The 72,089-nt window shown below is 43.8% G+C and overlaps 1 protein-coding gene across 1 annotated transcript; it reads right to left on the minus strand.

The window, feature by feature from the left end:
* Positions 1 to 6,027: 6,027 nt before the first annotated feature.
* LOC134455903 (junctional adhesion molecule A-like) lies at positions 6,028 to 23,666 on the minus strand. The gene is made up of 11 exons (XM_063207263.1): positions 23,412 to 23,666; positions 12,893 to 12,952; positions 12,568 to 12,687; positions 12,041 to 12,181; positions 11,180 to 11,301; positions 10,127 to 10,207; positions 9,598 to 9,700; positions 9,057 to 9,164; positions 8,737 to 8,761; positions 8,121 to 8,178; positions 6,028 to 7,445 (listed from the first exon to the last, which is right to left on the minus strand). The coding sequence occupies exons 1-11, from the start codon at positions 23,488 to 23,490 to the stop codon at positions 7,410 to 7,412; spliced, it is 933 nt and encodes a 310-aa protein (XP_063063333.1). The 5' UTR covers positions 23,491 to 23,666; the 3' UTR covers positions 6,028 to 7,409.
* Positions 23,667 to 72,089: the final 48,423 nt, after the last annotated feature.

The following is a 72,089-nucleotide window of genomic DNA, read 5'->3' on the forward strand; positions in this document are numbered from 1 at the left end:
ATGCGCCGAATTTTGAGCTTACGACGGGGGGCCGTGTCGAAATTTTAGGTCACGTGACAGCGCGCGCCATCGTCGTGAGTGAAGTATGAAGGAGACTAGCGCCACTCACGACAAGTATGAATCCCCCTTTAGGGGGCCGGTTACATATGCAGGTGCATGACGAATGCCGTTTTGCCATGACATGAAAACAAAAGATATGTTATTTATACCATATATCATGCAGGGAAATACAGTAAGTATTATATTATATAAAAGTTATTTAGAATAACAGGCGACTATAAGTCACTTATAAAGTATTAGTTATAATTAGTTAATAATTAACTCATAATGAACAAGACATTTAAAGATGTTTGCAAATGATTAAGGAATAATATTTAAAAACTATTATAAATGATTTATAAAGCTGCTTACATTAGTAAATTATCTCTTAATGTCTACAAACTATTTACAAAGCATCTACAAACTATTTACAAAGCTTTTTGCGCCATTTGTAAATGTCTTGTTCATTATGAGTTCATTATTAACTAAGTGTTACTAATACTTCATAGGTGATTTATAGTCACCTGTTATTCTATTCTATTCTATTTTAAAGTGTTACCAAAAGTTATAATAAATTAAATTGTTCTATATTAGAATCAAATTTAAAGTTATGATGTAATGTCATAAGGGCTGAGGTCCAGGTCATGACACTGTTCAGACATTAGGGGGCGGTGTAGTAGTAGATTTACAGCTGCATAAGGTCATCAGGTACATTTCAACTGCAGAGCAAAGTGATGGCCTTATTCGAGATACGGCAACGGCACCAAAAGATAATGCAAAAAATGAAAAAAGAAAAAAAATATATAACAAATAGCGAACCTAACTACATCATAACAGCAATAAGTAGCCATATGGAATTTTGGTCTGAATAGGCAAATTAATTACAGTATTATTGCAAGTAGTGCATGTGCGCTGTTTTGTGCACATTCTGTAGATTACTCTGTATGCTAAACTTGAGCTAAATTCACTCACACCGGGGCAATACAGATGAATAACCCAGGCATGTACCCCTGTAAAATAGGTTTAGCGACGCCCTTGTTGCTTATCCCTGTTGATGCTTTTCTGCCACGCGCCCATGAACTGGTTGGCCAACAGTTTACTCACGTGTGTATAGACCCCTTTACTATTTGTAAACAGATATGACATTTTTTGGCTGCGTGCACATCCTTGGAGCAGAAACGACCATGCGCCATTCATTTACAGAAAATAGCCAGATGTTTTTACGAAATAAGAAAATGGATGGTCACGCAAACTTCAGATATGCAGTGGGCACCACAGACACAGGCATTCCTGATGATGTCCTCATTCCAGTCACTGTGTTTAATGTCATGTAACAACAAACATTTCCTATGCTTCTGGAACAGCTTCTTCCCTCTCAAAATAGCATATGTCCTTTTCGGAATCTCTATTTTTTTTATTAAAGTACACGTTTCAGGACGGCAGGGCTTCTCTCTTTAAGGTCTGCACTGTCTGTTTGTGTGTGTGTGTTCACAACCAGTTTTACATACAGCCTCCCCACTCCCTATTTTACCCATGCCTGCAGTTCACTTAGGGGCCGCTGTCGAGAGAGTAGTGCAGCCCATTAATTCTGAATGGAGTCTGCACTCTGCACCCCTCCGTTGGCGCCCCTAGAGTGCAGTACCACCCGGAAGAGTGGAGTCTGTCATAATACCCTGAGTCAACGATGCGCACGCATTCAGTGTGACGTGAATTCTGAATGGGTCAATAGTAGAGATGCACCAGATCCTGATTTTTCGGATCCTGCCGGATACCGGATCCACTGCTTAAGATCCTGCCGGATCCGGAACCGGATACCGGATCCTACAAAAGGGTTGAAACATATAGTCTACTCGCACACGTGGGCCCTTTTTATTACGTTGACTCAAACTATATTGTAGACTCATTGGCTTATTGCCACACTGCCTGCAACGGCCGCTTCCAAAGGGCTTTCACTCCATGTAGTGATTGGGGTTGTGAAAGACTGAATGAAAAACCTAGGCTAGAGATGCACCAAACCCAGATTTTTAGGTAACATGCCGGATACCGGATCCACTGCTTAAGATCCTGCTGGACCCGGATCCTGTGAAAAACCCGATTATCCTGCCGGATCCGGAACCGGAACCGAATCCGGTGCATCTCTGCTCAATAGGCGTGTTGTCTCACACCCCATACACAAGTTTGCAATGCTCCCCACTTAAGCTCCTCCTCTCCCACCTATCCCCCACACCTCACACTTGGTGTGTTAGTAGATCAAACTAGTGCAAGCTCGCCTCATGCATATTTGTGGCCGACTTTAGATGCGCTGTGTTTAATACCACCCACATCGTGGCAAGTTCTCGCTCATGTGCTTTGTCAACATCGATCTAGTGCATTAAAGTAGTATGCATCTAATGACAGAGGTGCACAGGTCTGTACTGCTCTAAGACAAAGTGCAGTAGTCCTGTAACTACTTTAGTCAAAACTGAGTTTAGACTGACAAAGGTCTTCATTACATCTCCTTTATCTTGTGACAAATCCTCATGGTCCAAATGTGTCCCGTTTTTCAAAATATTGCTTGGTCAAATTTTCAGTAACTACAATATCCAACCTAATACCAAATCTTCAGTTACTGCACTTTGCCCTTGTTTGGGTAGTATTCTTGCACATGTATTTTACCTACCTTTCAGCATTTTCTGAGCAATTAGCTTACAATAGCTTTTAATATCTTCACCACTGCACTGTGGATTTTGTGTGATATGACTTAGTGATGTTTTTGGCCCTTTTACTGTATATTCTGTCACCAACTACTAGTTGTTTTCCTTGATCATCCTCTTCAATGTCCGTTGCTCCATACACCACTAGTTTCTCTGATCAACAGCATGTTCCAAAAAATTGTTGTTCTCGCTGTGCTCAGGGTTGGTAGGACAGATCTGTTTGACGCGCTTTCTTATCTCATCTACAATTCACTGAGGACCAGGACCGGCTCTAGTGAACTTGGTGCGCTAGGCGAGCACCCCCTTCCCTTTTTGTGCATTTAGACATTGTGATCTGCAAACATAGCCCCATGCATCTGATCGAAAACAGCTAACCTGTGCCAAGTCCATGCATTATCATTATCAATGTGTTAAGTGTAAAGAGTTTTGACATTCGTTTGACACTAACTCTGTGGGACATTTTGGGCATTTCTGGTGCCCCCAAGACATTTGGCGCCCTAGGCAACTGCCTGGTGTGCCTATGCCTAGCGCCAGCCCTGCTGAGGACCAAAATCAAAATTTGGAATGAAGTCACGGGCCAAACTCCCCAATATTTATTTTTTAAAATTTCAAGTTTCAAGTAAAAAAACTAGTCAAGTAAAAATCATCTGATTACTACACATAGTACTTTCAAACTAGAATTTAAAACTAGAAATTAGACTACTTATACTTTTTTTTTACTTGTTTCAAGCAAATATTTTTTACTTAAATTAATATTGACTAGATTTTTTTTTACTTGAAAATTGAAAAATAAGCTTGCTACGATATATATTTTTTGCAGTTTACTCACATTTAAATTGGTTTTCTTTATAGTTTATAGTGATACTGTCCCATTTTTGGAAATATGCTTATGTTACACCTCTCCTTCAGTTAAATGATTGAGTTTGACCATTCTCCTGTACTTCATGTCATTCTCTGAGTATGGCTGTGCAAATTTTACCTCCAAGCTAGCAATTAACATGGAATTCTATGATACCATCTGGCGGCTACGTGATCTCATAGGACTCAATGTTAATGTTGCATATGAGTGTGAGCTGTTTCACTGGCCTGGGCCCACTCATATTCCTGTGACACACCAAATTTCGTGATCATTTCTCATTACGCTACAGTGAGTCCAATATGTATTTGATCCCTTGCTGATTTTGTTGGTTTGCCTACTAAAAAAGACATGATCAGTCAATAAATATTATGATAATATGTATTCTAATATGGAGAGACAAAATTTCAAAAAGAAAATCCAGAAATTCACTGAAGAAAATATATATTAATTTATTTCCATTTCATCGAGCAAAATAAATATTTGATCCCCTGCCAACTAATTACAGTTCCGGGCCCACAGACCAGATAGGCACTTCCGATCAACTTAATTAAAGACACCTGTACATACTAACATGCATAAAAGACACATTGAATCAGCAGAATCAGTCCATAGTATGAGTGAATCAGTCACACTCCAACCTCACCAGCATGGGAAAGACCAAAGAGTGGTCAAATGATATCTGGGACACGATTTTAGACCTGAACAAAGATTGAATGGGCCGCAAAGCCACAAGAAAGAGACTGGGTATTAATGACCCAGCTGTTGATGCATTTCTTCCAAAATGTGAGGAATACAAAATGACTATCCATCAGCCTGTCAGGGGTTCTATACAAGATTTGACCTTTTGTAGGGATTTGATAGTCATGAGAACAGAAAGAAATCACCCCAGAGCTGTACGGGATGAACTAGGCAATGATATCAAAGCTACTGGGACCAAAATCACTGATAAAAACTACTGGTAGCACTTAATGCCACAGAGGTTTAAAATCCTGTAGTGCACACATGGTAACTCTACTTCAGAAGGAACCTGTGCATTCCCACTTGAGGTTTGCCAACGGACATCAGACTGGTTTAGGGTATGATAAGGAGGTGCTGTAGTCAGATGAAACCAAAATCAAGCTGTTTGGCATTATCACAATTCAATGTGTTTTGAGAAAGAGTACTGCTGTCTATGATCCCAAGAACACCCTGCTCACCATCATGCATGAAAGTGGTATTATTATGGTTTGAGGGTGTTTGTCTGGCCAAGGCACAGGACAACTTCACATCGTCAACGAATGGATGGAGGGAGACATGTAATGTGCAATCCTGAGTGCAAACGTCCTTCCCTCCACCACTACACTGAAGGGTGGGTCATTTTTGTATCTCCCAACATGACAATAATACAAAACATACAGTCAAAGCAATGAAGGAGTGGCTCAATAAGAAGCATATTAAAGTCGTGAAGTGGCCTAGACAGTCTCCAAATATTAACCCTATAGTAATTCTATAGAGAGAACTGAACCTCCCATTTACCAAGCTACAGCCACAAACTATTAATGTTTTAGAGATAATGTGCAAAGAAAAATGGGCAAAAATATTTTCTACTATATGCACAAACATTGTCATCAACTAAAAGAAGCATCTGACCTCAGTGCTAGACAACTAGGACTTTGCCACAAAGCACTTTATCTTCTTTAGCTAAAGGGGTCGAATACTTATTGGCCTAAATTAAATACAAATAAATTAAAATATATTATTTTAAGTTATTCTCTGGAATTTCTTTTGGATATTCTGTCTCTCCATGTTTGAATACATATTATCATAAATTTATAGACTGATCATGTCTTTATTAGTGGGCAAACCGGCAAAATCAGCAAGGGATCAAATACATATTGGACTCACTGTATATATTGATGTGTGTGGGCCAACATTCAAGATGATCTCATGGGCCAAATCAAATGACTCCGCAGGCCAAAGTTTGACATACCTGGTTTATACTATTTGACAAGGAATACATTCTTTATTGTTTACACCCAGGCCAAAAAGTAGAGCATGCAGAGGTATTTGATATTTGAAAAAAAACAACAACTTTAAATTCAACTACTGGTCAACAAGAAACAACAGTCACCTTTTCCAATACATCTGCACTCCTGAAAAAGGTTCTGTGTGTTAAATGCTAAATAACTGTTAACAATTGACGCTGACATCATGGATATGACATATCTGTGTTCTAACAGTGTCATAACGCAGTGTCATAACGCAGTAACAGTCATTTACGTGTCATAAACATTATGTCAATGTCATAAACATTGTATGATTGTTGCCATTAATAATATAAATGACATTCAGTTATGGTAAAGACAGTCCAAACAATGTCAACTTTTCACAACCATTCTCTGGCGATCACTTTCTACACTGAGGGAAAAGTCAGCACAGACACTAAAGGCACAGGTGAATCGACATTATTTTATTCATAAAATGCTCTTACAGTTCTGCAAATAACTTACAAAGCAACGCCACCACTGCCTCGTCCTCTATACCTATGTGTGTGTGTGTGTGTGTGTGTGTGTGTGTGTGTGTGTGTATACAATCTCATCTATATAAAAGCAACAGCGTAAAAACAGCTATGTCAACAACTTTTATGAAGCACAGTCCTATCATCATCATCTATACAAAGACAGTATTAGAAAAAGAATGTGTGTATGTGTGTGTGTGCTATAAAACAACATGAATCTAAAAAAAACCATTTAAAAAACAGTTATCTACAATAAAACACATAACAACCCTGAAGACCACAAGGCACTAGAATGTGTGTGTGTGTGTGTGTGTGTGTGTGTGTGTGTGTGTGTGTGTGTGTGTGTGTGTGTGTGTGTGTGTGTGTGTGTGTGTGTGTGTGTGTGTGTGTGTGTGTGTGTGTGTGTGTGTGTTTGTGTGCGCACGCACGTCAGTGTGTGAGAGAGAGACAGAGACATCTATAAAACAGTGCAAACATTTCATCATGTTATTAAGAGCAAGAGAGAGAGAGAGAGAGAGAGAGAGAGAGAGAGAGAGAGAGAGAGAGAGAGAGAGGGAGAGAAAAAGAAAGAAAAAAGGAAAGAAAGAAATGTAAAACTCCAAACAAAAACATGACTGAAACTAAACAATTCCAGATTGTTCCTCATCAGCTAAGGATCCACATAAGACAGGGGTGGGAAACAGTTTTCATTTAGGGGCCACTTCAAAGTCCTCTTTGGGCCGTACTATGAACACAAACCAGGAAAAAAGGTAGTTTTGGCCTATATTGAATGTGGAAACCTTTAAAACAGACCCAACCTTCCCTAGGTCCCCTGATATATAACTTTATTGTATTGCAAATATAATTTCCAACATTTCTTTAAAAACATGTCATATTTCATGTGAAACTGCATAACATTGGACATGTCGGGGGCCGGATACGACAGCCTCACGGGCCGTAAACGGCCCCCGGACCATAATGTTTCCCACCACTGATGGTAAATGGTTGACAATTGTGACTGGCTGTGAGCCAAATGGCTCCTGTTGATTGGTTGAACACATATGGCTGAGGATTGCCATTGGCTGATAGTAAAATGGCTCATCATGTTGACTGATATGGCGGAGGCTTCTCGTTGGCTGATAGTAAATGGCTATTGATTCTGATTGGCTGACAATATATGGCCACAATCTGTCATTGGCTGAGAGTGAATGTATTTTGATCCTGATTTGCTGGCTACATATGGCTATGCTCCTAACTGGTCCTTGGTAGTTCCAGGTGCACGGCGGTGGCCAATTACCTTGACTTTTAGAGTGTGTGAGTGTGTGTGTGTGTGTTAGTGCTGCTAGACCACAAATGAAGACTTCTGCTTGAACTCCCCCTGAAAGAGAGAGAGAGAGAGAGAGAGAGAGAGAGAGAGAGAGAGAGACAGAGAGAGAGAGACAGAGAGACAGAGAGAGAGAGACAGAGAGACAGAGAGAGAGACACAGACACAGACAGACACACACGCGCACACACACACACACACATTAATTTCCTTCTGATAAAGGCATATTGTCCACACAATGTCATTTTGGACATGTAATGTTACAAGGCCTGAGCCATCAAAATCGAATGAGAATTATTTGACTACAGTTCCTTAATTTAATCAAACTTTCTTTCAATCAAACAGACTTTTTTCATTATCAGGTTTCTTGCAGGATTCAGTAGGTAACATTTTAGATCTTTTTTTAGCCCTTTTAAGACAACTGTGAGCTAAATTTTAAACCAGCCCTGGCTGGGCATTACCAATATTAATGAACACCCTGATCATGCACAGTTATCAAACATTTTAGCCTTTGTACAGAACATAACGGACAGCAATGCACTTTGAAGTGTAATGAATAGCCTAATGCATGGGGATACATGAAGATATAATGGCAAGATTAATAGGCTACTCGGAAATTCCACCAAAGGCGCTGATGTGTGTGTGTGTGTGTGTGTGTGTGTGTGTGTGTGTGTGTGTGTGTGTGTGTGTGTGTGTGTGTGTGTGTGTGTGTGTGTGTGTGTGTGTTACCTCCTCGTCATCTCCGTTGTCTGATGTTGGACGATACACAGCTGAGTTTGTCGGCCCACTGTCGAACAATACACGCACACGCACACACACACAATTACTACAACACTGTCAACAATAAACACTGTTTACAACAGATACCGCTCTCTCTCACAACACACATACACACATATTGTTTGTATTTAAGTTCAAGAAAAAGCTTAATAACTCAGTTTCTATTTGCTTGATATACGTCCATGCAGGGCCGCTGACAGGTTTGGCTGGGCCCAGGACAAAGTCATCTGATAGGGCCCCCCACCCAATACATACAATGTAGTGAGAACCCAATTATGGGCCCCCCATGTCCTTGGGCCCGGGACAACTGACCCTTTGTCCCCCCTTGTCGGCTTCCCTGCTTCCATGTAGAAAGCTATACACTCATCTTGCTTTAGCACCTCATCTTCTGAGGTTAGACGTACACCATCATGATAAAGAAAAAAAACACTATATAAAATCTGTGGCTAGTGGAATACCTGAATGGCTAGTGGATCGGAGAAACCACTAGCCACAGTGGCAGGTGGGTGAAAAAGTTTATGTCAAGCCCTGATACACACGCACACGCCCGCACACACTGACTTACCCTCCAGATACTCTCTCCTTCATCTCTGTAAGAAGAAAAGAGGGAAAAAGGTTTAAAAGTTATACTCTTGGGTTTGGGTTTCAATGTTACAGTGGGAAAAAGTTAAAAAGTTACACTCTTGGCTTTGGGTTTAAAACTTAAAATCTCCAGGGTGTGTGTTTAAGAGGTACACTTTATGTGTCTGTATGAGTGCATTGCAGCCTTGCTTGCGTGTGTGTGTGTGCATGTGTGTATAGTATCTTACTGATAGGTATCCTTTGCTATGAGTGAACCACAGTGTGTGTGTGTGTGTGTGTGTGTGTGTGTGTGTAGTATCTTACTGGTGAGGTATCCTTTGCGGTGGGCGAACCAGAGTCCAACGATGAGCAATGCAATCAGAATCAGGAGGATGATCACACCAGCTACGATGCCTCCAGTATTCACACCATCTGACGCACACACGCACACACATAGTCAGTATTCATCCCATCAATCACAACACACCCCTTTGCTTACTTGCATATTATCATCAGATTTTTTGCAAGTGGCTCTCACACCTCATTATACATCTGCCAATGTAGTACAGTATTACAAAAATAGAATATTTGCAACTCTACTCCCCCTCTGAGCTGTATCCTTCTCAATGACTGTGTTTGTTGTGAGCACGTGCGTGCGTGCTCTGAGCGTGTGTGCATGCATGCCGGTGTGTGTGTATGTGAGTTCATGTGCATGACTGCATGTGCGTGTGTGTGTGTGTAAATAAGCACCTAATAAGCACTGTGTGTGTGTGTGTGTGTGTGTGTGTGTGTGTGTGTGTGTGTGTGTGTGTGTGTGTGTGTGTGTGTGTGTGTGTGTGTGTGCGTTCATGTGTGTTGTACTCACAAACAGCCATCCTGGCAGCAACACAGCGTTTGGGCAGTCCAGCGCTGTTGGTGGACTCACAGAAGTATTCCCCTTCATCCATCAGGACCACACGCGGAAACACCTGTAACAGGGGAGAAACACACATACCGAAATACTTAAATAGTGTGTGTGTGTGTGTGTGTAGTTTCTACTGGTGAGGTATCCTTTGCGGTGGGCGAACCACAGTGTGTGTGTGTGTGTGTGTGTGTGTGTGTGTGAGTGAGTGAGTGAGTGAGTGAGTGAAAAAAAACAAGGGGAAACACAGAATTGCCTGGATGGTGTGCGTATATGTTCTTGTAGTGAGTGTGTGTGTGTGTGTGTGTGTGTGTGTGTGTGTGTGTGTGTGTGTGTGTGTGTGTGTGTGTGTGTGTGTGTGTGTAGTACCAGTACTCCTGTGTTTGGGTTGAGTTTGTAGTGCATGTTCTTGTAGTGTGTGTGTGTGTGTGTGTGTGTGTGTGTGTGTGTGTGTGTGTGTGTGTGTGTGTGTGTGTGTGTGTGTGTGTAGTACCAGTACTCCATTGTTGGGGTTGAGTTTGTAGCTCATGTTCTTATAGTTGGGGAACTTGCTGGGATCGATTGGCATGGGAACCTGGAAAGAAAGAATGGATGGATGGATGGATGAATGAATGAATGAATGAATGAATGAATGAATGAATGAATTTATTAATGAATCAAATGAACGAGCAAACGAACGATTGATTGATTAATTGATACATTGATTGATTGATTGAATGAATCAATCAAAAGAATGAGGAAATGAATGATTTCTTTATTTTCTCTTCACATTCACTAAAGAAAAAAAAACATGCATATCCGTCTTAAAATTGTCCTGCATGCAGGACCAGCAATGGCACCCGAAAAGTGAGAATAAAGTCTACACACCAAGCTCTCACTTCTCTGGATTCAATGCAGTGACGTTCCGAGCAGCATGCACTTCATCAGACTGGTCATTGCATTGAATTGAGAGAAATAGGAACTTGGTGTGTGGATTTAGTTTTTTCTTCACACCGTCATTTTGACTTCCAGTGACATGTCATGAAAAGGTATAACAGGATGGAGAGAAGGGTCCCCAAGTGAAGCTAAATATAAGCTTATGAGCCGGGGCCCAATGGTACAATAGGTAAATAGGAAGCATAGAGAAAGAAAACGAAATAAGTCAGGCATACAATATGCAAAAGCAGTAATAACAACCTGATTTCACTCCTCAGCATACAAGATGGTTTCATAAAGGCGGATTCATACGTAACGTAACTGGTGCTAACCTCATTCATACCTCCCTCGCACAATTAAAACGTTTTATGAAGGGCCATTGCGATGAGAATGTGAGGGGCGGGAAGCAACAATGCCGATGTCGGCTTCAACAAGAAAAGTAACGATCAAACTGTTCTAAGGTACATACAGCCACACACACACACACACACACACACACACACACACACACACACACACACACACACACACACACACACACACACACACACACGCACACACACGCACACACACGCACACACACGCACACACACGCACACACACGCACACACACGCACACACACGCACACACCTTGCTCTTGTACCACTTGTAGGTTGCTGGGGGTGATGCTTCCTTGTCGGTACAGGTCAGCTTCACATTGGAACCCGAACGCACAGACGCCGGAATATGACACAATGGCACCGAGGGAGGAACTGAGGAGGAAACACACACACACACACACACGCGCACCCGCGCACACAGAGAGAACAGTTGAGTTTCACATTTCACTCTGGCAGCTGATGGCTGATGTCCAATTACAATTCAATGTCAACTTCAGAATGTGACTCATCGTTCTGCTTTTAGTGGTGCTCAGTTTCAACTGTCCAACAGAAAGGTTTTGGACATCTGACAGACACAGGGTGTTTCTCAAAGTGAAGTGTTCTGGCCTTGCTAATGCGAAAAACGCCAATTTGTCATGGAATGACGAGTTTTACCTTTCTCGAGTCGTTCTCTGTTTTGTTCCTTGTTTACTGTTTAAAAATGTTGCGTTGCCAGATTCACACACAAAAAAGGAAGAAGAAGAAAGAAAAAAAAGGGAACAAAGTGCCCACAAATATCAACCACAACCCACACCGACCTCCACTCCCTCTAAAATGTATTTATTTAGAGTCTAAATAATGCAAAAATGGCCCACAAATCCATTCGACCACCTCCTCACCCCCAACACTAAAGGTGACAGTACCAATGACAACATGCTAGCATGGAACTAGCTAGCACCTGTCGTGTAGGACAGTCATGGATGTCATTTCAGGGAAAGCAAGAGGTAGAAGAACATCAGAGAGTAAAGAGAGGAAAAGCACCTAAAATAGTGTGTGTGTGTGTGTGTGTGTGTGTGTGTGTGTGTGTGTGTGTGTGTGTGTGTGTGTGTGTGTGTGTTTAAGGCATACGTACCCAATACAGTGAGTGCGATTTTGGCTTCAGCTGAGTACCCATTCCCTGCCACAGCACATATGTATGTTCCAGTATCCTTACGAGTCACCCGGCTGAAACGAAGACCTCCGTTATACTGCTCAACACGACCAGTATACGGCTCTGTAGACACACACACACACTTATTACAGTGCAGATGTACATTCCAGTGTCTTTACGAGTGGGTGTTACCAGAATGGCAATGACCAAGTCGTAATGTATTACTAAAGGCCCTGTGTACTGCCATAGTGGTGAAGTACTATGGTAGTTAAGTTTTTTCAGTGACTATTACAACATCCCAGTGGTGGGACGGTGTCTGGTATAGGGCTCCGACGCCTGCCAACAAAAAAACGTGAACGTGTTCATTTCACTGAATTCTGTGAGACCATGGGTTGGAAAAAGAAGTCTTGCCTATAATACTCAGTATATCAGATGGACATGCTGTGTGTGTGTGTGTGTGTGTGTGTGTGTGTGTGTGTGTGTGTGTGTGCGTGTGTGCGTGTGTGTACCTGTGGGTTTGCCCTTGTATATGACCAGACTGACTTGCGCTGCACCGGTGTTCTGAAACTTCCACTCCACGCGAACATCCGACCCGAAGTCAGCCGACGGGGAACACTTCAAATCAGCACCTATAGTAGAATACACACACACACACACACACACAGTCAGCTGAGGTGATGCGCCTCAGATTAAGAGTGTGGTAAGAGAGTGTGTGTGTGTGTGTGTGTGTGCATGCATGCGTATGTATCTGCCTGTGTGTGTATCTGTATATGTGTGCGTGTGCGTGTGCGTGTGCGTGTGCGTGTGCGTGTGTGTGTGTGTGTGTGTACCAACCCTTGTTCTCCTCCACGTCCACTTTAGGGGTGCTGGTGGTGGCAGTGAAGGCCCAAGATCCTGCGAGACAAAAACAGAACAGTGACCATAGTTACAACATGGAAAGAGAAGAATCAATATAATTACGACACGGGACAGAACCATTACTAGAGTTACAACATGGAAATAGAACCGTTACTATAGTAAGTTACAATACGGAAACAGAACCATATACATAGCTTCAACACGGAACAGAACTATGACCATGGTTACAACACGATACAGAACTTTTACTATAGTCACAATACGGAACAGCACCATTGCCATGGTTACAAGATGGAACAGAACCATTACCATGGTTACAAGATGAAACAGAACCAATACTGTGGTTACAAGACAAAATAATAGTTTGTTTATAGCAGGCTAACTATTACAAGACAAAATTTGAAGCACAACCATGGCCTCAATACAAACAGAACCATTGCTATGGCTACAACACGAAACATAACCATTACCATGGTAATAACAACAGGGAGTAAGATCACTAGGACTACAGTTGTGGGCATGCTCTGTCACACCAAGGTGCCTGGCTGTAGGTGTGGTGGTCAGAACTCCAGTTGGTACCCAAGAAGGCTCTAGTAGCGCATTCAGGCCGACTGAGAACCGTGCTAGAGCCTGTTCCAGCACCTAATCGCGAACCGACCGTCGTGTTCACGCCACAGATATTTGCGTTCGCGAACCAAAAAATTGGTTCGCAATGCGAACCGCAAAATACTAGGTTTTTCTCCGCGAACCGTGACGACAGCGTGGTCGTCAGCAGGTTCATCCGGGTAACACAGTCACGTGCGGAAAAAGTTCAGAGCCCGGTATGAACACTGGCGGTTCGCAGACAAACACTTTAGTGCCGAACGTAACTGGTGCGAGCACCGACACCGGCTCCGTTCTGGTCGGCCTGAAAGCCATATAGGTGTAGTAGTCAGAACCCCAGTTGGTACCCAAGAAGGCCCGGGTTCAAGCCCCTACGGAGCAGCTGCACTCGTTTTGCTGCATATGATGCAGGAAGTGGGATGGCTTGCATTGGAGAGGCATCCACTGTGTAGTAATATCAATATCAGTAGTATTATTTATAGCACACAACTGCCATTCAATTTGCTTAGGTTTCTCTACGGTCTTATTTTCTATAATATTTCTCTTCTTTCTCTTTCTGAAGCAAAGTCAGATGAAAATAATAATACAAAATAAAGCCATTTTTAATTTCTAAATGCCACTGTTGGGCAGGAACAGGAAGCAATTTCCAGCATTTGGCAGCATAATGGCTAAGTGTCATTTCACCCTGTCTGGATTTGACCCCATGCACAACCAGTAGAGGAGACTCAGATGACCAAAGACATATTTTAGGATGATATTGTTCTTGCACAATGGTTCTCAACCAGGATGTCACACCACCGCTGTGTGTGTAGAAGATATAGTGTCTGTGTGCAGCAGATGTAGTGATGTCTAATCTCAGTTTCTAACTCCACAAAAACAAGGCAGAAAGACTTGAAATAAATGTGGATGTAGCATAGTCAAATGTTCTATCAAACAGCTTCCTTGTACAGTGCTGTACTCTGGTCTGACCCCTCACTCTGCACTTGCCTCAATTTCCTCCTTGTAGGGCTAAATGTAATGTAATGTAATAAAAGGAGGAGTCTCTACAGGGTCATTTCATGTGAAATCAGACACTTTGGGGCCTGATCGACTTGGATTTTAGTACGACTTGGTGTGCCTTTTTAGTGGCAAGATAGAGCCCTAGAACTGCATTTGCATGTAACTGGCATTAATATTAAGGGAGAAACGGACTAAGAAAGATTCTGGGGTTCCTATGTTGCCACTGAAAAGAAACAATCTGTTGTATTAAAAAAAAGGAGGGGGAAGAGGAGGACGAAGAGGAGGAAGATGCGGCACTACGTAAGAGAGGATATTGGGGGAGGAGGAGGAGGAGGAAGAGGATGAGGAGGAGGAAGAGTAGGAGATGGAGGAAGAGTAGGAGATGGAGGAGAATGCGGCACTATGTAGGAGAGTTCAGTGTTTCCCATACATTGAGGAAACTATGGCGGCCCGCCATAGTTTAAATTTGGCCGCCATAGTTTACGAAAATGTAAAAAAAAAAAAAAAAACTTTTTTTTTTTTTAACGATATCCGTTTTTGTTAAAAACGATTTGAATTACGATTTTGAATTTCCTTCGCATTTTCCTCCTGGAGTAAATACATCCTATAGACTCTGTATTGGTTAGATAAGTAGTCCCACGGTAACACAGAATGAGGGGAAAGCATTAGGAAGTGACCGTAAGGGTATTACAGTTGATTCATGTGTGCACACGTGTAACATCGGGTGAGTAACAGAACATGTGCGCAACGATGCGTTATGACACGCCGATATGCGAGGATCAGCGTCCAAATTCCTAGTCGCATGCATCATCGCTAACTGCGTTTACATCGCGTGCCGCGTGTAAGGGAAATGTTAGTTGTTGACATGTATGGAATTCACTTCAATTTGTGCTGTTTCTTGCTTCAGTTGTGGACAAAACGATTGGCCAAACTCACAATAGAAAGCCTTTGCTGTGCTACTGTCCCAGAGAGCTGAAAAAAAAACCTTCATAGAAGAAGTCACTCTTAACAGTGGTGTTAACTAATCCAATGAGTTCTCTCATTACTCTCTCTCTCTCTCTCTCTCTCTCTCTCTCTCTCTCTCTTGCTCTCTCTCTCTCATAGTAGCCTACTATTTACCCATAACAAATGGTGAATTTCTGAGACCTTTTTAATTTGTAGCCTATACCACTGAAGGCATGATAATGCTTCATCATATTTTAGAAATAGGGCCTATGTGCCTTTTATATACCAAATGTTTAATGTTATATACAATATTGCGGTGGAATATACTGGACACAGAGGTGTGCAACTCTCGGCATAGCAGCCATTTATTATTCTGAAACCCGCGTTCCCAGCATGCCCTGCATCAGTATTGTTATCCGCAGCATCTGGGAATATATGGCATCAACAGGCAATGAAGCAGACATAACATTTATCATTTTGAAATTGTTTCAGCTGTTTATGACTTGTGTATGACTGAAATTATCTCTGCATACTATCAGTGCTGCATTGCTTTGTAAAGATAGGCTATTCAACACACTTTAAAAACACACTGAAAAGATACGGCCATAGTAGCCTACTGAAAACATTTTGTTCATAATAATGGTGATTAATAAATGGTGGTCTTAAATTTTTATACTGACATCCTTGAATTTGACTTGGTAGATCACGGCAGACCATCAACTTCAAAAGTAGATCTTGGTTAAAAAAAAAGGTTGGGCACCCCTGCTATAGAGAGAACCACAAGTGCTTGAAAGACAGGGATCAAAAGCCTAGTCAAGTTGTTGTAGTTTACTTGGGTTTGGGAGCAATATAAAAAACCTTCAGAGAAGGGACAGTTGGGATGAGTTTACTAACACTCCCTAGGCTTTGTTTTACAGTTGTAATGAGTTTGGTGACAGACCTTCATTGACACAGCAGAGGAGACATCGGGCTGCATATAGAAATTAATGTGTAATGAATGTGAATATAGACATAAAGGTGTAATATGTTGTTCAGCCCTTTTAATGGGAGGAATTTGGAAAAAACTGGCCCTGTGACCAGCACCCCTCATGTATGTATGTGTACGCCTACAGATATGTGTGGGGGAAAAGGCATAGCCTACCCTCTAAGACCCTTTTTGTCTATGCGTTAACAATTTCACAGTGCTCTTAAATTCTTATCTCTGCTCCTATTTTGTTTTATTATTGTTTCCCAGACCCCTGCATGAGGGACGAATGAAACTGTGTTGTAAACAGAAATTATTCACTGTACTGCATTTTTTGACAATGACAATGTACTACTATTATACAAGTCATGGGTAAAATCTTATGTAGCCTTATTTCTCAAAATATAAATGGCTGAAATATAGGCCCAGGCCTACAGTTTCTCCATGCGCCAATGTCATACTGTAGTCATTGTTTTGCCGTTTTGCATTTACGCTGCAAGAATACACCCCCCCCCCCCAAAAAAAAGGCCCGTGTGAGAAGACCCCAGCTGCCCCCATAGTTTCCAAAATTTCTGTGGGAAACACTGGGGAGGAGGAGGAAGAGGAGGCACTATGTAGGAGAGTGGATATTGGGGATATCGAGGGAGGAGGAGGAGGAGGAGGAGGAGGAGGAGGAGGCACTATGTTGGGGATATTGGGGGATATCAGGGGAGATTGTACAGAGCAGAGATGGCAGACTTTGAACAAAATGTAACAAAAAAAAAACCCACGTACATCTGTCTCAAAAAGATTGGGTGCAGGACTAGCAAAGTCACATGAAAGCTGAATATAAAATTCCACGACACCAAGCTCCTGTTTCTCTCATTTTAATGTGGTGATGTTTCGGGCAGCATGACGTTCATCACATTTTTTAAAGTAAGACTACTGTATATCCGAAGCCCTTACTGAAACACCATTGGGCTCTTTCCAATATCCTGACTCCTGTCCTCGACCTGTGCTTGCGGCCTTGCACTTCGCTGACGCCCCGCCTCAGTGGAGAAAACAAGAAAGTTTCCCCGCTGTCCGCCTAGCCATGACAACTTCTGGGGTATTATTCTTCATTCAACATCTTGCTTGCGAATGAGAAATTGTCATTGCCATTGCACTTTGGCGACAGATGTGTATTTCAATATCTCGCAAGTGACGTCATCACGAGGCCACAAGCAGGCGAGGAGGACAGGAGTGAGGATAATAGAAAGAACCGCATTATTGCCCATCACCGGATGGAAGCAGCATGAAGTGTGACTGATTGTGCTCTCCAATTACGGAGGGGCAACGAAGAGGACACAGAGTATCCAGATAACATAACGTCTCTGTTGAGAGAACTTGTGTGGATGTTGGTGATGTGTTGGGGGTCAGTGACGTTTTAGTAGTAGCACAAGTCAGAGTGGTGTCAGCCACAGCTAACGCCACAGTCGCATGGATTAATAAATGGATTATGGCCGTTTTTGCTTTTTAGTGGATTATCTAAGAGGTATATTCATTGCAGTACATTAATTACCCGTTACAAATTCATTTATAGTGCAGGCATTATTTGTATTTGGACCACCCGACATCTGAGCCCCCAAAAAAGTCATTAACCTGTTAACCACTTTATTGTTGGTCACTTTATTGTTTAGACTTAAGTGAGGCCCAGGCGTGTATACTAAGGAGCTACTTCAGAATTAACACACGGATGACCAGATCTGTTCAAACTTTTGGATGTGGATGGAGGTGAGGTGGGGGGACAGACCACAAGGGTGTGTGTGAGACTAACACATACAGTACAAGCATGCGGGCACACACACAAACAGAGTTAAGGGGACAAATTTGAAGCGGAACTTTGATAACAATAGGGTCATTTCTCGTGAAATCAGACACTTTGGGACCCCACCGACACAGATTTCAATCATACTTGCTGTGTCTGTTTAGTGGCAAGATAGCACCCCAGAACTGCATTTGACACCAATATTAAGGGAGGAACAGACTAGTGAAGGTTTACATGAGGGTAGGACACTATGCATTCAGCCTTGATTATATCAGTCAGTGTAAGTCACAAAAATATGTCCGTGGTGTTATTTGAAAGCTCTTTTCTGGCTCTACAAATTACACAAACAGCATGGAAGACAACAACCCTCAGAATATTAATTATCATAAATTGAAAATTTTTAAATTGAATATCAAAAAAACGTATATTTTAAAATGGCCAGCTCCTTGTCTAAACATAGCCTGCAATGTCATGAACAACACCTAAAATGCTGGTGTTTGGTTCTTTATCCATTTCAGAGACAATGGGACTCAAAAATATACCATCATACAAATCACCTAGTAATGATATGGTGATACCATAGTAATATCACATGACAGCACGTCGATCAGAATATGTGAAGGATGGAGATGGTCCATGAGGATGCAGGAAGTTCAGTTTCACCTCTCCAGTGCTCGACATACATTCCTCAACACATGCTAGCCACTAATTGCCATCATATACAGCGGAGAGCAGGAAATGTGTGTGTGTGTGTGTGAGAGAGAGAGAGAGAGAGAGAGAGAGAGAGAGAGAGAGAGAGAGAGAGAGAGAGAGAGAGAGAGAGAGAGAGAGAGAGAGAGAGAGAGAGAGAGAGAGAGAGAGAGAGAGAGAGAGAGAGAATCCCTGTGTCAAGTGGTAGGATGTGGTTCCTTCATTCAAGATTCAAGATTCAAGATTAGTTTATTACGTCTTATTATAGGTTTGAAGCCTATAAAGAGTAAAAATTGTTGTGTTTTTCTTGTGCAATCAAAAATTCAGAACTCTACTGTGACACCCTTCTGTGCCACACACACACACACACGCACGCGCACCTTGAAAAACTAACTGTGTAGACAAGTGAAACTTGGAAAGGAAAAAAACAACAACTTTGCATATCAAAACTGTTTCAACCATGTGCCCGGTACTGACGAAACATGGAAACCTTAATTCCTCTGTTTTCAAAAAGTAAAGTGCGGTTTGGTTAACACATGACATTTTAGACAACTAGGGTGACCACCTGCTAATAAGTCCAGGGGGTACTAGGTGTAAGTTATGTTTCTGAGGGACAATGTGGGACACCCCCTGGCGTGCGCACCCTCCATTCACTAACATTTGGCTTTCGGGTCAAAGACGTGGAAAATGAAATTGTCATTCAGTCAGGGTTCCCACTCTTTTTCAAAAATCATTTTCCAGGACATTTCCAGGACTATTTTTGGATAATTCAGGACGGATATTTCATCCGTCGGACCCACAATTGGACATACACAGCGACACACAATGCATTTTAGAGACAATGTGACTTTAAGGTTGAAATGAGTTGTAATGAATGAGTACAGTGTGTTAGGGAAGAGGGTACGTCCAAAGACGTCATAAGAGCATAGTATGGCATGACCGCAAGGGGAGTCACTTTCTTCTTCTGCAGTTAATACTAAGGAGACTAGTGATAGGCGGGATTACATTGACGACAGGACATCCTATTTTGACTGGGCCGGAACTAGCAGCAGCTCCTCGCACCCACAATGCAATTCAAATTGTGGAGTTTCCAGTGTCACAATTTTTATCGATCATGGCCTTGCATCCACTGCGCATGGTGTCCCCGGGCTACGCCCCCGTACTACACCGTGGCCAATGCAATTTCCTGCGAATAAGCGTTCTTATCCATTCTATGTTCTTTGCCCAAAGGTATTGACCTGGGTTGCGGTTGAAGATCACCAGCTGTCCCGCTAGTAGGAATCTGCTGGAGCATGGCGACCACACCCCTATGTCAAATTTCGCAAGCCCAGCACGTGCAGCCTCTGTTCAACTGAAATACTTTCTGATCCACAAAACGTTTATTCGGAATTAAATGAAAGTGCAATGTAAACTCACATTAATGTCACATTATCTCAGAAATTAATACCTTAATAGTCTCTCACTTATCGAAAGTGCAAAACTAGGGAGAGCTGTAAGCCGCTGCATCTGAATGCGCCGCCATGGCAACACATACTTGTGTTGAGCCCACTTCTCTACTCCCTCTACACATTTGACTGTAGCCCCATCCACCCAGAGAACATCATTGTCAAATTTGCAGATGACACAACAGTGGTGGGGCTGATAACCGAGGGAAAGGAGGAGGCCTACAGGGATGAGGTCCTGAAACTTGGAGAGTGGTGTGCATCCAACAACCTGGCCCTGAACATCTCCAAGACGAAGGAGCTCATCCTTGACTTCCGGCGGAACAAAGATGCTCCTGCCCCCCTGTACATCAATGGAGAACGTGTAGAGCAAGTGAGCTCATTTAAATTCCTAGGTGTACACATCTCCGCTGATCTCTCCTGGTCGACTAACACCTCGGCTCTGGTAAAAAAGGCCCAGCAGCGATTGCACTTCCTCAGAGTACTTAAGAAAGAACAGTTAGACTCAAGCTTGCTGGTGACCTTTTACCGTTCCACCATAGAGAGCCTGCTGACCTACGCAGTGTCAGTGTGGCACTCAAGTTGCACTGAGGCTGACAGGAAGAGACTTCAGAGGGTGACCAAAACAGCACAAAAAATCATAGGCTGCCCCCTGCCTCCCATACCTACCATCTACAACTCACGCTGTGTAAGTAGAGCCAGGAGTATCATTAAAGATCCCACACATCCTGGCTTTCATCTCTTCACACTGTTGCCCTCTGGCAGGCGCTACAAGGCATTGCCAGCCAGAACCAATAGGATGAAGAACAGCTTCTTCCCCAAAGCTGTTACAACAATGAACACACACTTACTGGACAATGCTCATCTATAAGGACTGTGCACTTCGTAGGGAAGCTAAAATCTCAGTATACTTTGTATACTGACAATAAAGGCTTTCTATTTCTATTTCTATCGCAAAAACTTTCTTGCTCACCAACCATTGTGGCCAGTGGTTTGTGTCTTTCTGCAAGCCAGTTTTGTTGCCAGGTTCGGAATATTCTTGCATACAAACAATTGATGCGACTACTGTGATTTGTCACACCAAAGATCAAACTAGCTTTCAAAGTGGCTAGTGAGACTGAAAGCTCTGATCTCCAAAAAAGATAGCAATACATTTTTTTGTAAGGAAGTGCTAGCACTGCCTATTTGTAGGCCTATTATGACCGTAAGCAGGTTTTCGAGAGATATATAACGCCATGATATCAGCTAGTGACTTTTCAGCAAGCCAACTAGCGACTTCTAGCGACTTTTGGCAACACTGAGTCAAAGAATATAACTTTGTATAAGTGCAATCAAAGATGGCAACCTGACCAAACTGTGTGTGTGTGGACAATAATGTATTCAATAGGTGGATATAAATTGAATCGTCATGTCTAGACTCGGAGAAGAGTAAAAATTATACCACAAACAAAATCGGGAAAAAGTTGAAGGGAAAAAAATCCAGGACAAATATTTTTTTCCAGGACATTTGGTGAATTTCCAGGACTTTCAAGGACTTGAAAACACATCTCTAAATTTCCAGGTTTTCCAGGACGTGTGGGAACCCTGTTCAGTGTCATGGATACCTTCTGCTGACCGTAACTGTAAAAAACATGACTCCTATTATTATTACTTTTCCCCAGTGAATTAATGAAAGCCTCGGCTGTCATCCATTCATTTGAAACAATTTAAAAAGCATGTTGTTTTACAGTTACAGTCAGCAGAAGGTATCTGTTACACTGAATGACAATTTCATTTTGCACGTCTTTGACCCTTTCATACTATTCACCAACATGCATTCACGTATTCACCAACATGCTGATATCGTCATTAATGTGCAACAAATTACTATTTTTTTTCTAAATACTGTAGGTATCAGATGAAATGCCATCTGATGCTTAAAAACCACAGCCCTGATAAATAAATAAATAGGTTACACTATTTAGATAGACATTGTGCGTAACACAGTGCGTAACAGGGCACCTTATAGGTTAAGTTCCCAATTCAATACAGAGCACACACACACACACACACACACACACACACACACACACACACACACACACACACACACACACACACACACACACACACAGCTCCCTCGCGACGAGTCTACACATGTATCTGTCTACAACTCCTCCGTTCTCTCCTTTCACGTGACACGTCATATGTAGGTCAATCGCAAAACTCGGACACATTTCTTTCAAAGTCGGAGAAATCCTCACTCGGCCTAACTCATTAAGTTTAACACTTAAGTTATTTTTCCTCCTAAGTGTAGCTAAAATGTGTCTTATCAACTCACTCCCAACTGTCCCCAAGGCGCGACAATGGCCAACCGTCGGGTTGGTGTGGAGACCCCATTACGACGCACAAAGTAGTTCAGGCTGCATGTGGTAGACTACATATGACACCAAATGATGTGACCGGCCAATACACCCAAGTCACGCAAGCCAAGCATGTGTCCACTACAACAGCCCTAGCAGGCAAACAAAACCCTGCAGGCGGGGGGTGCATCTTGTCACCAGGCAGGCTTGGGCCCCCATACTCCTTGATGATAAATAACAGCTCACACTTTCCTACATTAGTGACAATTTTGTTTAAAATGTTCATTCCATTCAATTTTAGCTTTGGGCCCCAGCCCGTAGAGTCACCTCTGCTGCAGGCCTCAAATGAGCTTATAAAAAAGGACATGTAGCACTCGCTACATGTAGGACAAGTAGGCCTATTCACTTCGTGTAGCTCAAACAAAGCCATGGGAAGAAAATAGGAAACCGCGTAGTAGCCAACCAACAGAAGCTGGCTGCCTTCATCCATCACACACACACACACACACACACACACACACACACACACACACACACACACACACACACACACACACACACACACACACACACACACACACACACACACACACACACACACACACACACACACACACACACACACACACACACACACACTTCAGAAGCATCGCCACCGTGAGATCCAAACACGATATGGAGGAGGAAGCATTGAGTGAGTGGTCTAGAGCTAGTTCTGGCTCACCTGTTGCACCCAGTAGCAGCAGCAGCAGTAGCCGTGTTGTTGTTGACTGAGGACCTCGTAGCGTTGTCATCATCACCATCAATTAAACAATTAAACTCAGAAACTCCCGCCGATTAAAAATTAAACCCTCTGCGCCTTGTTTACAGAGCGTAAAAGCAAGGTGGTGATTCTGAAAACTAAAATAAAGCCGTCTGCGCTGATCTTTCTTTACACCTTTGTCTCTCTCCCTCAGATAAGCCACTTCCGCGTGCGCGAGTTGTGCCACACCTGTGTTTGGGGAGATGAGGACGGTAACCCGATGCTCGCGAGGAAGGTCACGTGACGCGTCAAACTGGTTTTGAAGTTTCTGGTCGCTATCTGCTCATTGGCACCCACCCTGCGTCAGCTGCCGTCTCTCTCTGATTCAGTTTTGCGCAGTTGCAGTTTCTATATGAAAATAGCTGAATGCGTCACACACTGGCAATGCTGAGCACGAGTGTGTCAGACAAGTAAATGCACGAATTAGTGTAGGCCTACCTATTTGTTTTGCAATTGTTTCATTTATTATTATTAGGCCTATTAGTAGTAGTAGTAGTAGAAGTAGTATCACTATTACTGATGTTATCATTACCTAATCATCATCATTATTAATATTATTATTAGTAGTAGTAGTACTAGCAGGGCCGGTGACAGCTTTGGTTGGGCCCAGGACATCTGGGGCCCCCACCCAATACAAACAATGTAATAACAAATTTGTTCAATTTTGGCTGAATTCACTAGCATTTCCCATTGAAATGACTGGAGGCAGGTCTTATTCACTCTCTCCAGTTATACTACCTCCATGGTGTCAACCGTCTGGGTGTTGACTGGATAACACCTGTCAGTCGGGCTGGATGCTGATTGGCTGCTTTGTAAACCTCAGGTAACCATGATGCAGACCATTGTGGGTTGCTATGGCAACAAAAAGGTGTAGGAATTCTCATGACTCTCATACACAGATCAACCTGCTGGACCAGTTCTCAGTTTCACCTCTCTCTCACTTCCTCCCTCTCTCTGTCTGTGTCTCTTGCTCTCTCTCCCTCTGTCTTTGTCTCTTGCTCTCTCGCTCTCTCTCTCCCCCCCTGTGTGTCCCTTGCGCTCTCTCTCTCTATCGCTCTCCCTCTGTCTCTTGCTCTCTCTCTCTCTGTCTATTGCTCTCTCTCTCTTTCTTTCTTTCCCTTCCTCCCTCTCCCCTTTGCCCTCTCTCTCTTTATTTCCCTCCATTTCTTTCTCTCTCTCTCTGCCCTCCACGTCTCTCACATACAGGTTGTGTTCAAATGACACCGACGTACAAGTTGTGAGTCAGCTGAGAGGGTCATGTGTAACGGAGGCCGACTAGCAGAGTAGAAGTGTTAGTAAACCTCCCTCCCAACTAGCAGCGTGTGGCATGGAAGAACGTTAGTAAACCTCCCTCCCAAAGCCTCAAACAGTATCAATATGGCTCAGCTTAAGCTCAGCGGTATCATGTGGTGCCTCCCATCCCCAAACTGGAGCGTTGCACACGGCACACGATGAGATTGGCTAGGAGGTGGTGGGTTCGAGCCCCAAGTGGCGGACTGCGCAGGATCTCCTCAGTTCAGCCAGAAAGACTCCAGAGAGAAGAATGAGTTTTAAATGATTTAATGTTAACATTGTTGACATAGAATTGACAGAAGGTGTGCATATATGCAGTCATGGGTGAGCGGTTAGGGCGTCAGACTTGCATCCCAGAGGTTGTCGGTTCGACTCCCGACCCGCCAGGTTGGTGGGGGGAGTAATCAACCAGTGCTCTCGCCCATCCTCCTCCATGACTGAGGTACCCTGAGCATACCGTCCCACCGCACTGCTCCCCATGGGGTGCCACTGAGGGCTGCCCCCTTGCACGGGTGAGGCATAAATGCAATTTCGTTGTGTGCAGTGTTCACTTGTGTGCTGTGGAGTGCTGTGTCACAATGACAGTTGGAGTTTCCCAATGGACTTTCTTATATAGACAGTTAATCAACACCCAATTTAGTGCGTCACAATGGGAGATTCCTAGCCTGGGAACTCCCATACTGCCTTTAGTTCTATACAATCGTTTCGATCTCACTTGTGATTAGGTCTGGTGTTAACCAGTCAAGGAGATTCCAGACTGCCGTGGCATAAGCTGAGATAAAGTCCCACTTGGGTAAGTGGCTAAACCAAGCATGCCTACCAAATAGTGGTCGTCCAATCAAGACACCTAACAGTCAGGGCCGGATTAAGATGGTCTGGGGCACCCGTGGGTTGCTGTGGGCCCCCCGGATGACATTTCATGACAGATTTTATATCTACTGTATATATAGACAATGGCATAAAGGTAGAACTTGAGGATAACAAGTCTATCAACTGTACTCAACATGACACATGATTTTTTTCCAATGTTGCATCCTGTCACAATTCTGTAATTTTTCACTTTTGGCTAATCGTGGGCCCCCCGCCGGGCAGGTGGGGGCCCCTAGACTGCAGCCATATCTAGCCTGTGTCTTAATCCGGCCCTGCTTGCAGTGGTTAAACATGGCCACAGGTTTATCCTCTCTCTCTCTCTCTCTCTCTCTCTCTCTCTCTCTCTCTCTCTCTCTCTCTCTCTCTCTCTCTATAGACCCCTTTAGAGTTTGTAAACAGTTATTATAACGTAATTTGGCTGCGTGCACATTGCTGCCTCAAAATCGTCCATGCTCCGTTCACTTGTACAGAGACTCGACAGGTGTTTTCTCCGAAATAAGATGACGGATGCTCGCGCTAACCTCAGATATGTAGTGGGCACCACGGACACTGGTATTCCTGGCGATGTCATCAGTACAGTCAGTAGTTTAATGTCTTGTAACAACAAACATCTCCTATGCTTCTGGAACAGCCTCTTCCCTCTCAAAATAGCATAACAAGTGTACTTTTCGGAATCTCTATTTTTTATCAACGTACACGCTTCAGAACGGTAGTGTCTGCACTGTCACGCCACTCCCAATTTTACCTATGCCTACAGTTCTCCTAGTGGCCGCTGTCAAGATACGGCTCTGAGCGCAGCAGCCCATTATTTCTGAATGGAGTCTGCAGTCCCCTAGAGTGCAGTACCACCCAGAAAAGTGGAGTCTCTCGTAATATCCTTACAATATCTCTGGTGTGTTTGAGTCAACGATGCGCATGCATTCATGAGGACGTCGACTCTGAACAAGTCTATTTGCTCTCTCACTTTCTCTTTTCTTGCCTTCCGTTAATGCCTCTGTCCCTTTCCCCAACCTCTCTCCTTTGCCCTCATCCTCCCCCTTCCCCTCTTGCCACACCCATTCACTCTCTTCCAACTCCCCCTCTCTCTCCCCACCCCTTCTTAAACATTTCACTCACTCTCTCTTGCCAACCGCGCTCACATTTTTCTCTACCAAACCCCATCCTCCTCTCTTTTTCTCTTGTCCTCATCGCTCCCTCCTCTCTCTCTCTCTCTCTCATTCTCTCTTCTACCTTATCTTTCTCTCATCCTCTTCGCTCCCTCCTCTCTCACGCCCTGCCGGTTCGACTCCCGACCCGCCAGATTGATGGGGAGAGTAATAATCGGTGCTCTCCCCGTCCTCCTCCAGGACTGAGGTACCCTTATCATGGTATCGTCCGGCCACACTGCTCGCTTTCAGGCACCATTTGGGGCTGCCCCTTTGCACAGGTGATCAAAGTCCAATCTCACGCACATCCAGATGCTTTCGGGTGCAGGTTCAAAAGAAGAACCGCAACACCGATGCTCCCATTTACTTCATTTTAATCTTGTGACGTTTCGGCCCACTCTGGCCCTTCCTCAGACATCAGGGTCATTTTTATATCACCCTTGCACAGGTGAGACATGAATGCAATTTCGTTGTGTGCACTGTGCACCTGTGTGCTGTGGAGTGCTGCGTCACAATGACAATGGGAGTTGGAGTTTCCCAGCTGTGCTTTCACTTCACTTTCACAACATCTCTCACCTGTGCTGTCACCCTGGGCAAAGAGAAAGGAGATTTAAGCAATATGACACATTCCCTCTTAGTGTTACAGTAAGATATCAAGACTCATCAGACCAGGCAACATTTTTCTGATGTTCTAGTGTCGTTTATGGTGAGCCTATGCAAATTGTTGCCTCATTGTCCTGTCCTTGACAGGAGTGGCACCAAATGTGAGCACCGAACGAGATTCTCTTATGCACACCCTGGTTGTAATGAGTAGTTATTTGACTTAATGTTGCCTTTGTATCTGCTCAAACCAGTCTGGCCATTCTCCCCTGACCTCTGCCATCAACAAGGTAGTTTTGCCCACAGAACCGCCGCTCGCTGTATATTTTTTTCTTTTTCAGACCATTCTTTGTAAACCCTAGAGATGGTTATGTGAATATCCCAGTAGATCAGTATTTTCTGAAATACTCAAATCAAGTCCTTTCGGCACCAACAGCCATGCCATCCCTTTCTTCCCCATTATGATGCTCGGTTTGAACTGCATCATATCATCTCGACCATGTCTACATTCATAAATGCATTGAGTTGCTATCATGTGATTGGCTGATCAGAAATTTTCCTCAATGAACAGTTGTAACAGTGTTATTATTCTTCCCCTACATGTTCAATGTTAAATGTTAAATCGTTATTTATTGCCCTATCACTTATTGTACTGCTTATCACTGGTCCATCATTGTCACTCACCATTTCTCATTTTGCAGAATACTGCTACCCAGTGTCTACCAGATGTAAGTAGTAATTATAAAGATTTAGCAAGTGTATGTGATAAACTCTACGTACAGTATGTGCATATTGGGCAAAATGAAATGTGACGCTCACTACAGTGCAGCTCTGGTGGCTCATTTTGCAGAGTACTGCCACCCAGTGTCTACCATATGTACTGCTCCAGCTAGACTTCCTCCAAGGGCCGTCAAAGTGCTCCAATGGCCGTACTATGAACACAAACCAGGATTTCCTCCTTCACTTTAGCCCTATATTTTACAGCAGACCCCACCTTCCCCAGGTCCCCTGAAATATGACTTAACCCTCCTGTTACCCTCAAATTTTGAAACATCCGTGATCCTTGGGGTCAATTTGACCCCAACCACTTAAATGTCTACAAAATCAGTAGAAAACAACACTTTGACACATATTTATCTCTCAGATATGTATTATTGATCTGTTGGTGACATAAAAAGTCCTTTAAATATATCCTAGCACCCCCACACATAGCCCACACACCAAAAAACTTAATCCATGACTAGGCGAAATTTTGAGAAAATGGCAATAAAATGTCATTAATTGGTCTAAAAAGAGATGAACACATATTATTGAAATTTTAGTGGCTCCATATACTCCCTAAATATGTATTTCTATTACTTATAACATTTGAAAAGGAAAAAACAAATGTGATTATCAAGGATAGTATCTGTCTATTACCATATGGGTCAATTTCACCCTGAGATAAATATACATATTCCCGAACATTCAGAAGGTTTTTTAAGTCCAACATTCTTGAATCTTTGAATGTTTGAATGTGTATTTATAACACAAATATAATAGTTAGGTAAGAACATGGATACATTGACAACCAAATGAGTTTTGGGAACATTATAGAATATCATTGTTATCATTATTTATGCGCTTGAATTAGTGTGCATATGAGGAAGAAAAGGTATGCATGTGCTCCTTGTAGACACATTACATGTTCATGGTAGTGGGGTAAGGTTTGAAGCAGGCCCGGAGTGGGCCCTGTAATCAGGCCGGGATTTTAATTCACATTTAGGCCACTTTGATATGGAAAATCGCTCACAATGCATTTTATTGGACTTGTGTTAAAGTAGACTATGTTGTTAAGTTAACAGAAAACTTTAACTTTACAAAGTGCGGGCTGATTCAAATTGAAACAAATAGGCCATGACAACAAAAAAAGAAAAGCTATATTTGTATTTTAACATGACTTATTTGACCAATCAAACTGCATTTGCCATCACAAAAAGTTCTCAACAACTTGCATGTATCTGTGGCTGTGAGTGTGGTTTACTGTGGAGTCAGGCTCCATGTTCTGTTTGTCTGATGCTCCACATGCATGGTACTAATGTGGTGTTAGGCCCACATGTAGGCTATGTCTTGTCCTTACTTAAACCAGTCTAGTTCAGGGATGCAAAATGAATTTCAGATTCAATAACAATTGATATCCCCAATACATTTTAAATTCTTATTAAATTGTATTTCTTTTAAAATTGGCTACCCATATTATGGCCATTTTAATGAATGCTACTTTTACAGTAATATGAACAGAGGGCCTATCCAAATCATTGCTTCGTTGCCAAGAACAGTTAACAAATACTGTTGACTTGAAAAAAAGCAATTATGACACGCCTTTGATGCGCAAAGCTGTTCGATGTTGGGTTGCCTACAAAAGAGCGATAGCAGCAAGAAGTCACCCTGCACTTGTAGCCTTGCTTGAGCGGATTCTTGGACGCACACAGAAGTTAGTAGTAACGCCCGCTGAGATATCATATCAATGTATCCCCCCTCTCACATTCTCGTCGCAACTGTCACATCACCGAACGCTTTATTCACATTTCATTTGCAAACATGCATGCCAAGATTGTCGTTGATCCTCATCCTATTACTTGTGTTACTGGACTTCTTATTGAGCCTATTCACCTGCGCGCTGCTGTCATGCTACTAAATGTGGCCATTATTGATTCAAAACTTGTCGAGCTGATTGTGAGTTGCGTCAAGTAACATCCTAATTCCCTCCGACGTTTGCAAACTAACTGAAGCTTTCAAAAGGTTCATTACAAACCATTCAGATTGTTTATCGCGAGGCATTCCATGCAATGCTTGGGAGGGAGTAATGGCACGAGCTGTCATTTCACCTCGGTTTTCTTTCTGCGCTTTGCTTCATCTTTTCGTCTCTCTCTCGCTCGCTCTCTTTCCCCTTTTAATCGCTCGTTTGCTGTTCTTCAAGAATAGGCCTACAAATCGGGTTAAGCACATGCCACGGCTGTTCTCCAGTGCTCGCCCCATGTCTGGGCTCTCAAGTCACTTCCAAATAACGCCAATTGCTACAAACTTAAAATACTATTTTAAGAAAGTAAAGATGAGTTGAATTAGGCCTACAACCCATACAATGTCCTGTTATACGTTTCTGACTCCTCATTTTTGCTGACTTCTGTTGTGGTTGAGGTAGTAGAAAGGGATGCATTTAATTTGGCTATTATAAGGCTACACGCAAATTTATAGAAAGTGTACCTTTCTTCGCGCATTTCGCCGCGCCTCCAGGGACTCCAGGGACTCTGGCGCCTAGATGGTAGCACTTTAATAATCTGCTGTGGTGCTGCCGGTGGCTGCGCTGTCATGGTGAATATTTATGCAGACTACAAGTGACCGTTGCATTTAGAATATCCCAAGTGAGAAAAATACTGAATTATATAAAAAAAATATTTCCTCATGGTCCAACGGGCCACACCCACATTTTGGGCCGGGAAATGTCCCGATAGTTATAATGGCCACCCCGGCATTGGTTTGAAGGAACAGGGCTAGCAACTTGTATTCTATGTTTACTTCTATTCACTATTTATGCCCACTGGAGAACTTGGTATGGACGTCAATGTGTATGTCCTTCACAAAAGTTACAGCGGTTGCTGTTCCTGGAAGGTCCTGCCTTCTCTATGTCAGGTAGCACCAGTTTATAACCAATGCTGCAGACCACCATGTCAATTTGGAACAACATACTGAACAGAGGAGAAGACCTGCACCATTATATCTCTCAACATAGCAACCAACCTTGAGAACGCATTCATCTAAAGAAGTACAATGGCTTGTCACCATCAGAACAGTCCATTTCAGTCTTTGGATCACAATCATAAAGCTTCTCTTCAAATATACCATCACTTATAATTATGTATGCTGGGCACAGAACAGCATGCACAGCAATGCTGACTATATGTGACCCATCTTATGCTAGTGTGTGTGTAGTGGGAGGGTGCAAAAGTAGGCTAGCTCCCAGGGTACAGGGTTGGGGGGGGGTTGCTGTGGGGGTGCCATGATGGTGCTATAGGTACAACAATATTCAGATGGTTGATTTTGTCAAAATGTCAAAGCTGTAGTAGCCACCACTGTCCAAAATGTTGCCGTGAATTAGTTTTAGGCCTCCCCCATATCATTAGTATTTTTATTTATCAGGGCCCAAACAAAAGCAAAATGTTCAGAAGAAACATGGCTGAATAGCTTATTTTCATGTATTTCACATTATCTAAACAGATTTTAACATTTATTTGCAAAATATGGATGTTCCATTTATGTTTTATACACTTGAAAGCATTGGGGTCAAATTGACCCCAAGGAACACGGGTGTAACCAAAATGTGTACAGCACTTAGGAAAAACATTTTTGTGGAAATTTCACTTTTTTCACATTTATCCCATCTATTTAGGAAAAGTCATCAAAGAGGAGGCAGAAGAAATATGTACTTCATGTATTTTTCAGGTGTTAAACATTGAATGGGGTCAAATAGACCCCAAGGATAACAGGAGGGTTAATTAGATTGCAAATGTATTTTCTAACATTCCTTTACAAAACATGTCTTATTTCATGTGAAGTTGCATAACATTAAAATTATATGGGGGGACGGATAAGCTGGCCTCAAGGGCAATTAGTCATGAATTGGATTTGATTTCTTTTCTTTTATTCTACACACACACAATCAATACCAGACAATGGTTTCCTCAGTGTAGGCTAGTGTTGGCTGCATCCTATTTTTGTCAAGAGGTAAAAAATATGTTAAGCCTACCCACGTAACTTAGGCCTACTTATGAACTGGAGAAGATTCCCCTTTTCATGTATGTAAAATGCAATTTTCCCAGTTATGATTAATATGTAGAATTTAATGGTGGTGGTAAATATCTGTTAAAAAGGTAACATTTATGAATTCTGAAATGAACTCACTAATTCTTGAGAAAGTGGCTAAAACAGGTTGTAATCTTGAAAGAAAAAACTAAGTGAATTACAAAATAATATGGTATATCCTCGTAGACAAAGGTCTTGGCTTTTCAGAAATGCACAAGGTCAATCTCCCCATTTTGAATTTTTTTCAGAAATCAGGTTTTTCTCCGATCATACCTTGTTTTTTGTCAACACCGTCAGAAACAATTAAAAGCAATAAAAAGTGTATTGATTTGGTTGCATATTTATCTGGAGTTTTTAAGTGATTGTGTGTGTTTTTTGGTTCACACATACGCCTTTAAATGTTGAAAATTCACTTTCATTCTATTTTAATACTGCTTCATGTGTTCTAATTTAAAAATACGTGCTGTCAGACAATGCTTACTTAATGCCTAAATAGATCAAACTATTTTTTGTAATTTCTCAAATATTCGTGTAGGCTTAAATTTGCTATTACTTTGATAATTCAACAACTCCAAAGGAAAATTTTGTAAGGACATTCATTTAAAATGTCCAAAAATCCTTCTTACGGTGGTGACTTAAGAATTGACGGTGGTGACAGTAATCTGAAGGTGGTTAATTATTACCTACATTTAGCAAAATAAATAGCCCTCACAAGTCAATGACATCTAGCATAAACACTTTATTTTTGTGTGTGCACAGTATGTTTGAGCATGTGTTTTTTCTTCATTTGTTAGAAACTCTAGGATGTAGGCCTAGATTATTGAAAATGTGGCATAAACAGGTTTTAAGTCGTTGAAATCCAAAATATAGACGTGTATTATCATAGATGAAGTGAATGCAGTGAATGTATTGGCCAAACTCCCCATGTTTTACATTTTTCATAAAATGGGCTCTTTCTTGGTTTTGTCACCAGCGTCAGACAGAATTAGAAGTAAAAAAATATGTTTACTGTATTTAAGTGAATTACTTTTACAATTCAACATAATTGTAGATACTTATTGGAAGCATATTCTTAAAACTTGTCAAAAACATATAAAACACATGCTTTCTTGTGAACTACATCAGATGTCACCACCGTCAGGTTTTGTGACAAAAAACCCTCCAAATGCACCTCAGTGGAGGCTGGAGTATAAGTTTGGGTCACAATTATTACTAACATGTCTGGTAATGTTTCATTAACCAGCACAATTTAGTAAAATATGGAACAAGATGATGAGCGGAACAAAATTTGACGGTGGTGACATCTGACGGTGTGAGATAAAAAAAAACCTCTTTTACATATTATGCATTTTTTGCTCACATTAGCCACTTCGTTTTCGCTCTGTTTCTTAGGGGCTTCATGCCGCTTCTGAAAAAGTATATATAATTAACATTAATGTAACATAATACTATTAAAACCCCCGACAGTGTTGATAGTTTATGGTTGGGACAGTACCAGTGTCCAAACAAATTAACAAATTGAGGAGAAATTAGTAAACTTACAGGAGCTTCAGTGATGGTGAAGTATTCAGTAGAGCTAAAGGTTTGAAAAGGGGTCCTAAGTAATGACAATGACCTTGTGCATACCTGATTTTATTGTCTTTTAAAAAAATCTGACGGTGGTGACTAATTTGCTGGACACACTTTGAGCAATCAGAAAATAGTAGTAAATATTGCTTTACACGCACTATGTGCATATCTGCAGAACTACTTCAATATGGACTTTCACATCATGGTGATATTATTCAATAATATCAGTGATTTTTAAATTTTAAGTCAATGGAAATGATGATGTCTGTCCTTGGGACAGCTGTTTTTACAGGGTGTGGGCAGGTTTATAGCCATGAAAAGTAATAAAATTACACTTAAATATTTCAAACGACTGTACATTTGAGTAACAGACCCCTGGGTCTTTACCTGGATTCATTTTGTTCATGAAAATGTAGTTTATTTTCAACAGACTTGGCAGTTTATTGCTGAGACATGTTTTAGCCGCTTTCTCAAGAATCAGTGAACTACTAAAAATATTACACAGTGCACCTTTAACTTAGGCCTACCTATGAACTGGGGCCAAGAAAAGACTTCACTTGGGAGTGAGGGAGGGAGAAGAAACTTGATGACAAATGGTTGAGTTTACATTTAAAAAGTTTCATTGCAAGATGGTATATCCATTTTGGAACAATTTGGGAAATATAGAAATGTAGGGCATTCCATTGCATTGCATTGCAAACTTCAAAGTGCATTGTGTGTAGGTTTTAAAGGCGTTCTGAAAATATTTGAATGGGAAGAATTCATACATAGATGATAGGACTTCTGAAGTCCTTTCCAAAAGGCTTAATAAAATGGGAAACTGAAAAATGGTGTGTACCAACCGTACCTTGAAATACGAAATCATCCTGTATTTAGCGAAAAAAGTAATGATACCGTATTGAGCTGAAACGGGACACGGGACGTTGTAAAATGCAGGAGATTACATCTAAGAAAAGCAGGACCCCACACCACGATTAAGTGTCCAGTTTGTTTTATGTTCATAGCTGCCAACCCTAGAGTAGACTACATCCAAACATATATAGCAATAAAGATTACAAATATGTACCCAGGATTATGGATAACAACATATTGCAAGGCTTCAAGTCAACGTGTTCACAAATAAATGCACATCTGAGTAAGGAAAGGTTGCACTACAACAACAGAACTGCTCGAGTCAACAGCTGACTATGTCATGGTCTCTCTCCCGACTCCAGTTAACTAGCACTTACTGCTAGTGATGGCAGTCTGGCACAAGCGCGCCGGAACGTGTTTCAAACCATCAACTGTGAAAACCATTAAACCACTGTTCCGAAGTTTGCTTCAGTACGGAAAAACCACGTGATATATGACGTATGAAACAGTAAACTGGTTCAGTTTTCCGAAAGAAGCTGCAGTGTTTCGCGCTGCCACACGAACCAGCAGGCGCGCGCAAATGTGTTTGGACTGTTGCAGAGCCGTCTGCCAGGTTGCAGTGGAGAGAATATATTTTATTGACTGCCATTAGGCCTATAAGTCCCACTTGATATACAAGTAGACAACATCATCATACGTTATGAACACAACAAGGAGAAGACATTGTTCAGCAACATTTTATTCTGATCGCCCAAAAAATAGCCTAATAATAAATTAATAAATAAATAAATGTGGCATCGTAGCCTTTGTAATGTCGTCTACCTCAACTGCCTCATCAGTAGCCCAAAATGTCAAATGTCTGGAAGTTAGTGCAAAAGTATGAGAGCAGTCCTATATTGGGGGTAATGTCGCAGATGATGAGGGCACAACATCTCATCTTATCGAATTGAGCCCGTTTAATTGCAAACATGACTTTTCACCAGGAGAGGGCCCTGTTACTGAAGCTTCAAGTACTAACCCATTTTTTGAAGCAATGTGCCTAAATGGTTCAGAGCTTCAACAAAGCTTCATTGGCCCATCACTACTTACTGCTTTCAATTATCCCTCCTGCTTACTCTGCTCTGCTTAATTGCGACACCTGTGCTCACTCTAATCTGCTCAATTGCTACACCTGCTCTCACTCTCTGCCCTCATTGGCCAGCCAGCTGCACCACATTCACTCTACAATTAACCCCTGTATGTCTATTTGTAGCCTGTATGTTTTAGATGTCATCAGAAAAGCAAAGTGTGTGTGTGTGTCTAATGAGTTGCACTACGTTATTTTGGTGGTCACTTTATTTTTTTGGAGCAGTGGAGTTTACATCAAATAATTCTATTCTATTTTATTCTAGCAAGGCTGAGCAAATGGGCAGCAAGTTCCACATCATCTTTGTACTGGATAATAGTCTACTTTAAAGCATGTATGTTCTCAGTTACAGAAACACTGGTATACGATTGTGTTTTATCTTTGGGATATTTATTTCCATTTTAAAAATCACATACATTTGAATGGAAGACAGTGGCGTAAGGACTAGCTGAGAAATTCAGATTTCAGCCCAGTCGTCTAAGAGAGTGAAATGACACAAAAAGTCCCCGGAGGCAACTTTGTGTGATTGGTCATGTTTTTCCTTTTTTTTTGGACAGAAAAGCAGATCAGATGATGTGTATACAAGGTGAAAGTCAACTTGATACCATAACCAATACAGCTTGGGGGAGGTGAAACCAGTGTAATAAAAAATGAAAACGAAAAATGAACATTTGCATGATGCCAACACATGCATGCTTTGTAGTGATATAAACCCAAAATAAAAGGCTGCCGTAAACATTGTCACACACACTAGGGCTGCACGATATCAGAAAAAAAAGATACTTGATAACAGCATGCAATACCTCAATAACGAGTTGTAGTGTTTTTCTGGTCACTTATTTTAACGTCTCTGTGGCGGGCTTCTCGTGCATTTGTTCACATTCAGCTAGTGATTGTACAGCACAAAATACTTGCTATTGACAATTATTATATGGTGTGACGTCATCGGTCGAATGCCAACGTTCGCACGTCTGTTATTTTTCGATAACGGACGGGTTGGTCTATAACAGACCGCTGTCAATGGCAACAAGACTTTTCACTGCTAAAGCGACTTTTCAACAAGACTCTAATCAGCTGCTGTGATAGACAACACCTGTTGTCCTGGCTACCTAGCTGTTGCCTAGCGGTGTTCCACAACGGCACTGTTTTGTTTTGCGCAGCAACAATCTTTTGACATGAAAAACTATATTAAACTTAACATTAAATAGGCCTAAAGAAATGTCCCCGCCATGTGTGAATCATTTAAAGCGATGGTTCGGAGTAGAATCACCCTAATGCCATTTGAACCGTGACACCCATCCACCTTTACACCCGAAGTGTTTTCTGCCGCAGGCTTACATCAACAGAGTTGCCGTGTTATTCGATGTTTATTCCGGTTAGCTTGACTCAAGCGCATATGGATACTGGGCACCGTCTCCAAACTTTCCCCACAAAAATAACATGTCATGACACCAAACTTCTGCAGTAGCATAAATATGGTCTGTACTCACGAAACGAAGCATTTGGAAGTTTGGAAATAGTCCAGGAGTTTATTATTATCAACACAGGCCGAATAGCTTCTCTGCTGCTAAAGCTGCGCCAACGTTACTTCCGTCATCTAAGACAAGCATGTAAGAGTCCTCAACGAAGCTCATAATATGCACAATGAAAAGTGAATTCAGCATCAGTATTGATAACGAAAATCCTTGTCTAATTGATAGTAGGTAAGATTTGAAATATCTTTTAAGTATTGCCTTGAAAATATAAGCCTTAATCACAATTCAGTGAAAACTTTTTTAACACTCTCGTCTGGAAGTTTGTTGAAGACTTTTACGGGCTTGTCTCATATGACGGAAGTAACGTTGGCACAGCTTTAGCAGCAGAGAAGCTATTCAGCTTGTGTTGATAATACTAAACTCCTGGACTATTTCCAAACTTCCAAATGCTTCGTTTCATGAGTACAGACCATATTTGTGCTACTGCAGAAGTTTGGTGTAATGACATGTTATTTTTGTGGGGAAAGTTTGGAGACGGTGCCCAGTATCCATATGCGCTTGAGTCAAGCTAACCGGAATAAACATCGAATAACACGGCAACTCTGTTGATGTAAGTCTGCGGCAGAAAACACTTCGGGTGTAAAGGTGGATGGGTGTCACGGTTCAAATGGCATTAGGGTGATTCTACTCCGAACCATCGCTTTAAGTATATCCATATAATAAGCGGGTTAACTTTCGGCGAGTCGGTCGCTTTGTGGAATAGCAGCACTTCAGAGAGAAGTCCGCATCCGCTCCGCGACGGGGTCTAAAGATTCTCTCTGTCGTGCTGCTATTCCACGGTAGCGACCTTCTCGCCGAACGTTAACCCTTACTTAAGTCATTTTCGCGATACGCATATTGCCACTCTTGCTATTCCGATTTCGATACATTTTCGATATATTGTGCAGCCCTAACACACACACCTGCAGACACAAAGGCAAAGAACAACACACATGCCGTACATACACACACACTCGAGCTTCCAAACCATCCCCCCTACACACACACACACACACACAATATGAATTAAAGCCTGGTTCTCATACATCTCGTACTGTAGTATCATACATCAGTACATCTACATCTTGTATTGTAGAAAACAAAACAAAGAAAACTAAAATTGAAACCATGTCAGATGTAATGAAAATAAAATATAAAATGCATGTTCTAGCTCACCCCCTGAGACACACACGCACACGCACACACCAAATAAAAACACACATGCATGAGTGATTCTACGATTCCCCTACGCTTTTGGCAAAAGCAAAATGTCAATTATCAGTATTTTTTTTCAACTAAATGACCTAGATGTTAACATAGTGTATATATTTAAGTTTCCAAACAAACAAATTGCCAAGCTTAATCTTAAATCATTTGATAAATACTCTAATGAAAGCGAACATTTGCTTAATTATTTTGTCAACAGTGTTATGGACAAATACTATGTCATTTCAAACATATATAAAAATACTACAGAGTTGAAACAATATATGTTTGAAAGTGCTTATGTCCCTTAGCAGTAATGTTGTCATTAATCTGTGCAACTGATATAGAAAATGTGATTGTTGAGCTTCATAAGTAGGATTTTATGAGTCACTGTGATACAGACTGACACATTTTTCATCATAAATCCCTGTAACGTCTGATTTGAATATAGTCACCCTCCTTACAGAAGACTTCCTTCTCCAGAGATAATCCCTAGTGTATGTTCATAGGATTTTTCCAACAGCGCAAAAACACTTTCAAAACAGTCAACCGTGTTACTCAACTGTGTTACGGTCAAAAGTGCAGGGGAACAAGTCGGCACTTTTTTAGGAGAAAAAACAGAGCAGACAAACCCATCTCCCTAGAACACAAATTATTTTGTTTGTTTGTCTGTCAATATGGATATAAATTGGCAAAAACATACTCCTCCTCAACTGTCATCAGTGTTGCCAGATTGGGCTGGTTCCCGCCCAATTGGGCTGCTTAGGATGGCCGTGTGTGGGTAAAAATGGCATCTATCAGAAAAACCTTCCCACTGCCATATAAATCAATAGAATTGGGCGGGTTTTTAGGGCGGATTTTGATCATTTTTTGGGCTGAAAATCATCAGCCTCATCTGGCAACCCTGACTGTCATACTTAATTGTAACACCATTGACGGTGACACCGTTGACATTTCAGCCATTTTTATGGTGTTGTGCTAACTGAGGACCTCAGAAGTTCCACCACAACACCTTAATCAATTCATGTATCTGTATGCTTTATCTGTGTTTTTCTACATGTGATTTCTGATTCAGATTCTTATGAATATGTTGATAACACAGTTGACAGGCAATTTTCCCGCTATGAGAACATGAAAAAGAATGGATTAAATTATGGAAGGATGGAGCTCAAAATTTACCAAAAAGTCTTCCCGTATCCTGCCAAAGAGGTTATGACATCACGTGATGTTATTCGTATGGCCTAAGACCAAACCATTACTGATTTATGGAGGAGGTTTCAGACCGTGACACGGTTAACACAGTTTTCGTGGACACACACAAAATGGCAAATTTCATGTATAATGGAAAGGACAGTGGTCTTTCTGACAGTTTTGTCATATTGTGATGATTACTGTGAATCAACATTTGCAATCGTCTTGGGCAAAACAAGTTTCTTTACATGCTAATATGAAGACTGAATCTGACATTTGGAAAACAGGACGGCATGAAAACGCCCAAAACCAGTATTAAATATTCATTCTTGCTGAGGGAAATAATGCTATGTCTACACTTTCTGTATTATATGAAAGATAAATGTTTTCTAATGTCCAAAACATCATTGGATTCAGTTAATAGTTAGTGGAATTGCCAAATAAAATCCACGGACTTAAAAGTGTAGGCGAATTAGAGAATCACTCGTATACACACACTCACTCTCACCCTTCCAAACCACTCACACACACCAACCACTTGCACTGGCCCACAGTCTCAAACACACGCACACACACAGCAAGTCATCCATCCACCCATACATCCTCCCAACCAGACACCTCCACCACACTCACACCAAATGAAAAGGAATATGAATAAAAGCTCATTATCTCAAACATCTCAAGTATCATACATCCATATCTTGTATTGTAGAAAAACAAAAAACGGAATGGTTGAGATCATACCGGTAATCAAATGCAATGAAACTGAAATGAAAAAATAAAATGCATGTCCAAGCTCACTGTTCTAGCTCACCCCATGTCAGTCACACACGCGCAGACAGAAAAGCAAATAAATACACGTGCTATACACACACACTCTCTCCCTTCCAAACCACTCACACACTCCCTCAGACAAACCACTTGCACTGGCCCACAACATCTCAAACACACACTCAGCAAGTCAGACAGAAAGACAGACAGACAAACACGCAGCAAGTCAAACAGACAGACAGACAGACAGACACACACACACACTCAGCAAGTCAGACAGACAGACAGACAGACACACATCAACATCTTGTATCGTAGAAAACAAACAAATACTGGAAAAAAGAGCACCAACATTGTTGACATAATACCTGTAACCAGGGGTCCGTTTCTCGATTCTTGCCGTTGCTAACCGTCTTAAGACCGTCTTACCATTCCCTTGGATTTAGTGGTGAGCGTCGCTGTCGAGAGAGAGTTGAGTCGCTCTTACGAAGGACGTTGCTACCGTCGTTAGCAAAGACGCTTTCGAGATACGGACCCCAGATGTGATGAAAATTAAATTAAAAAATAAAACATGTTCAAGTTCACTGATTTAGCTCACTCCTGTTGAGTGTAGATTCGGAGTGCTCTCCCCGCTCCACTGACAATACTCGATTGGTTTAGGTAGTTGGTTCGTAGGTCTGGTTTTCGGCATTTCCGTGCACATGTGTTCCTCTGGCAATGGTTAGAATTAGTGTGGGTGTGATGTGTATGCATGTAGTGGTGGTGGAGGTGGGCTTGGATAGGTCAGATGTTAGTCTTTGTTGGGGCTGACTTTAGCTGACTTCCGGTGAGTGCAGTGCATTCTAGTGACATTGTCTCTTGCTTGTGCAGCAACATCTCTTACTGACTTTGTTGGCCACTCACCCTCAGGAATCTGAAGGAGCTGCGTACTGGACTGCCACTCAGGACTTTCAGTTTTCAGTCAACTCTCTTCAAGGAGCTTTATGGCATTGTCTCTGAACTCACTGAACAAGTCTCACACCACCAGACACAACTGAAAGACCATGTGCAATTACCTTCTCTGATGGCAGTGAGCATGCATATGGTGCTGTGCTATACTTGCGGTGGAGCTGCAGCCATGGTGTCGTCGTGAGGCTAGTTGAGGCCAAGGCCAAGCTGAAACCTCTTGACCACAAAGGTGGCCCCGTTTAGACGAAGATGTGCTGATGTGCATTTTCAAAAGTACTGCCGAATCAAGGTCAAGAAGAGGCATCACCTAGTCGACAGCCAGGCCATCTTGGATGCCATACAGGGTGAAAGTCTACACAAAGAGAAGAATTGCCGAACCAGAGACCAGAACCAGAGCAGCACTGATATTAAAGATTAGTGGTGGATTCCAGGCGTGGTGAACATGGCAGACATCATAAAAGAGGGGCCAGTCCTGATGACCTAAATTGAAGTTCCAAGTGGAAGTCTGGTGCACAGTTCTTTCAGCTTCCTCAGGGTCAGGGCCGGTTTTTAGCATAGGCCGGCTAGACGGTCGCCTAGAGCGCCATGTGAAGAAGGGGCGCCGAAATGGCGCTCTCCTATGCGTAATTTTGCGATATGAAGTTTTTTTTATGAAGTCGCAATCAACAAAGAGTGGCGAAAGCGCTCCTCACGGCAAAGCGCCCCTCAGCCAATAGTAATATCGCTTCCAACTGTCTCTGGGAAGTCTGTGAACCAATAAACAGACAGTTCTGAGAAAGGGGGCGGGACGAGTGACAGCCTGCGCTCTATTTTGAATTTGGAGACTCACTCGAGAGACAGAGAGGGCAAGCGCAAACAATAGTGCTGCTCTGCTGGATGGAGATTATTATGTTCTCATTAAACCACTCATTGCATGATGCAGGAGTTTCAGAGGGTGTTTTGGAACTATGTGATTTAATCAGCAACCGTTTGTGATTATGGAAAGCCGAATAGTTATGAGGTTACTATTTGGAATTAGAGAGAAAAAGAGCTTTGTTTTTGATCAGAGAAATCGCTAGTTAGCATGCTAACATTAGCCAAGTATGCCAAGCAATGAAATCCAGTAAAGTAGCTGTTAGTAGCCTACTCACTACTCACTAACACCCACCTGATATCATAATAGGCCTACTTGCTTAGGTTGACAAGCAATGTAAAGTAAGACTGGTGCAATGTTTAAAACAATTTTAGCTGCCATATCTCCTTCCATCCACATGAATTACCTGCTTGTTGTAAGCTTAAAAAACATTAATTTCCAGACCAGAATGACATAGCCTACATTAATCATGTAACAGAACCATGCACAGCAGACAAGTGAGGCTATTTACTATATTTTGTATATTATGAAATTCAATAGCGTGACAGCTCTTCTCCCTTTCTCTCACCCTGTCCCTCCAGTTCAAACACATAGATAGCCCCCTTCTCATTCTCCTACTCACAAATGCACCACTATTTCCAGTCCAGAAATGAAATTGGTTTGGAAGACAGCACAAATGTGTAGCTTATTAAAATTGTTATGCTGCCATGCTTTGTGATGCTGTAGGTAGTGTAGATCAATGCAGACCTTCTTGGTAGGCTTATTGTCTACACATGCATTTTACATGCAAATGTAGGCCTACTGTATCACTCTCCTGGCATTTCAATTTCACGTTACAATTCAAACACATTGATAACCTCCATCTCATCTGGGGTTGGGGGCCCCACCACCATCACATCCAACATACCACACAGTGAAGCTATTTTCATGCGACTCAATCTGATGTGTTGGTCGGCTGTCAAAAGAACCACAAATCCATTTGATGAAAAACGGTTATTGTTCTTGATGCTATTTAGTTAAGCTTACTACGGATATTACTCTTGTGTTCTGTAAGGTATAAGAAAGGGGGGGGGGGGGTTGGGGCAGAACTCAAACTCGCCTAGGGCACCAAAAAAGCCAGAACCGGCCCTGCTCAGGGTGAGTGGCCAACAAAGTCAGTAAAAGACAGTACTGCACAAGCAAGAGACAGTCAACAGAATGCAAAAGAACACATTCACTGTAGTACTCACCCAAAGGCAGCTGAAGGCACAACACCCAATTACAGTCCAGGAGAACGCACAGACCAAGTACTGAAGCTAAAGTACCCTGCGAAAAAATTACTCAAGTGAAAGTAAAAGTTGTACACCAAAAATTTACTTAAGTAAAAGTCCTAAGTACTAACTTTTAAATGTACTTTTTGAGTACCAAAGTACAAGTAGGCCTTGTGTGCTCAATCATGCCACCACCTCACTCGTTTAACTTTTCAGTAAGGTTATAAGCAAAACGGACCTGCTTGGGTAGGATTTTGGTTTTCTGACTTTATTAATGAAGACACAGCGCTAGCAAAGTCAGTCACGTCAGGAGGATTGTTTTGACTAGCAGCTGATGGACTTTTTTTGTTACGCTACTGAAGATATGGGAGCTTGCGTAAATTCTACCAGGGAGACTCGAATTTCTCGGCTGTCAAACTTACTAGGCTAATCAACCAATCTCCCTTTTGACAGATCATACATGCGTCATAATTGCCCAGGATCGTCAACCTATCACAACGCGAGATTGGGGATTTCCCCGTTACGCATCATTTATGCATCGTTCCCTCTCAGCCAATGGATCGCATTCACGTCTGTTTAAAAAACTGTCACTCATTCTGTTCTCTGCTTTCCAGTTAAGCCGACTTTGAAGTTTGCTGTCGTTCATTGCTACTGCATGCTCTCAGTTATTTTCACTCACCCTTGTGATTTTCGACTCTCCATGGCGGACGACGAGCCCAACTCGTACCAGCATGCCAGCGACGGATCGATGGATGAGGATGACGAATTTGTCCAGGGGACGCCTCAACTTAGCAGGAGTTCCCGTCGAGCCCTCCGCTCTGGCTGGGCTGCCTCTTCCCTCACCGAAATCAGGGATGCCTTAACCGCCGCAGGGATCATGTTCAAGGACGGCCTCACCAAAGACGAACTCGAGCAGTTGGCCCAGGAGGTAGGACTCGTCAGCCCAACGACGACCCAACACGTCGCCTCACCAGCCAGGTCCGAGCCGGCGGCTCCCGTCTCGGCCTCTTGTCCTGCGGGTAAGAGAAAGGCTAAGACCAACAACACGGAGTCTCCTGCCAAGAAGAAGCCCGCAGTGCCTCGGCGAGGTCGCCAGCCTTCCGCGGCGGGGGCGCAGTTGGCAGCGTCGCCAGACCCATCCCTCCTCGGCATCCTGAATTCCCTCGCTGGTGCTGTACAAAGCTTTGATTCCCGCCTGCGCTCCTGGGATCCTCTTCCGCGTCCTGCCTACAATACAGCCGCGTCGGTGCCACCGCCCGCTGCCGGATCGTCTGCCGCGCTCCCTGCACGCTCTCTTCCTGTTTCCCTGCCACCAGCCCGGCGGTCCTCTCGTCGATCCATCCTTCCGGCGATGCAACCCTGCAGCAGAACTTCTCCCTGGCGACGGCCCAGCCCGCGCCAGTCCAGGGTACGTCATTCGTCGCGCAGGCTGCGTCTTCCGTATCCCCGTCAGTGCGAAGCAACATCCTGAACGGGAAGGACGTAAACCTGGCCTCCCTGCTCCTTCCCAACTACCAGGTGGATCGTCAGTTCGTCGACTGCGGGGACGTGTCAGTTCTTCTGAAGACCTCGGACCCCAGGCCACTGAAAAACTTGTCATTCGGAGAGTTCGCGGGTGCCTTTTGGAGTCTACCGTGATGTGTTGTGCAGCGCCTACCCTCACCGCCGCCCGGAACTCGATGCCTATCTGGCATTGATGCCGAATTTTTCGGTGCGCTACGGCGGCACATTATTTTATGAATATCATAAATCGTTCGCTGCCAAGGCTGCTTCCTATATCAGCCTATTCAACTCCCGTCTGGACTGGTCAGTGGTGGACAAAAAGTTATTGATAAGGCACTTTAGTGGGCAGCCTACATTATCCTGCAAAGTATGCGCATCACATGGTCACACCACGGACTTGTGCCCCCGGACTGTTTTTAGTGTTCCCTCCCCCCCAGGTGCCCTCCTGGGTGCCCCTCCGGGTCCCCTGCCCGTAAGGCCGCGTCATGACCGCTCTGGTCGGCCCATCATCTACATTATTGGCTGGGCTGTTTGCAATAATTTTAACGAGGCCGTATGTACTTGTGCAGCTTCTGTCACGACCCCAACCCGAAGTCGGTGTGTCCCCACCGCCTCCGTCCTCGCAGGAAGGATTCTTAGCCCGCCTCCTAAGCTCTCACCCTTCCACGCCCATCTCCGTTCCCACTCTCTCCATGTTTTTAATTGCGCACCCCGACCTGATTTTTGTGGACTATCTCCTCACCAGTCTCTCCCAGGGTTTTAGAGTTGGACTTTTATTGCCTGTAATCTCCAGTCCGCCCTGAATGAGCCCCTCGTCATATCGGATCTGCTTGCCAAAAGGTAGCTAAAGGTCCCTGCCCCTCCCTTTAGGCCGTTCCGCGTTAACGCGCTCGGGGTCGCGACGCGCAAATACATGTCAAGATTTTTGACATGTCCTCCCCTCATGCAGCCTCTCAGGCTAGCATTAATGAGCTAATTCCCCTCGAGCCATTCTGACAACGCCATTGAAGGTGGCAGGTAGGGGCGCGTTTTTGGCCAAGGCTGACATTACGGATGCATTCAAGACCATGCCGATACACTCTAGTGACTGGCCCCTATCCGACATTAAGTGGAGGTCCGGATTTTATTTTGCTGCATTCGGATGTCGCAGTAGGCCGCATATATTTAACACATTATCCAAGGCGTTATGCTGGATCCTCCTTAACGTGTGCAGGTTACCCTTCGTGCTGCACCTGCTCGATGATTTTTTGCTCATTGACCTCCCCGCAAACCAGGACTCTACAGTCCTCGACACCCTCCGCAATGTTTTTACGGCAATCGGCGTCCCCCTCTCTCATGAGAAGACCATGGGTCCTGCCACGTCTCTCGAATTTCTCTGGATAATTCTGGATTCCGTCGAGATGAAAGCGTCCCTCCCCGAGGAGAAGCTGGTCAGAATCAGGGGAATTTGCGATTCATTTTCCGCCGCCGGGTCCGTCACGAAACGCGACCTGCTCTCGTTGCTCGGCCACCTCAATTTTGCTCTGCGAATTATCCCCCAGGGGCGCTCCTTCATCTCCCGGCTCCTCGACTTAGCTCACTCAGTACCCGGCCTAAGCGACATGGTAACCCTTGATGACGGCTGTCGCTCGGACATGCGCTTCTGGACGACGCTGCTTAATCGCTGGAATGGCATCTCTTTTTTTTATAACACTGATCACGACTCCTCTGCCTCCCTGGGACTGTTTAACGATGCTGCACCATCCGTCGGCTTCGATGGGTTCCATGTAGGGGCGTGGTTCGCCGAGCGCTGGCCCCATGATTTCCTCGAGTTCCATCTGGCTCCTCATCCTCGTCGCTCTTCGAACTATACCCCATAATTGTCGCCTGCCTTCTCTAGGGCAGCGGATGGTGCCGCAAACGCATAACGTTTTTCTGCGATAACATGGCTGTGGTCGACATCCTCTGCAAAGGGCGTTCTAAATGCCCTAAGATCATGGATCATGGCTCTCCTGCGTCGGCTGATCTGGCAGTCGGTCGTTCACAACTTCGTTGTCAATGCTGCTCACGTCCTCGGTTACCGCATTGTGGAAGCTGACGCTCTCTCTCGTCTCCGCTTGCAGGACTTCCACCGGTAGAGATGATATAAAACCCGGAGGATCCGGTTGAAGAGCCGGTTCAAGACCTCATCCGAACAGACCGGATGGCTGTCGTGCATTGAGCCGCCAAAGGCGGGTCAGACGGCATTTAATTAATATGTCAACAAAATGGCAGTTACAGCACAAGAAATTGTGAAACCGGAATATAGCCTATCCTCTTTAGTTGACTACAACAGCCATTCTCTAATCTACCTAGTTTGCTGTTCAGTCACGACGAACACTTACTGAGTAAAACTGAACCAACTCCCGCCTCCTCATTCATCGAGCCTGTTAGATCCGTCCAGCCTGTTGTGGCCAATTGAGTCGCGGATCCCCGTGTGTGTGCTTCTGACTCTGTTGAGGTCTACATTCCTAAATGTTAACAGTGCTCTGCCAACGCTTTAACATCTCAGTCTGTAGGCTACTCTTAGGGAAATTATAGTATACAGACGTGACTCTACTATCACTCACTGCGTTACAGCGTACAGTCTTTAAAGCCACTGCTGTCACTCCCCTCGTCCGAGTCACTCAGCAGCGGCGCCCTCGGCGACTCGGTGAGACGAATCCTGACTGAGTTGTTGGTAGCAGCGAATCCCATACGGATCGGATCAACGCTTAAGTTTCGTTTTTGCCACGAGTGTGCGAGTCGCAAGGCAACTCGGCAGCGGAAGCGAGTGGTCATCTGCTGCTCGCCTCCTGACTGTCCCTGCTCAACTAGACTTCTGCTCCCAAATATTTGACTTTTAGTCTTCTTAAATACAAACACACACATTATTTATTGCAAAATCAGGAACATGCCGTTTCACTGCTGCCAAAGGCTGTTCGAGTTGTGGTTGCATGTTTAGTGAGGAGACCCAGGTGGGTCGGCTCGCAGCATGAGTAGGAACTGTGACTTTCATAAAGTGAGTTTTGTTGATCAAACTGTCTTACTCTTTGATTTATCCACGTGAATTGATAAATGGAACAACAAAGGCGAGGCGCATACTACTTAACGGCAGAAACGTTTTAAAAAATACATTATTATTATTTATTTTTATTTATTTTAAATAAGTGATCCGAATGACCCGAGTGATCCGTCTAATCCGGGTACCCTCCTTGGAATGATCCAATCAATCCGGACGCCTCAACGATTCGAGTTAAGCACCTCTATCCACCGGTTGTGCCCCTTGGCCAGCTCCGACCCCCTGCCGTGCCCAGCTTTTTTGGAGCTTGTCCTACTCTAGCACCCCCCCCTCTCCTCCCTCTCTGACTCTGCACGAGAATGAAAAAGGGTCTTGCTGCTTCAACCCTCAAGGCTTACAAATCAGCGTGGTCTCTTTTCTGCCTCTTTTGTCACTCATATGCACTTTTCCCTCTCCCTCTGTCCGTTTCTGCTGTTTGTGCTTTTATCGTGTATTGTTTTGATACCCGTAATCTTAAGCCTTCGTCTATCAATAAGTTACTGGCGGGTGTTCATTTCCACTTTAGGCTCCATGTCCCTGACCCTCCCAGTCTTTTTTCTGTGCCTTCTATCCGGCTTGTTTTGAAAGGTATTGCTAAGTCACATCCACACTCTCCCGATGCTTGCCTCCCTATCACTATCGGCGTCCTTCATAGATTGGTGTCTAGGCTGCAAGTTGGGTTCATCTCTCTCTAGGTGGATGCACTGCTCGAAACTGTTTTCCTCACTGCGTTTTACGGTTTTCTACGCTGCAGCAAATTCACCTCGCCCTCTGCATCGTTTAATTCTTCTAATGATCTGTGCCTGTCCGATGTGTTTTTTTCTCCCGGTTATTTCACTGTGTTTCTGAAGACCGATTCCCTTCACTGGGGTTCTCACGTTTTTATCTCTAAAGCCGGGCATACACTGTGCGATATTTTCACTCGTGGGTCTTAAGCTTCTGCTCACACTGCACGATGGAATTTCACTGTTTAAAAGTTCACAACTCACGACTCACGTCCTCACACTACACGAGCCGACAGTCGGATGCGAGCGAAATGCTCCCCCCGTACGACTCGACAGGCATGTTTCCCCGGTCTGCAGAGGAGGGAACATGCGCACCTGAGGTGGAGATGAGGTCGCGCTCAACAGCGAATCGCACGGCCCTATTAATTTGTGCATGTGAAGTGTCAAATCGGGTCGTAGCACTGCTTTAACTGTGCGATTTACGCACGAGCCACGGCCAGAATTTCAAACCGTTTTGATTTTCTTGCGACCCTGCGATTGCACGATCGTGAAGCGAAATCGCTTGTCGTTACCCCATGTACACTGCACGATGCGAGACTCACGATTGACCTGCGATTGAGCAAGAAATCGGCCCGACTCTCAAAAAGTCGTGCGAGTGCCAAATCGGGGCAAAATCGGGGCAAAAGTCGCACAGTGTAAGCCCAGCTTAAGTTGCATGGCACTTTCTGTCCCTTCTCTTCCATGGCTTCGTATCTTAAATTGCGCACGGCCAGGTCCCGACTCTCCCCTGTTCCTCCTGCCTGATGGCTCCCCCATGTCCCGACTGTGGTTCTGCAACCAGTTGGCCGCTGTTCTGCGGGGGTGCCACCTCTCGCCCAAGGAGTATACGGCTCACTCGTTCAGAATCGGCGTGGCCACCACGGCCGCCCAGCGAGGTCTGTCCCCTACTGCGATCAAGGCGCTGGGGCGTTGGTCATCCGACGCATACGCTTCCTACATTCGCCTCACTCCTCATCACGTCATCGAAGCTCAGCGTGCTATATCTGGTCTGTAAATTCATGTTTTCTATTCTCATTTCTGGTGACGGTGGTATTTTGCCACGCCGGCGGCATTCACTCTATCTCTTGGGGGGCTGCCGCGCCGGTCACCCGGTCATGTCTGTATTCTATCCTTCTCATCTAACAGCTTGCTTGTCATTGCTGTCAGCCTGTTATACAGCTCCAGGCCTTTTTATTAGAATAGCATGAAAAAGTTGATTTATTTCCATAATTCCATCAATAATGTTAAACTGTCATGGATTGTAGATTCATGGCCCAGTTTTTTAACTATTCCAATCATTATTTTTTTTCTTTGTATATACGTTGGCCTTCCAGCTCCAAAAACCCATGAATTGGGGAATTCGCATTATTAGAATATTGTTATAAAATCATATTTTTCTTCATCAAAATTCGGGTCATATTAAATCAGTTGAAATTTGGTACTTTCTACATAACATGCAATGGTCAATACTTGGTTAGGACATTCTCTGTCTTCATAATGGCCATGATGCGTTTAACATTGAAGTCAATGGCAAAAACAGTGCATGGGAGTTATGGAAGCCCAGATATCCCTGATGCTTTGCTGTCAGCTGTTCTTGTTTGTTGACCTGGTGCCCCACACTTCCCTCTTCAATATACCCGAAGATTTCCATGCCACGTTTTGGTGTTAACTCACCAGTTTAATTCTAACTCAACAGAAATTAAACCCCATTCATTTTCAATGGGGTTTCATTTCTGGTAATTTAGAATTAAACTGGTGAGTTAGCGCCAAAACGTGGCATGGAAATCTATAGGGTATATTGAAGAGTGAAGTGTGGGGTACCAGGTCAACAAACAGGAACAGCTGACAGCAAAGCATCAAGGATTATGGGCTTCCATAACTCCCATGCACTGTTTTTGCCATTGACTTCAATGTTAAACGCATCATGGCCATTATGAAGACAGAGAATGTCCTAACCAAGTATTGACCATTGCATGTTATGTAGAAAGTACAAAATTTCAACTGATTTAATGTGACCCGAATTTTGATGAAGAAAAATGTGATTTTATAACAATATTCTAATAATGCGAATTCCCCAATTCATGGGTTTTTGGAGCTGGAAGGCCAACGTTTATAAAAAGAAAAAAAATAATGATTGGAATAGTTAAAAAACTGGGCCATGAATCTACAATCCATGACAGTTTAACATTATTGATGGAATTATGGAAATACATTAACTTTTTCATGGTATTCTAATAAAAAGGCCTGGAGCTGTATTTCTATATCTTGTAACGATGAACCATGCTGGCAAAGTTGCCTCGGGTGTTTATCCGTGATATCAATTATCATACAATATCTCATCACATAAGCCATTCATTCATTCATTCATTCATGTTCATACAATCATCTATTCACCACCATGCTCTACTTTCTCCTAGGTCGCGGTTCCGGCTCTCTACCTACTCCCATCATAATCTAAGTTCACAGCGCTCTCCTGCCCAAGGTGCATCTCTCAAGCATATCCTTCCACCGTGCAGTCTCTCTGTTCTCAGCGCATCCGCGCCATGTCTTCTCGCAGAGCCTAAGGTACCGACATCATCATTATCACCATCATCATCACAGGCTTCATGCCTCCGCTAGACCGCCGCCCATAGCATTTATAATCTCATTTCATCTATCATCATTCGTCTTCAAACCTATCACCTACCATCACTATCGTCATCATCATCTCACGTCTTCATGCCTCTAGGCTACTGGGCCACTGCCCAGCTTAAGCCTTAGTGCATCTCTGTCTTCTTGCATATAATACCGTCTACCATCTAGACTATCTTCATTCCCTATTACCTAACATCATAGGCTAATCATCATCACCATCATAAATCAATCACCTATCATCCTTCATCTTCCGTCTATCATCAATCAATCATCTAACTAACTTTTCATGTCTTTCAGATGGTGTCTCTGTAGGTGAGTTCACTTCTATTTTTGGGGCAGGCTACGCCCGCCTCCATCTCCGCTGGAGGATATGCTGTCCTACCCCGGAGTTCAACGAGAAGACGGGAACCTGCGCCAAACAGATTCATGCATTTTGTATCATGTCTAATTGTTCAATAAATGTTAATAACGTTCATTTGCCTCTCGAGTCTTCATGGTAGAAACAACAATGCAATTCGCTACCTGCTGCCACCTAGTGATAAGGAATTACTTCATGATTAGGACGCCAGTCAACAGCAGACACTAGGCTACTAGAAAAGGACATGGGCATTATTTTCTGATAATAATGATGAATTCGTTTTAAAAAAACAAACACCAAAAATTAAAAAACGAAGAATTTTCCACGGCACACCTGACGATCTCTCATGGCACACTAGTGTGGTTGGGAAACACTGTTTTAAAGTATCTTTTCTGTCTTGGTGTCAGTTTGGAAGAGAGGCTTGGTCCCGCCTCCCTGCCCGCAGCTGAGGCTACTCAAATATCCACGAAAAATAGGAAAACCTAGGAAAAATGTAACTAGTAACAAAGTCTTCTTCTAGAAATGTAAGGAGTAGAAAGTAATTGTCAAAAAATGTAATTGAGTAAAAGTAAAAGTCTGCACTTAAATTTAGACCCATTTAAATAGCCTACATTGTCCTCCTGAAATGAAGAAAGCATCAGGCTGTAATGTCATGCTTGGTGAATCAACCTTTGAAATTACTAAAACAAGAAGGCAATGTGCCTTAACACTGGCTGCCTATCTGTCAGTTGCTCATGTCACAGGTGGACTAGCCTAGTACTGTGGGCCATTTTATTTGTGTGCCAGTGTTATTGTTTGCAGTGTTTCTAACCATGTTTGTTTTTAACGTACTGAGTAGTGGTTTTTACCCAACTAACTTGTTTGCAGTGCATTTTACTTACAAACTACCCAATTGGCCTTATTTAGCACTTGGACTTAGCTTCCACCACATTTTAGCAACTGCCCCTTCCCACTGGCTCATGGCCTTAATGAGTTCTTATTAAGGATGCCCATATTTGGGCATTACTTCCTAGGAGCTGCAACTGATGGTAACGAGTAATTAGCAAGGCTATGACTTTGTGTTGAAAGTGTCCAATCAGACACTAACAAGTCTGACTCTCTCCACCTGTAAGAGGTATATAAAAAGGCCAGTCTTTGTGATGATGCAGGACGGAGGTGTTCAGGGCAATGAACTGGCGGCTAAATGTGCTAAAAAAAATCAGCCAAGCGTATGAATGTGGATCTACAAATCCCTATTAGTAAAGCTGAAGTAAAGAGCGTTGTAAAACGTAAAGTGAAGGGGAGGTGGCAAACTTTATGGGATTCAGGGCTGACAGGCAGACACTTTCACAATGTCCAAAACAAAGTTGGAACTCAAAGAATGACATGCAGAAGTAGGAGAGAGGAGAATGTCTTTTCCAGAATTAGATTTGGCCATACAAGTTTAAACAGTACATTATTACTCATGAGGAAAGATGTTGATGGCAATTGTCCTAATTGCAATTGCCCTGAAACTGTAGAGCATGTTTTTTTCTACAATGTCCAAAGTATGAAGAAGAGAGGCAACATTTAATTTTACAGCTGCAAAAAGAAAAGATACAGTTCAACTTGAAGGAAATACTGCGAAGAAGCACAGGAGAAGTCAGCCTGAATTATGTTTTTAGATTCCTGAGGAGCACAGGACTTTTACGAAGAATCTAAATGACTGTTTTCTTTTTCTTTATTTCTTTTCCTCTCTTTTTTTCCTTTCTTTTCTTTTATTTACTCTCATTAGGAGAGATTTAGCATAGATACTGCAGTTCACAGCCCAGTCCAGATGGTGGCGGTAATGCACCATTTACGCTGGTTTGCCAACCGCCATTAAACTCAAAAAGAAGAAGAAGAAGAAGAAGAACGATGGGGTGGACGGGAGGAGAGGATGCCAAGAGCACAGAGGAGAGGGCCCACCGCCGGCGTTGTGGCCACTACTACTACTACTACTACTACCACTGCTGCTGCTGCTACTACTACTGCTGCTGCTCGGGGGTCTTGTCTAGTGTGGGAGTTATGGGATGCTTTGTGACTGCTTGGTGTAACTTTTGGGTTGGGGGATTATGTTTTCTTGTTCAGGAAAAGAATTTGTTCAACTGCCTTAGGAGACAGGCGGTTTCTTCTTTTGCACACCAGCTCCCCTGCCTTCGAAAACACCCTCTCGCATGGCACAGAGGAAGCTGGTGTGCACAAGAATCGCTGGGATAAAATGAAAAGGTTGGGGTAAATGGTCTTGTTGTGGTTCCAATAAACTAAAGGGTTTTCACTGCGGTTGATGTTGGGTTCTTGGATGTATTTTTGGACTTCCATTATGGCATCAGCTGTTGGGTTCTGTCGTGTCCTGCTCTGCTGCACTGTGGCATCCAAATGGCGCCACAGATTACCTGAAGAGGGGGGGAAACAGAAAAGTCATTTTATGTGACAATAAAAAAAACAGACACACACCTCACAAAAATGAAAATAGACAAATGTTAATTGCTGGTTCTTTTCTTTCTTTATTTTTTTTTTAAATTTTATACCCGTGATGCCTCACCCGTGCAAGGGGGCAGCCCTCAGTGGCGCCCCATGGTGAGCAGTGCGGTGGGACGCCCTAACCGCTCCCACATTGATGCCCCCATGACCAGATCAGTCATGGGTATGTCTGCGGAGGTTTGAATGGGACAAAATGTGAGTAGGTGTCTAGAGACATGTGACTGAGATGTACTGTGCCTGGCAACATTTTTGTCCAACTGCATGAATAAGTAACGCAAGGCCAAGGGTCATTTAGTCATCAAGGCATAATTACATATTGTATGAAAATCAGTTACCACATATATAAGTATTTAGTGATGAGTTGTTACACAAGGTCATGCCATAGAAACTCTGAATTACACTTTTAAATGTGATTATCCAGTCTTGCTGTAACTTTCATGAAGACCCCACTTTGAGTGGTGTGCCAACTGCTCAAGTCCTGTGGTTGAGTGTACACATGGATAACCCTGATCTCCACAAGATGCCAACGCGTGCTTGGTAACGTGTCTAGGTACTTAAAGTGATACTGTCCCTGACGGCTAACTGGTCTCATAGGACTCAATGTTAACTGCTAGCTTGGAGGTAAAATTTGCACTGCCATAGCTACAAAACGGTTGAAAGTACAGGAGAACGGGGAGGTGTAAAATAAGTTTATTTCCAAAAATGGGACAGTATCACTTTAAGGGATAATGGCAGACGAGGTGACCGGTTATACGAAATTAATGGCGAGGCGGCGGCTTCGAACTTTGGCGACGTGCGCTCCGTGGAGACAAAGTTGCCTCGCTAAGCCATTAATTTCTATAACCGGTCGACCTCGAAGGCCGTTATCCCGCTTATCTGCAGTTATGGTAGGGTACTTTTTTTAATCCATTATTGTCTGTAAAGTTGTAGGAACCAGGTTCTATCAAGATAGAATGTTGCTGTGCGGGTGTCCAACTTGACGCGCATAGAATCTTCGTTTGGTAGCCTGCCGATGCTGTGATTATTTAATTTTCCTTTGGCCCTATACTATGGCGGGATGGAATTGTACATGCTGGAATCGACAAATGTCGCATCACGCGTTTATTTCCCACTGCTGATCATCACAGGCTATCTGTCAACTTTGAGAGAGAGAGCGAGCGAGAGAGACAGGCAGGCAGGCCCAGGAGAGGAGAACAAAGGGAAGGCGGCGGGAAATGGCCTACATTTTAAAAACTATGGTAGTGGAGCAGGTGACGAGGTGACTCGTTTCGATACAAATTAATGGCGAGGCAGGTCGGTGCTTAAAATTTTGGTACAGGGTATTTTTTTCATCTATTGCTATCTGTAAAATTGTAACTGTAACCCTTTGAAGCGCACTCCCGCGTTCGCCTGCCGGCTCTGGCACCTCTGCTCGCCCTCTGCGTTGTGTTACTGTTGTTAGTGGTGGCGGACAGGAGGCACAGTCGGTTGGGGAAAACACTCAGACGGACACGGAAGGGGTTCGGGATCGATGGGTTGGTTTTAATGATGAATTCAAGAGGGTTAACAGGATCTATAGGGTTGATTGACAAGACTCGCATCAGTTTTCAAACGCTAAAAACACATTACTGTAAGATGCTAACACATTTTCATACAAACTCCCATTGACGTTAGCATTCATTTTCATTCATACTGGATCGTTAAAAATACAAAAAAAAAACAAGCGCTACATTCACAAATCACTCAGCTTCTAAGAGCTTAATATTCCAACATATAAAGTAGCTCAACAAAACGAACTTTCAATGGTTCATATTTCACGTATTTCATACTTTAGATCTGAGGAAAAAGTTTGTTGCTTACCTATAGGGTTGATTGACAAGACTAAGGGAAATGGCGAACGAACTACAAACAAGTGTCAACCCTACGGGAAAGCAGAAGGGCCAAATAGGCGATTCCAAAATATAAAACTCCTAGCGAAACATTGTCAAACAGCGACACCTAGTGGCGCAGCTTTAACACCAACATACACTTACTCAATACCTTACATCCACCCCTTCTTTAAGAGATGGCGTCCTCGACATCAGATTCAACCAAACCTACATGCAGCATAGGCGTACTCAAAGGGGTTTAGACAAACAAACAAAAAAAAGAATTTTAAAATAGGAAACAAGTGTGTGGTGTGAGGTGAGGTGTGGTGTGTGATGCATGTAGCATAAAGTGTAAGGATATAAGGTAGGTGTACATGGGGATATTCTTCATCTAGGGGTTTGCACTAAACTGTCCTAGGTGTATCCAGCTGCTCTTTTAGCTTTGGCTTTTTGCCACAATTTTCTTCCTCTCTCTATCTTCTCTTGGTCACTCTCAGTTTCCACGACATGAGACTGGTACGACAGTTTCAGGGGGGGGCGTCGACTCCTTCTTGGGTACCTCCTTGGGGTGTTGGCTGTTTCAGGGGAGGTGGCCTCACTGGTCACTGGGGTATCTGCCCGTGCTTCCACATTGCCCTGCTCTTCACTGAGCTGTTCCTCCTCGTCTGTCTCAGTGGTCACACCAGCTTCTACTTCTTCCATACTGCCATTCTCCATTTCCTCTTCCCTGTCGGTCCCACATGGCTCACTGTCTGATTGGCCCTCCTCCAAGGTCACTTTGCTGCTTCGGTCCACCGGGAGGAACATGCACTGGGTAAGGAGGTTTCTGTGAAGAACTCTCTCAGGACCTCCACTCTCAGGGCGCACTACGTAGACAGGTAAGTTGGGCTGCTTCTTCACAACAAGGTATGGGCGTGACTCCCACCGGTCTCCCAACTTCTGCCTCCCCTCCACATGGCAAACTTTGACTAAGACTCTGTCCCCAGGGTCAAAGTCTTCACTCTTGGCTTTTCGGTCATAGTACCTTTTCTGTTGCTCCTTGGCATGCTGGGATGTCTGGTTGGCCAGGGCATAGGCCTGTGTCAGGGAATCATGTAGTGTCTGGACATAGTCACTGTACTCGCAGGGCTGATTAACAGGCGAGGACTTAAAGAGCAGGTCAACAGGTAGTCTTGGATGTCTACCAAACATCAGGTAGTACGGGCTATACCCTGTGGAGTCGTGTTGTGAGCAGTTATATGCATGGGTCATGGCATCCAGATGTTCGTGCCAACGGGGCTTCAGGTGAGGTTCTAATGTTCCAAGCATGTTCATAAGGGTGCGGTTGAACCTTTCAGTGGTCCCATTGCCCTGAGGATGGTAAGGTGTTGTATGTGTTTTAGTGATGCCAGTACACTTGCACAATTCCTTCACAATGGCGCTTTCAAAGTTGCGCCCCTGGTCTGCATGCAGCTTTGCTGGGAAACCGAACCGGCAGAGGAAGTTTTTCCACAGTACTTTAGCCACGGTGCCTGCCTTTTGGTCTTTGGTGGGGTAGGCCTGCGCGTACCGGGAAAAATGGTCAGTGACAACGAGAACATTTTCCAGGCCACCTTTAGACTTCTCAAGTGTCAAAAAGTCAACACAGACTAGTTCCATGGGGGCACTTGTGTGGATACTGACCAGGGGCGCCTTGACATTGGCTGTGGGGGTCTTCCTCAGGCAGCACCGCATGCACTTTTCACACCAGGCTTTCACTTCTTGGAACATTCTCGGCCAGTAGAATCTCTCCCATATCATCTTCTGTGTTCTTTCGAATCCCAAGTGTCCTGAGTCGTCATGAAGGGCAGTCTTAACAGCTTCCTGCAGCCTCTCTGGAAGTACTAGCTGTTCCACTTCTCTATGGCAGTCCCGGACCCGGCGGTACATGATACCGTTGCGTACCACTAACCTCCTCCACTCTTTTAAGAGAAGGCGTCCACTTGCGCACACCTCCATCCTTTCACCACGGCTTGGTTTCCGGTTTCGGGATTTAAAGTGTAGGACTGGGCCGATGACTGGGTCTTCTCTTTGAGCTGCTCGGACCTCTTGCGTTGTCATGGCGGGTAGAACCTCCATTCCCACCTCTGCATATGGCTCACTTGACTCTGGCAGCTGACTGCTCTCTCCCTGTGGATATGGCTCACTTGACTCTGGTAGCTGACGGTTCTCTCGCTCCTCTGTCACAGCGGCGGTCTCCACCGAAGGCTCCTCCACTTCCGGGGTGACTTTTGACTCATCTCGCCTCCGTTCACTGCGGGTCACTCGCTGAGGACAGGTCTGCAGGATCTCCATGACTTCTTGGTGGGACAAGCGTGAGAGGGCGTCAGCATTGGAATTGTCTTGTCCCCTCCTGTACTGGATGTCAAAGTCATAGATGGACAGGTGAGAGACCCATCTCTGGCCGGTGGCATCCAGCTTGGCTGTGGACATGACATACTTTAGAGGATTGTTGTCAGTGAGAACGGAGAACTTGCGCCCATAGAGGTGGTCATGGAACTTGTCTGTGACTGCCCACTTAAGGGCGAGGAACTCCAGCTTGTGTGCGGGATACCTCGTCTCAGGAGGGGTCAAGCCTCTGCTGGCATACGCGATGACTCTTTCTTTTCCACCCTGGATCTGTGCAAGCACAGCACCGAGCCCCTCTCTAGATGCGTCAGTCTGTAGCAAGAACGGTAGGCTGTAGTCCGGATAGCCCAGCACTGGCGCGTTGGTCAGCTTCTCTTTCAGTGCCTGGAAAGCCTCCTCACAGTCAGCGGTCCACAGGAATGGTTTGTCGGGGCAGGAACTTTTCTTGGCCCCTCTCCTCTTCATTCTGGGGTCTCCTGAGGTGAGGCGGTACAAGGGAGCAGCCAGACTGGAGTAAGACTTCACGTACCGTCTGTAGTAGCCAGCAAACCCTAGAAACTGGAGTACTTCTTTTCGATCGGTTGGTCGCGGCCAATCCTTCACCCTGCTGATCTTCTCTGGGTCTGTCCCGATGCCGTGTGCCGACACCAGGTGGCCAAGGTAGTTCACTTCCTCCCGAACAAACTGGCACTTTGAGGGCTTAAGCTTCAGGCCATGCTGTCTAAGTCTGTCGAAGACCCTTTGCAGTCTTTCTAGATGTTCATCAAAGGAAGAGGAAAAAATGATCAAATCATCTAAGTAAATGAGCAGCTGTGTGAAGTTCAAGTCACCGAAGCAGCAGGTCATCAGCCTTTGGAAGGTGGAGGGAGCGTTTTGGAGGCCAAACGGCATTCTATTAGCCTCAAAAAGACCCATGGGAGTGCTGAATGCGGTCTTGTGCTTATCATGTTCTGCAACTTCCACCTGCCAGTACCCGGACGTAAGGTCTAGTGTGGAAAAGTACTTAGCTTGCCCCAATGACTCCAGGGCCTCCTCAATCCTGGGCAGGGGGAACGCATCCCTGGTGCTGCAGGAATTGAGCCTCCTGTAATCAATACACAGCCTCAACGACCCATCCTTCTTGGTCACAACCACCACTGGGGAGGCATATGGGCTTTTACTGGGACGGATGACCCCTGCTACCTCCATCTCCGTCAGCATCTGGCGCACGTCTTGGAACTGAGATGGGGGTATCTTCCGGTACGGCAGTCGAAAGGGCCTGGGGTCCACCAGTGGAATCTCATGCTGGATGGTTGTGGTGTGACCATAGTCCAGGGAATGCTGAGAAAACACATCTGCATTCTTGTCCAGCAGCTCTTGGAGGCAGGTGCGCTGGTCTTCATTCTCCACCGCTGCTCCGCTAACATCCACTCCACAGCGCATCACCACCTGGCCCAGACTAAGACATACCCCTCCATTGCCAGCTGCACACCGATCGTTCTCAGGGAACTCCAACACGCTTCTTACCAGGACTGCATTTGCCAGGTGAGTATGGGGCTTGATAGTTATGGCGCGCTGGGAGAGATTCATGACTCTGACGGGAGCACACCCTCTCTGCACATCGGCAAGGACTTTGGCAACCAGGAGGTCTTGGGGAAGACGAACTGAGGCCTGGCTCTCGATCAGGGCAGTGTATGACTTTCTTCGGGGCCCAGCTTGAATCTTGCACCTCAAATCCATCTCTTTCCCTGCAGGTATACGCACTTTGCGGCCGGTGTACACAGCAGGCCCTATCCACTCATGCGTCTCGCTTTGCTCAGCGCTCTCCACCTTCAGCAACGCTGTGTACCACTCCGGGTGCTTCTCTTTCATCAGGTGTAGGAACTGCTGGCCATAGGACGCTTGGAGGTGGCTGCTGCGGGAGGCCCGAATGACATTGGTGCCGACAAGAAGAGGGACTGAAGAGCGGTAGTCAGAGTCAGGGACAACAAAAGTAGGCACGGCTTTATGTTCTTTCCCAAGAACATTCAGGTCAATGTGCACGACACCATGGTGAGGAACTGCCTGGCCTGCTGCACCTTCGATGGAGAACTTGGATGGCTTTAACCGCATCCCCTTTAGAGCAGGGTGGCTCCGCCAGAAGCTGTGGGTGACACTGGTTATCTGAGAGCCCGAGTCAATGAGGGCCTTGCACTTCACACCATTAACTATTACCTCCCCCTCATTTTTAGGCCCGACTATTGGCGTGCCGTGGTCTCCAGTGTCGCTTCTTGATGTTGAGTGGGGCTCTTGCTGGAGGCCCATGGTTGCCCCGGCGACCACAGGCTTCATGCGTTTAAAGTCTGGGCAGATTGGGGTGTGGGCTTCTCCACAGGGGGGGTGGGTTGGGGTGCCCCAGCGGGGCTGAGAGGGGGAAGCACAGCTCGACAAACTCGAGCGGTGTGGTTAGGCTTACCACACCGGTGACAGACGAAGTTTGGGCGTGAGGTTGCTCTCAACGGCGCTGGTTGGGCTGCTGGGGCAAGGGGTGGTGTCCAGTGGTGAGGGGCGGGGGCTGGTGATGCTAGTCTTAGCTCAAGATGAGACAACTTAACCATCTGGTCCTCCTGATTGCGAGCCAGCCTCTGTATCATCTCTGTCAGCTCAGACAATTGAGTACTTTGGCTGTTTCCCACATTTTCACTTTCCTCTGGCATAACATGAACTTGGTTTACCACCTTCTTGGCTCTGTTCTGGGGCTGAAACGTTTTGCTTTCTCGTGCCAGGTTGCGGAGCTCAGCTTGCAGCTCTCGGAAACTGCTGAAACGGGGTGTCATGGGCGCTATCCTCATGTACACATCTTCCTCGGTGAGGCCTCTCATAAACTGACGGGTGAGCTTACTGTTGCGATCAGGGAAGGGCCTGCCACCTCTCTGTTTCTCCTCCACATCCCGTAATTTGGACTCCAGGGCAATGGCATAGGAGCAAGCGGACTCACCAAAGTTCTGGCTCCGCTCATAAAAATCAGCTAGTGGGTCCAGTGAGCCTTGTGTGTCACCGTACTCTGCTCTCAGTTCCTCAAAGGCCTTCTCTGGGGTCTGGGTATGGGCAGGCAGGTTCAGAACCAACTTTCGGGCCTCACCACTCAGGTGCCTCACCACTGTGGAAAAACGCAGGTGCAGAGGGAGTTCAATTGCTTCCAACAGGTACTGCATGTCATGTATCCAGTCCTCCACTAGGGTCTTACATTCGGAGGTTCCAGTGAAAACTGGGACATTTTTCACTTGATGGGTTTGCCTGAAACCGCCATAGGCTGACACTGGGAGGCTTTGGCTGGCCATGGCATGAGCAGGGACAACTGACTGGGGCACATTTGGAGTCGTGTACAGACTGGGTAATGTGGTGGGGCTGGCATGTACACCAGCTGCTGTGATAGGCTCTGGGGCTACATGGGGGCTGTACGTGTTTGAATGTGGGGCGCTCACATGAGGATTGGAGAGGGGCAAAGACTCAGGATAACCTGGACTCAGAGCAGTATACGAAAAATGCGCTTGGGGAGGCCGTGTTGTAATGGCAGGGGTGCTTGCACTGCTGATTGGCAGTGGCGTTTGAAAGCGTGGGCCAGGCAGGTAATTCTGAAACACCTGCGAGTTTGATTCAATAGACTGGGCTGCATAGGGGTAAGCAACTGGGGAGGGCTTTGCGAACAGGTAGGAGGCTAATGGTACAGTGCTGGCAGTAGATAAGATGTTTTGTAGAGGCACAAGGCCTGTGGAGCCATGTGCGCTGAGGCTTGGAAAAGAAGCACCCGCTGTTTGCTGTGCCAAACTGCTTGCATTAGTGATGGGGCTAGTGTCAAGGCAGAGTGGGGGTACCTGTACTGGAGCCCTGGAGCTGAGCAGCCTGGGTGGAAGGGCTGAGGTGATGTGCTGATCTGTGTAGGATGGACGCACGAGGGGTGGGGTGGAGTGTCGGAGTGGCAGCACATCAGCAGCTGGGGGTAAGAGGCTAGGCATAACAGTGGAGGGGGACTGCAACTCAAGTGCTGGGTTAGTGTAATTCTGTGTCATTTTGCTATATGTAATATGCAAAGAGCAAATGAAATGTCATAGAACTTTAAGATAAAAGTGAATGTGTGTGTGCCAACAAAAATGAAAAACCCCTATTGGTAATTAACTAGAATAAATACCAGTAGAGTAGGCAATTATAACAGACCTATTAGAGACTAAATTAAAGTATCTTGTCTATTCACTGCAGCATTCAATTTAAAGGGTAATTAAATATCAGTTAGCTACAGGCACAACAGTATATAAAACCCCAAAACCATCAAATATCATTAAAAGATCATCATGTCACTCAGAATTACTGAAAATACACAGAAAAATCATCAACTTGCAATATAAAAAATGTAGATTCATAAACTCTTTAAATAATATAAAGGGATGAAGATCAAGAAATCACTGGAAAAGTCCATTTATCAGATAAACAGTTCAATGGTCAATATCCGATACCGGTATGATAAACGATAACGTCCTCAGAAATCCAACTTCACCATCCACGGGCACGGCACCATATGTAACCCTTTGAAGCGCACTCCCGCGTTCGCCTGCCGGCTCTGGCACCTCTGCTCGCCCTCTGCGTTGTGTTACTGTTGTTAGTGGTGGCGGACAGGAGGCACAGTCGGTTGGGGAAAACACTCAGACGGACACGGAAGGGGTTCGGGATCGATGGGTTGGTTTTAATGATGAATTCAAGAGGGTTAACAGGATCTATAGGGTTGATTGACAAGACTCGCATCAGTTTTCAAACGCTAAAAACACATTACTGTAAGATGCTAACACATTTTCATACAAACTCCCATTGACGTTAGCATTCATTTTCATTCATACTGGATCGTTAAAAATACAAAAAAAAAACAAGCGCTACATTCACAAATCACTCAGCTTCTAAGAGCTTAATATTCCAACATATAAAGTAGCTCAACAAAACGAACTTTCAATGGTTCATATTTCACGTATTTCATACTTTAGATCTGAGGAAAAAGTTTGTTGCTTACCTATAGGGTTGATTGACAAGACTAAGGGAAATGGCGAACGAACTACAAACAAGTGTCAACCCTACGGGAAAACAGAAGGGCCAAAAGGCGATTCCAAAATATAAAACTCCTAGCGAAACATTGTCAAACAGCGACACCTAGTGGCGCAGCTTTAACACCAACATACACTTACTCAATACCTTACATAACCTATGAATTATGCCAACTGCAGAATAATTTAGTGTGCACGCAAGTCAGGCGCACCTCTATCGGATGCATGTTGTAGGCCTAGAACTTTTAGGGCGACTGACTTGACAACCAAATGCGATAGAACTGACGACTGGCTCTTGGCTTGACAACCAAATGCACTCAGCAGCCAGCTCGGAGTACTTGGCCTTCTTTCGCTCAAAGGCAGCCTCAATCCCTAAATCGCAGTCGTACGAGGGCTTACTGACATCAAAAGTAGTACGAAATGATGGTGTAACGGAGTGGGGTTACTAAGATTACAGCCCGTTAAGTAATTAGGTTTTAAAAGGTGACTTACGCCAGTCTCGTTATCGGGTGAGACAACCCAGGTGTTAACACACAATTTTCCCCGACAGGTTCTGGATGAGGAACGAGGACACAGCTGTTAATACATATGATTCTCTTTATTTTCTTCTTGCACAACAAGTCTTTCTCTAAAAAGGTGCAGGTAGGCAGGTAGGAGGACAAGTAAAGTTCTCTAGATATTTACACACTCAAGCTTCCACATGGTAGTATGGTTACATGTGCAAACCAGTAGGCTGAGGCCAGAGGCCACCGAGTAGGCCTAATATTTATAATTTAAGTAAGCAATCGCAACACTGTGAACTACAAAAAAAACACACAGCAAATTAAACACAAAGGAATATAAATAGGCCTAAATAAAACACCAAACTGAAAAAATAAATCCAAAGTAAATAAGTCAAAAACTTAAGAGAAAGAAAATCACAGCACACAAAATCGAATAGCCTAATTTCACAGTGAGGCGATATACAGGAATCAAACCACTCCAATGAGAGATTGTGCACTAACTCAGGTGGGTCAACCCCGCCACATTAAGTCTACACAATGATACTGAGCCAACCAACTGGTCTCCAGTGATTCACTCCTTGCCACAGGAGTGGATGATCGGAGCCAGCTGCGCCAGACAGCACAAAGTGAGAAAACGTACACACCTGTGTAGGCCTAAAACAAGCCACTCACTACCTGCCGCTTGCTAAGAGCTCGTAGTAAAATAAAACAAAAGCCCCGGGAAGACGGAAAGAGGAAATCCTACCTTCACCAGTAGATTCAGGCACTCGTGATTTACACTAGTGTTGGGTCTCCACAACCCAAGGGACCAAATGACACGGGCAAACAAAGCCCACAGTTCCCTTTAGCCTGGTGAGCAAACACCTGTCTCACACCTCCAGCTAACCAGGAAGTGCTATTTATACTAATTGCTAGAGATGTGCCCCTGCCCACCCATGCTCACTGGGTCCTAGTGCCCCGCTCTGCTCTGCCTACAGGTAGTGATGGGCCAATGAAGCTTTGTTGCAGCTCTGAACCATTAGGCACATTGCTTCAAAAAAATGGGTTAGTACTTGAAGCTTCAGTAACAGGGCCCTCTCCTGGTGAAAAGTCATGTTTGCAATTAAACGGGCTCAAATCGATAAGATGAGATGTTGTGCCCTCATCATCTGCGACATTACCCCCAATATTGGACTGCTCTCATACTTTTGCACACTAACTTCCAGACATTTGACATTTTGGGCTACTGATGAGGCAGTTGAGGTAGACGACATTACAAAGGCTACGATGCCACATTTATTTATTTATTTATTTATTATTAGGCTATTTTTTGGGCGATCAGAATAAAATGTTGCTGAACATTAATGTCTTCTCCTTGTTGTGTTCATAACGTATGATGATGTTGTCTACTTGTCTATCAAGTGGGACTTATGGGCCTAATGGCAGTCAATAAAATATCTATTCTCTCCACTGCAACCTGGCAGACGGCTCCGCAACAGTCCAAACACATTTGCGCGTGCCTGCTGGTTCGTGTGGCAGCGCGAAACACTGCAGCTTCTTTCGGAAAACTGAACCAGTTTACTGTTTCATACGTCATATATCACGTGATTTTTCCGTACTGAAGCAAACTTCGGAACAGTGGTTTAGTGGTTTTCACAGTTGATGGTTTGAAACACGTTCCGGCGCGCTTGTGCCAGACTGCCATCACTACCTACAGGTAAGTCATGCCAAGAGGAGAGGCCAGAATAAGTAAAATGTCAGACACTACATGCACAACTCATAGGACTACAGTCCTACCCGTTACAATGGCGAGGGGAGTACGGAAATTGTATTCTTCTTCTACGGTCAATATTGGAAGCATCAGGGAAGCATGCAATACCACTTTCGCGAGGGTCGGAGTCTGGAACAGGTCATAGGACAGTGTGAATGTTTGTCAGATGTCCTTAATTACCCCCAGCCATTACTGCTGACCAACAGCTGCAGTTAATTTAGCCATAAACTGAACACTGACAACCGGATATCCTCTTTCGGCACATTTTCACTGAGTTTACGGATTTTGCGGAGTACGGAAATTGTATCCATCACAGTCTCGCACACACTGACCATGTGCAAGGGAGTTAATTTTCCATCCACTCGTGTCCTCAGGCAAAGCCCCCGTACTACACCGTGGCCAATGCATTTCCCCCCGAGAGATTGTTCTTCTGTGTCGACTTTCTTTGCTGCTGACACAGGTCTTTCTCAAAACCTAGGCCAGTGTCCTTCCAAGTGTATCAGCCTAATTAGTCACGCCCAGTGATCGGATACCCTTTATTAGGTGCCGTTTCCACGTAGCTGGATATTTTTATATGTGGATATTTTTTTCTCCTGCTTGTATTGGTTTTGCATTGGTTTTGGCCTTCCGTTTCCACGTAGCAGATATTTAAAAATCCAGGTGCAGGAGAAGAAAATAGCAGGAGAAAAAAATATCCTGTTTAGGGGTCTGAAACGCATTTGTTACAATGGAGGATTTTTTTTATCCACATGTTGCGTTTCCACGTAGCAGGAGAAAAAAATACCCTGCTAAAAAAATATCCTGCTACGTGGAAACAGCACCTTAGTCACACCCAGGATATTCTGTAGAGATCACCAAAAAGCATCCAATCACTGGGCGTGACTAATTAGGCTGATACACTCGGAAGGACACTGGCCCAAAGACATCCTATAGGAAGACTAGATGCGTCGTCCGCGTTCCCGTCATGCAAGGCGAACGTCCGCGCATGGCGGCCATGTTAGCGCAGCCTGCTGGCTCAACCAGTTGCAGTGAGTTTTTGATGTTGTATACTCTTCAGATGGCCATAATTCCCTCAAATTTATACCGATTTTCAAAAGGGTTGGTTTTTTATACAGTATAAAAAAATCCAAACGAAAGTATATGTTGATACTGCATAGTGTTGCATATTCACATTATTATTATATTATATAACATTATATTATAATGTTCATAGGCCTAAAATCATGTATAATATAATTCAGTAGGCTTATTCAGGTAATTAAATAGATCCCATAAACAAATTCACAAAGTAATCTTTTTTATTTTTAGTAAATTAACAAATAAACGTTCACTTGTAGTCTACATTCTACTTTGGTTTCGACAGCTCCACCTTGTGTTCAAAATGAGTCGAGACGCTAAAGCCATCCAGATAGAATTAACTTGCCAGTGTTGCCAGATTGGGCTGTTTCCCCCCCAATTGGGCTGCTTAGGATGGCCGTGTGTGGGGAAAAAAATTGGCATTTAGCAGAAAAACCTGCCCAATTTTCACCATAGAAATCAATAGAATTGGGTGGGATTTTGAGCTTATATTTTGAGCATTTTTGGGGCTGGAAATCATCCGACTCATCTGGCAACCCTGAGTAGGCTACATCTCTCTTCCAGTACGTCATCTCTGTCGTCTATAATTTGATGCAATGATAATATCCATGCCGTCGACGTAATGCACAGCAATGGTTAAAATGTGTATTTGCTGTAGGTCTATCTATGTTTTGGACAAATAGGTTAAGTGGGAAGTATAGGCCTATTACTCTCCTGGGCGTTTTACCCCAGTCTACACTTAAGTTTTAGGGAGCCCTACCATTTATAAACACGTGTCAATATTTCAGCGAAGCAACAGTATACATTTTTAAGTATCCCAACGTTTCAACTCTTCAGTTTACTTCAGGTGTAACGGAGGGTCTGTGGAGAGTTTAGGCTGCGCTAATATGGCTGACCTGTGCGGACGTGCTTGAAATACGCGATGACGTATGTTAGGTTCAAACCCTTAACATTTGTAAATATGAAAGACCTGAAATGAAAGACACAGAGAATCAGTAATTAAGTTTCAAGCCGGCTTGGAGAGCGGATGGGGAGAACCGTCAGCTACCATTTTCCCCACTCGTTCTAACACTGAAATATCTCCAAGCCATATTTATTGAAGGATTTTCCCTGGTTACATTTGGTATCTCTACCCGCTACGGAGGGGGGGCGTTCACCCAGATAGAGATGAATTCATTCACACACACACACACACACACACAAACACACGAACAGGCCTTGGCCCAGTTCTCTGTTATGGTTAAGCTGCAGGCAACCTATCTCAGGAATGCCTGATACAGAGAAAGAGTCTCCGCACAGTCCAGTAATATCCACTGAACTCTAAGCAATGCAAGAAAGGCACATTTGTATAGAGGCAAAATGTTTGAATCATAACTATAGGATAATTATAGGATAACATGTTTATACAGTTCCAACATTTCCCCCTGTTTATTCTATATAGAGGATTTTTTCTTTAAATAGGTACACTTAGAGGCCCCGAGCATAATCCCCTGGGTCAGGGAACAGATCAGGGACGTGGAGGGAATCGTCAGATTGGTGTGGAGGCTCATGGTCTCCACCAACAACATCATCATAGTGTCATCGACATCACTATCCTGTCTAGTTAGACGAGCATATAGGTTTGACATTTTTTCTTCCATTGGTGCAATGGCAGTGGTAATAAATCTGGTGCACAACACTCTAATACAAGGAATACAACAACATCCACATAACGTGAGGATCGCCGCAAATATTGCAATAGACATGATTATGGACGCTGCCAACTGTCTGTATTTGCCAACATGTCAGAGAAACCATCCCACACTGAAGTGTCGACCCTGGAGTGGTCTTTCATTTTCTTTTTGGTTGAGGGATCCCAGTCCCTCTATCGCCCTGGTGAGACTTTCGTCAGCTGCCGTATTGTTCGGTATGAAGGAACAACATTGATAACCAAAAATAGAGCACACACTCCTATCGGCCAAAAGCATATCAACCGCAATACGAGATTGGAATGCCATTAGGCAGGTTGCCTTCAGTTGTTCATGGATGGCCCTGAACCCGAATTCAGTTTTGTTGCCCAGCGCCTGCACATTATAGTGGATGTTGTTCATTCTGTCCACATTTTTGTTTATAGTACACCACCAACATACAAATGATTCAAACCCTGATGCAATTTGATTCCACATTGAAGCTCTCTTATGTTTGTTTTAGGTTAGGTTAAGGGGTGAAGTTTCAGAACAAGGTTTCATTTAACATGTGCCCTATACACATATTTGTTTGATGCACTGATTAATCCTAAAATATCTCTCCTGTTTGAGACATGTGCCATCCACATGACTCAATAAGACTGAAGTAATTTCCGAAACAGACTTTGAGCACAGTAAATGATGAGAAGTAATTGTCCACACAAAAACACATATCTGCACCAAACCCAACCCAAAATGGAGATAAAATAAAACAAAAACAACTGAAGAAACAAAAAATGTTTTGTTAGTGTAGACAAAACAAAACCCAAAGCCGCCCAACCATTCTCTCATAATCTATAATCAAAATAAAATAGATAGCTCTACATTCCCGGGGAACAACAATTTATCAAGAGCAAAATTATGAAAAAGAAAATTACTCTGGTCAGTATCTGACTATTGTGGCTCACGTTTACATTACAGTTCCTTACAGAATAGGCGATAAACGCAAACTGACAACATGTGGTGTTGACCACATAGTTACTTCATCCAATGTAGCCCTGAAAATACTATATGCACAGATGGACATAATAGGCACATAAGAAACATTAAGCATGCCGTAGTATTGTCTGTCTTTACATGATAGTTAGGCCTGCATAAATCACTTTGTAACAGAACTGAAATATATTGGCATGCAGTCCTCACTGTCCTTTTGTCATGAGGTCATGGTGATATATGGGCCTAGCCCAACTCCTGCCAATAATGTCAGTACATTCAAAAATGTATTTTGTAAAACAAATTTGAGTATGAGTAATATTTGAGAATCCAATAACTAAAACCTTATTGGCAATCAGTTTTCACTTTGATTGCAAGTTGACGACTGAAATGAAAAGACAGAGAGACAACTGTCTCTTTGTTTATAAATCAAACAAATGAAAATATAAGGATCCCAACGTCATCAAATTCAAACTTTTAAAAGCAAATAGAGAACATTGACATGTCTCATCACACACCATGTGAAGCAATGTTCACACTTACAGTATTAAACTAATGACAATGATAGATATTTAACATAACTTTTAAGCTTTGGTATTGTTTTATCTAGGTCGGTGTTCAGTTTTTTAGGTCTTATTGTCTTTTCAGTGACAAACAGGTGGTTTAGCATACACTGTTGGAGAGTGTCTTTCTGTCTCTGCCACAGAAATGTGCATGTTGATAGTTTGGCCTGCTGTGTCTGATAACGGGTGCCTTCACAAGACCTTGGGCTACTTACAGAGAGCCTCTGAGACAAACAGCAGCCATCCGTATGTTTTAATATCTATACAGAGTCTGTCACTATCACTGCCGCTGCCAAGCTAGTGTAAACATCTACACATAGGACACTGTTATCTTTGCTCGGTTGACGTTGTCAAGCGCCTCTGTGTATTCAGAGTCTAGTTTTTTGCTAGTTTATCAGAGTCTACATTGTGCTCCAGTCATTAAAATAAAGTTCCAGATCATAATTGCATTGGAAATGACAAAATCAAAATAGAACATAATAAGGCAAGAAATTCGATGAAATAAAACGAAGAAATAAGTCATAGTTAAAAGTCAATCAAAACAAAATGACAACCTAAATTTCTAGAAATGTTCAGCACATGTGGTCTAACTCTCAGACCAGGTCCAAATTAGGTTTACTCACAGCACCTTTGGGCCATCAAATAACGCCTGCGTTATTTCAAGATCTCAAAACCACTGTTCTTTTAAAAAAAAAATAAGAACAAGGAAAAAGCTTCATCTATTCTTTTAGAAGAAAGAAAGACATTTTGGTACAGTAAATCATGAAAGCAAACTCTTTTGCAAAGTTAACATGTTCAGGATAATCCATTTAAGACAATGCAGTAGCCCCTTAATGCACGCCGTACCTCCTGTGGCACGCTGTAATAGACATTGAAGGTCAACTACTATAGTACTACACTACCATGACAGTGCACGGGGCCTTTAGTAATACATTATGACTTGGTCATTGCCATTTAACAGCTAATTTATAATGCCGTGTCTTAAAGGCTTAAACATTAGCATGTTAACTTTCAATTGAAAACAGTAAAGAAACAAACATAACTCAACAACCCCGTTTTCTCCTAATAAATAAATAAATAAATAAATGGGTAAGAATGTGTGGAAAAACAAAATCATGACAAACCCCTACACCTCCTACACCTACCACTCGTTCTGACGCTGTAATATCTCCAAGCCATATTTATTGAAGGATTTTCCCTGGTTACATTTGGTATCTCTACCCGCTACGGAGGGGGGGCGTTCACCCAGATAGAGATGAATTCATTCACACACACACACACACACACACACACACACAAACACACGAACAGGCCTTGGCCCAGTTCTCTGTTATGGTTAAGCTGCAGGCAACCTATCTCAGGAATGCCTGATACAGAGACAGAGTCTCCGCACAGTCCAGTAATATACTCTGAACTCTCAACTCAATGCAAGAAAGGCACATTTGTATAGAAGCAAAATGTTTGAATCATAGCTATAGAATAATTATAGGATAACATGTTTATACAGTTCCAACACGTATCTAGTATTCCTATATGATATCTGTGCACTGGCCTAGGTTTTGAGAAAGACCCACAGCCTCCCGACTACGCGGCTCGCGCACGCAACCATGCAAGTATGTTCAACTGCAGTGTGCAGGGCGGGGGGCAGGTCTGGATCACATCTCCCTCCTCCCCCCTGAGCACATCTTCCTCCTCCCCCCTGAGCACATCGAGTGCCTCCCCCTTGTCATTCAGCGGCAGCGCTAAGCTTCTACATGGGAAGAAAAATAGCTCTGGAAGTCACTGCACCGTGCAGAGCAGAGACGCAGAGTCCACTCTCTCTACTCCACTAATGTATAATGGTTTGGTGAGTGTAGGAAACACGAGCGGGGAGCTTTGAGTGAACCGCGCGATGAACAGCACGCGACCCTGTTTAGTATAATTTATTAATCCCGAGGGAAATTAACATAAGGTATCATTATTATTA

The sequence above is a fragment of the Engraulis encrasicolus genome, chromosome 1 (genome assembly GCF_034702125.1).
Source record: "Engraulis encrasicolus isolate BLACKSEA-1 chromosome 1, IST_EnEncr_1.0, whole genome shotgun sequence".
NCBI lineage: Eukaryota > Metazoa > Chordata > Actinopteri > Clupeiformes > Engraulidae > Engraulis > Engraulis encrasicolus.

Bases quoted from the DNA above. Each gene is read 5' to 3' on its own strand.
- LOC134455903 (XM_063207263.1), bottom strand. From the start codon at position 23,490: ATGGTGATGATGACAACGCTACGAGGTCCTCAGTCAACAACAACACGG. The intron at 11,302-12,040 runs GTACGTATGCCT...TTTCCTCCTCAG, and splicing joins AATCGCACTCACTGTATTGG to TTCCTCCCTCGGTGCCATTG. The intron at 8,179-8,736 runs GTAAGTCAGTGT...ATTGTTCGACAG, and splicing joins AAGGAGAGAGTATCTGGAGG to TGGGCCGACAAACTCAGCTG.